Below are 72,089 nucleotides of genomic sequence, written 5' to 3'. Positions count from 1 at the left end.
TGCTAAACTGTGAAATCAAATCAGAACCAAATTATAGAAATTGGTTTAGCTTGGTTCGGTTTTATGATTTTAGAAATTTTATACAACAATAAATATGAGATATATTTTATGTTAGCAAACAAACTAACAATAATTAATTTGGCTAAGTAGGTTAGAGTTTATCAATTTCGCAGTGAAGGTTAGTCTTCAAATCTTATAAAAGACTTTTTATATTTTAATTTTTACATATAAAAGTATAAGGGTAAATTACAAACACACCCCCTAAGGTTTACTTAAATTATAAATTATCCCATGTGGTTTTAAAAATTACATTATGGCCCCTATGATTTTTAATTTCATAACAAATAAGTCATTTTCTTAATAAATCATCAAGTTAATTAACAATTTTTAATAATGTTAAAAATTTGTTTCAATTAATAATTCAGATAATTTTATTATTATATAGGTGAATAGTTAGAAATTTCACTTTTTCAATTAATTTTGTTAAATAAAAAATTCTGACAAGAATTTGTAATTTTTCAAACTACGGGGAGTAATTCATATTTTAAGTAAATCTCATAAGATATATTTGTAATTAACTCAAAATATAAAAAAATAATAAACAAATGTGTTATAGTCCAATTCGGTTCAAAATCGTAACCAAAACTTTGAAACCAGAAACTGGACCAATTTAAATAGTTGAACAATTATTAGAACCAAAATCAAAACTACAATCAATAAAAATCAAACTAAATTGACGATTTAGATTGGATTAAATTGGATCGATTTATCAGATTCACTAATTTGTTTTGTACACTCCTAACGTGGACGGGCCGGGCCGAGTGTGCCTTACTCCAGCCTAATCCAAATTCCATTGCATATTTACAAATATTTTTGGGTGATTTACGCTTTGCCCACTTTATATTTGATGATTTTCTCATGTTGACCTTTATTTTTTTTTCTCTCCTCATTTTGGCCTTTTATGACAAGTTTTTTCAATTTTATCAAAAAACTCACTTATATTCAAAATTATATAAAAAATGATATATTGATAATCACATGATATACAAATATTTTATTATATATAACTCACACTTCTTATACAAATTTAAATTTAAATTTAAATTTTAATATAATATATATTTTATGTTATGTGGCATCTAATGTGATGCTTTTTGTCTAATTTTAAATGAAAGTTAGTTTTAGGTATAAATTGCAAAAAAAAAAAAAAAAAAAAAAAAAAAAAACTTAAAATAGAAAAGGCTAAAGTGAAAAAATAAAAACTTTAAGGGTTAAAGTAAAAAAATAACTAAATATAAAGGAGGAATGTAATTTATCAAATTTTTTCACAATACACATAGCCAAAATCATGTGTTGTTTTCGGCAAGTCCAGGCCCAGCTTCTAAGGAAATGTAGGATTAGCCCAAGCCTACCCTTATGGGCCTCTTTCATAACATCAAGCCTGCTATTAGTTGGATGGAGAATTATATTCAAGCACATTTTTTATATATAATTTATAGCCAGAATGATGTGGTGGTTATATGTAATTAAATATCATTTAAATGGGTGTTTTACTCTGAAATGATAAGTGACAATGTACCAAATTCTGTATACTTAGCCTCTTTTTGGGAAGTGGGTTGGCTTTTTGGTTTTTTAACTTTTTTGGCTATTTTAGCTTGGGCTTAAAAGCTTGGTTTGGGAAGGGCTTTTTGGTTTTTTGGCTTTTTGAGTTTTTTTGTGAGAGAAGAATGTAATGATTATAGGTTGGATGTGATATTTTGTTTGTTATGGCTAAAATAGCCTATTTTGTTTTTTGTGGCTAAAATAGCTAAAAAAGCCTACAAACCCACTTGCCAAACACAGGCTTAGATAGTGTTTTTGTTGATATATCAGTTGTCTAGGATACTTGGATGGGCAATTCACTAGTTTGTTTGTTTGTTTGTTTTTTTTAATCTTTTAAAAAAAATATCAAAAACAGATTATCGTACAATTTTTTATATATTTTTTATTATTGTGTTTTCTCAAAAATAAATTATGAAAAGAAAATGATACCAAACAAGTCCTAAACTTTTTAAAAGGAGAACATAGGAATATAATTTGATAAAGAAATCTAGAGGTCATGTGAAAAGCTCATCTTGTCCTAAGTTTAGTCAAGTTTGAGATCTTCATTCTTTAGTAGCTCAGCCTTTTTGTTAAAAGTTTAATTATCTAGCTGGAATTTGACATTAGAGTTTAAACCCATCATTTATCAATGAAACAAGAGGAAAAGAAATGAAATGAAAAATTGCAAAAAGATATACAAATTAATAGTGTGTGGACTCATGATGTGAAGGTTCCAAGTTAAATAATTCTAAACCATTCACTTTGGTCCATCCTTGCAAATTCTATGGATAACCAAAAAAGTTATAATAAAACAATAATGTACTAGAACTTCAAGTGATAGTAGTTGATTAATAGTTTAATGTCATTTGTCTGTGGTCCAATCTATAAAATAAAAAAAATTAAAAAATGTCCTTGTTCGTAGGTAGTCGGCAAGTCTAAAAAAACACCTACTAATGATAGGTATTAAAAATTGAGACACATAAAAAAATGTTAAGAAAATAGTGTGTTTAGATTTATTATTGAGAAGAGAAATTCAGGCGTCGTTTGGGAACATGTTAATTTAGTAATTTTTTAATTATTTAGTTAAAATATGAACTAAACAAAATTAGTATGCTTGGAATGAATTTTTGACTTTTTACGAAAATATGTGTAAAAAGTAGAGAGAAAAGAGAATATTTGACTTTTTGGTATGATTTATTGACTTTTTGGCTAAATCGGCTGTCCCCAAACGAGGCCTCATTGAGACACATAAAAAGGCGGTGTTTGGGGAAAAAAATTTTTGTATTTTTTTTCACTAAAAGACAGTTTTTGCAAAAAAAAAAAAAAAAAAAAAAAATCCAAACAAAATATCACATCCAACCCCATAATCATTTCACTTTTTTTTTCACAAACATTACATCTAAGCACAAAAAAATCCAACTATCTTCCCAAACACAAAAGGTGTGTTTGGTTTGTGTTTGTAGAGTAGTTTTTTAGATAAAAAGTACGAAAACTTGTCTGGTTTGCCTTTTTTCAGAAATAGTTTTGAAAAATTATTTTGGGGAGAGAGTTTTTAAAAAAGTGATTGATTTGATGTGTATGAGAGAGAGAGAGAGAGAGAGAGAGAGAGAGAGAGAGAGTGTGTGTGATTTTGAAAAGTAAGTAACTAAATAAAATTTTGAGATTTTTTTTGAAAAAATTTGTTTGGTTTGATTACTCTTAAAAATTTGTTTGTAGAAAATTTTTCTCAAAAATTTTTCTGAAAAACAAACCAAACAAAGTCAATTTTTTTTTTCTTCAATAATATCGTATAACTAAAAAAACTTATATAAAAATTCACTTCCCAAACACTCATATAGTGTGCTTAGATTTATTCTTGCCAAGAGAAACTCATTTTTAAAAGGGAGACGAACCTATATAAAATTTAAGGAAGAGTGAAAAAAAAGGTGGTTTTCGAGGTGTTTTTGAAACTCTAGTACAATATAATGAAACTTGTTATAAACTTTTTCTCTCAGTTTTTACTATTTTTTAGCTCACAAATCTTATTTTTCAACAATATTGTGTAACTGTTCTAACAAATTTCTAAAATATTTTATAGCATTAGCATTTGGTAAATGCTAACAAGTATCCTTGGGCATTGTCTAACATTGTGATTTGTGTGGAAATTGTTTGGAAATGATGAAAAAGATTAAAGTTCTTTAATTTTTAAAACAAAATATTTTTCTTATGTATGAGGGTGACTTGTTAACAAGACTCTTAATATTTTAACTAATTACAAAAGCATTATATAGCTACAATTATAATTTTTCATAATATATTTTTGTTTTCCATAATATATTTAGACTATATATATATATATATATATATTTGTTTCCCTTTATTATTTTCGGCTTGTGTTTCCCATGTCGATAACTATGATATGAATATCTAGTATAGTATTTTGTGAATAACCAAGTTAGCCAATTAAAATTGGATTATCATGGAGGTACAAAATGATCTCCATTGAGGTTATATTGTCCAAGTAGTTTTTTATTGTTATTATTAGATTTGTACTTTAAAATTGGGTAAATTATAAATACATCACTTGAAATTTATTTAAAATACATAGGCCCTGTTTGGTAGAGCTGTGGGAAAGTACTTATAGCTTATGCCTAAACAGCTTATGGCTTATAACTATGATTTCTGACTTATAAATTAAGCATCTCCTACCCCACTCAAAGAATAAGCTGATTTCTGACTTCCAAAAAGCTATAAGCTATAAGCTATAAGTTAAACCAAACACATCAAAATAGCTTAAATTAAGCTGAAAGCTGAAATAAGCTGCTTTTAAGTTCTGCCAAACAGGCACATATTATCTTTTGTGATTTGTTTAAAAGTATTACTTTGACAACCTAAATTATAAAAAAATATAAATGGACTCTTTAAACTACTGAAAAGTATCACTTTGTTTCTTAAACTACAAAAGTACATAAATGGACCTCTTAAACTATTGTTATGTTTTATTTTGACCCATTATGTTAGGAATTCAATTGGTACATTTTTATAGTTTAGAGAATCTTCTTGTACGCTTTTATAATGTAGGAGATAAAGTGATACTTTTTAATAATTTAATTTGTACGTTTTTATAATTTAATGGATTAAAGTGATACTTCTTAATAATTTAAGAGATGTTCATGTAAATAACTCTATTTTAATACTAATAAATAATTAGGGATGCAACTTGGGCCGATTCGGGCGGGTTGAGAGGTTATCCAAGTCCAACCCAAGTTGTGTTGAGACTTGCCAGGCCCGAATTGTAACTCAAGATTGCCTGTCCAAGCCCGATCCAAGTTAAACTCGAATTGGCTGAATTGTAAATGAATTTCAATTTTATTTTATTTTTTTTATTTTTTTTATAACTACATTATTAAATTATTAAAATTTGACTCTATTTATATTTTTTTTAATATAGAAAATCATTAATAGCATCAAAATAAATAATTTACATACTGTAAGAGAGATCTCGCTATAGCAGTCTTTACAATTTATGAGTGAAAATAAAAAAAGTAAGATTTTATGTTATTTATATATATAATAAATATTCAATATGATTTAATAATCTAAACTACTTTAATATCATGTAATAGTTAATAATTTATATGTATATTTAATATTTTTATATATCTATATATGTATAATTCAAGTTGCTTGGGTTGTTTAACATCTTTGCCTAAGCCTGTCCAAATTTAATTCGAATTTCTAAATTTTTATTTAAGTCCGTACCAAATTTAAAAATATTTTATCTAAATCCTAAAAAAATTCAGGCTGAATTCAACTTACTTGAGTTAAACCCGCCCAAACCGCATCGGGTGATTATTCAGTACTCCCGGAGTATGGACACGTGGTGCTCCATAAGGTTTTGATTGGTGGAGAGACACAAGGGCCCACGATTTATGTTGGACATGGGGGGGACAACATGAGGCTAATTAATTACTGATTGGTTTGGAGTATGGACACGTGGTGCTCCGGGAGTATTGAATAATTTCCCCCGCATCGGGTGATTATTCAGTACTCCCGGAGTATGGACACGTGGTGCTCCATAAGGTTTTGATTGGTGGAGAGACACAAGGGCCCACGATTTATGTTGGACATGGGGGGGACAACATGAGGCTAATTAATTACTGATTGGTTTGGAGTATGGACACGTGGTGCTCCGGGAGTATTGAATAATTTCCCCCGCATCGGGTGATTATTCAGTACTCCCGGAGTATGGACACGTGGTGCTCCATAAGGTTTTGATTGGTGGAGAGACACAAGGGCCCACGATTTATGTTGGACATGGGGGGACAACATGAGGCTAATTAATTACTGATTGGTTTGGAGTATGGACACGTGATGCTCCGGGAGTATTGAATAATTTCCCAACTGCATCCCTATAAATAATTAGAAATTTTGCTGGTGCGCGTGCTTTCAAAGCGTATGAAAAAGATTTTTCTATACACCAAATGATACCAACTTATCATATTTCTTCCACTAATAAGAGTTGGATTTGCTTTTTTATTCTCACTCTGCTTAACAAAATCAACAATCTATCATTATCTACCATCCTACATTATTTATATCAACAATTTTTATTTTTATTTTTATTTTTATTTATTTTAAAACTAGGTAACAAATGTGATAAAACTGGGAATTTATTTTCATATTTTAATTATATTATGATATTTGTCTTTAATAAATAAAAACATTTTAACTTGTTATTTTTGCAAGAAAAGTTTATACTCAAGGACCTCTTACCAAAAATCCCTCCCAAAAAAAGTAATACATTCAAAATTCATAAGTCTTTAATCTTTTATTTATTTATTTTTTTTGATCTCCAAAGTGTGTGATCGGTAACACTCAACACGGCTCAAAATTAATAATGGAAGGAGGGATCTTTTTGAAATTTTACATAAAGTTTCAACAAAATTGAAAGGACCAAATATACATATGGTTTCCAAAGTATGCAATTTGTCAAATTTTGATCCCCAATCTTTTAGTTTTATTGCATTTTTTATAAGTTCTGTAAATATTCCTTCTCATGTTATTGATTTTGAACAACACTGAGAATGATGATTAAAGTGTAACATATTACATATTTTGTGACCAGAGTATAAAAATTAAAAGATTAGAAAGTAAAATATAATGAATTATATTAAATTATAAAAATTAAAAGATTAGAAACTAAAAATTTGAGGATCATTGGTGTAATTAAGCAAATAAATAAAATCATATTAAATTAAATAATTATAATCTAACAATTCAATACAACAAACAATTATGTTATGAATTCAAAAGACCAATCACACATAAAATATATATAAATAAATAAATTTTTTATAAAACTTATGAGTGAAATTCACATCTATTCCATTTTATGCTTTTTTAAGACTTAAAACAAAATCAAATAATTTTATAATCATTTCAACAATAATAACGACCACGGCTTTTTCTCTCCCTCTCTCCCATGCTCTTCTTCTAGAGACCCATATTTGAAATCCTCAAATACACTTCCAATGATGTAGAAAGAAAGTAGAGACCCACGTAATTGAGTATATGACAAATTAAAAATTGACACATATATTATTTCACATCATTGTGAGTAAAATTTATTAACGTTTTAAAAAAAAATGATATGTAAATTTACTTTTTAGATCAGGTGTCAACTAATTATTATTTTAAAACATTACTAAATCATTTGAGTCTCCAGTATTACTATTGTTACATCATCAAAGTGGGAGTACAACTAAAAAAAAGCAAAGAATAAAAAACAAACATGACACGCGTGGTCTTTGTGGGTTCTCTCTTGTCTACAAATCTTAAACCTAACCCTCTCTTATTGCTTACTTGTCATTCTCCTCCTCCACATCATCCCACTCTCTCTCTCCTCACATGGAAAGACTGGTCATGAGGATCTACTCATGTGCAAAGCAAGCAAAGAGCTATCTATAGCCAGCACAAGCCTCTTTGATGATGATCTTCATGTATAGCTAGGGTATGTGATTGTGAGCATTTTCTTTTGAATGAAAATGGCAATGATAAAGAAAAGAAAAGAAAAGAAAAGAAAAGAATAGAAAAAAAGGACATGGATATCATAAGAATCACTTTTAGAAGATCTCTATGATCCATTCTTTATATTGATGTTGTCCTAGTCATGTGATATCATTCAGGAAAAGTTCATTTGCTAGATAGGTCAGAGAGACTTGACACCATTGTCTCAATATTTTTTTTTTTGGCTGAAGAACAAATTCATTGCCTATTGAAGTAATATTCTCAAGCTATGGATGAGTCGATTTGCATGACTTCAAATCAAAAGGATCAAATGCGGCCTAATTTTATTCGCGAATAGAATTGTGATGATAATTTTTTTTAGCAATTTTATGACAAAACATGTTATCATGTAATAGGTTATTCCAGACGAAAAACACGAGAATTTTTTGTATTTGACATTTTCATAAGGTTGTAAGTCCCACAAGCTGGACAAGCTCATGGGCAGGAAAAATACGCACTTAAAAAAATTATTTTAAAAAATATTAAAAAGTAAATATACGACATGAGTAACTTTAAAATATATCTGATCCGCATTTTTTATCTTTGGAGTACTTTTTTTATTTTTCGAAGTGCATAATTGTTAGTTTTGTGTATATTTTTAATATATGTTGAGTGCATATTTTTCTTTATTTAGGTTTTTTGCTACTTATATATAATTTTTTTTCTTCAGATTTTACTTTGTTTGATGTAGATCTTGGTTTCTTTGAGAAGATCGATAATTTTTCTTCAATCGTTGGATTTTGTTTTTTTATTTTATTTTGTTGTTTGGTTTATAAGTCCCTTTGAGGTCTTGTTTCGGTATATTGTTAGTTTTTAATATAAATATTTTCCATGTTCTCAAAAAGTTCTAGTTATACGTACAAATCTTTTTGTTAGTGCTTATATGCTACATATTTATAGCCATCCAATTATGATAGTAAAATGAGTAAAACAAATCAAGTTACTTGAATTCGACTCGTATTTTGTTTGTTAAAAGATTGTCGGAGATCAATTTTTTATATAAACAAGTCAAGTTTCAATATATTTTGAAACTCATTAAATTTTTAAGTTAAATTAGAACAATTTATTACTTGACTTGATTCAAGTATCAATCACTACAATATATAAAAGTTCTAGGATGAAATTTTTTCATCCCCAAAATAAAAATTTTGTTGCAAAAACATTAGAAGACCATTTGAGCGAAGAAGAAAAAAGAAAGACCTTTAAGAACAAAATTATCATAATTAGAATTGTAAAGAATTATCATAAACATTAGTTAATTAATTAATCTGATTAACTTTTGTGTGAGAAGATACCGTAGTAGCTAGGGACAAGGCAATCCTAGTACTTTGTGAATTGCATTGGGTTGGCCTTGGCCCCTATTAAAATGGTTCACTTCCCCCCAAAAACCTATGCCATTCCATTGGCCTATATGTCTATACAAAGGTTATGTTTGTTTGATTTTCAGATTTTTTTTTTATAATTTAAAAATTAATTTAATAAAAAAGTAAAAAATAAAAATATTTATTATTTTCATATAATTTTATTTTTTGAAAGTTAGAAATAGTTTTTAAAATATTTTTTTGATATTTATTTCTGTCAAATCAATCTCTATTTTTTTTTTTTAAAATCAAAATATAATTTCTAAAAATAAAACCCAACATAGTCAAAGTGTGTGAATGAGAGAAACCAAAAACACAAATATTAGAGTTAATTATCTTTTAAACGTGTGAGGTTTGTATTATTTCGATCACATCAATCTGACTTCATTCGAATTTGTCATAAGAGTATTCTTAGTATTTTACACTGGTGACTAGTTGTTTATGTAGCTGATATGCAACTTAATGGGTGACTATTTCTATATCTTCTGTGTAATCATTATGATCATATAATGCAGTTGTAGCAATTCCAGTAGCTTTAACTTTAGAATAATCTATCTTATACTCTTGTGTGTACATATAATGATCCTTATTTATTTATTTATTTATTTATTTTTGTGTGTTTTATCAATTCTGATCAAATGAAGTGGTCCATAAAAGCCATGTGGTTCATCTTTCCGTCTCACCGACCACTCCCTGATGATTCACACACCACACGACATACTGAGGGTTTAGTGCTTTATTTTTGGCAAATTTTGTATGTCCAAAGAATACACAACAATACTGGCTAAACATAATCAAAGATTCACAATCATCTTCTATGCAATTTTATCTACATTTCTTTTACTTGTATAAAATCAAATATAATTATCTCGTGTAGATAGGTATGAGACTCAAAAAAAAAAAAAAAAAAAAAAAAAAAAAGATTTAGCTCATGTGAGAATGTTATGTCTAATTTTGTGATCGTCTCATTGATTCCATGATCGATTTATATATTCTTAGAATTTTTATTTCTTTTAGTAAATTACATTGACCTCTCTTGAAGTTTAAAAAAATACTAGTCCTATAATTTTAACATTATTACATTAAGCTCCCTTGAGATTTTAATTTATATAATACTCGACATCCTTTTCATCAATAATTTGTTAGTTATATAGATTTTAAAAAAAATATTGTCGTCTATTTTATATGACAATGTAACTTTATTTTTATTTCTATTTCAATCCATTTAAATTTACTAAAAGAGAGACTACTATAATTGTTAAAAATGTAAAACTTATTTTATTTTTTTTCTAACCTCAATTTTATTATTTTCTTTTTGATCTATGTTGGGCTGACTAAGTATATGTGTAGGGATTTATGGGAGCATATGACAAATTAACATTCCATCAATAATAGGGCGTGATCAAATAGATATGCAACAAATTATCATGGTGTGTGTCTGATCCCTATCCATTAAAAATTGAAAGGACAAAAAAAAAAAAAAAGAAAAAAGGATTTTGATTTGATGTTGCAGCAGTGTTTTTTTATTCAAACTTGCAACTACTGAGGGTTATGCCAAATTAGTTCAGGCAAATTGGTATGTAGTTTCACTAAAAATAAAAAATAAATTGGAGAAGTTAAAAAAAAAAAAAAAAAAACTCCAAAATTTGACCTTGTAATAATATAAATATTAAAATTTTAATTTTGTCAATTTAAATCATAAAATTTTGATTTATTTTTAATTTTACCCATCTGTCTATTTTTGTTAAGTAAAATTGACAAAAAAAAATTAATCATTAAACTCAACAAAAAAAAATGATATGTAGACATTTTACATTGAGTTTAGTAATTAAAGTAGTACTATTTCTACATCAATTTTAATTAACGAAAATATGCTTATGACTTTGATTAAAAACAAATCAAAAGAATTGAGTTTAAATTAACAAAATTACAGTTAAAAAAATTATCAAAATTAAAAAACTCAAGGTTTAAGTTTTTGCAAAAGAAGCATAGTATTTGGCATAGTAGTTGTGTAACATCCTTTGTGATATGAGGTTTTGGATTCAACTTCTATAGAGTGGAATTTGATACTCTTTGTAATATTTGTTTATTGGCTAGTAATCTGTTTGATCAGGAATTTGATACTCTTTGTAATATTTGTTTATTGGCTATTAATCTGTTTGATCATTGATGACGTAATATTTCTCATACATATAAAAACTCTCTTGTCAATTGACGATGACAACAACAACAATAAAAAAACAAAAAAACAAAACAAAACAAAACAAAAAACTTTACTGAATTGAAGTATACCCCCATGGGCCATTCTACATCACGAAAATAAATAAAAATAAAAAACTTTATTGAATGCTTCCTAGAATGCTATAAGAATAGTCCAAATTAATTTCACATTTTATATATTCCAATGCCACATCCAAATTAAGGGACAGAAAAAATATTGGTGAAGAATATGTTTGGCGTGTGTTTGACACAGGTCTTCAAATTCAACATATACAAGCACGCTACATGACTTTCACGAAGAGGAGCAAATATTGAATATTTTACATCGCGTTACATGTTAAATAATATCACTGATAAAATGAAAAATTATATTGCTAAATCCATATATAAAATAAAATTTTGAGTAAACTTTTCGGACAGAAAGGATCCATCGTCTCCACACCTTTGTGAAGAAAAGAGTTGAAGTTGTCGTACAAAACAGCGGCACTGTTCTAAAGTTCAATTGAGAAGCATTAATTGATCACTATCTAGGGCCAAGAAGAGCTGGTTGGTTTAATCAGTAAATCAAATATTTTTGCAGGGATAAAATAATCAACACTGGGGGTCGACCCCCAGTGATGTGGCGCAACGCCATTCGCCAGTTAGTTTTTTTTTTTTTTTTTCTTTCCTGCCAATCACCCACAGCCACGTGGGCTGGGGGTCGCCGGGGGTCGCCCCTTACTGGGGGTCGCCCACATTTTCCTAAAATAATTTTGTAATCACTGTCTAGGACATGTTTGGTTTGTATTTATGAAAGAATTTTAAAAAATAATTTTTTAAAAAGAGTTTATAAAATTTGAAAATTTATTACGTTGTATGTTTTGAAAGGGGAGGCTTCTCTCCTGTTCATTGTTTGGATTGGAGCGTACTGTTGGACTCGTAGGGTTTACTACGGGTCCCGTTTCAATGATCTGAACTATTAATGTGTAGAGCTTGTCGAGTATTTCATTCTTACAAAAAATCACTTTGATCGAATATCGGTAGCCACTTGATTAGAATACATTTTTATTAACAATTTATTTTTAAAATCATATTTACCATTGACAAAAATGTATTCGATCAAGGCACTACCGATATTTAATCAACGTGATTTTTTGGAAGCATGAAGTACTTAACAAACTCTACACATTGAATGGTTCAAATCATCAAAACGGAACCCGTAGTGAATCCCACAGGCCCAACAGTACACTCCAGTTCACACAGTGGACTGGAGAGAAGTCTCTTCCGTTTTAAAAATAGTTTTGGAGTTTGGGATAATTAATTTTTTTTTTTATAAGTTGAATAAATTGATGTGAAAGAAAAAGTGATTGATTAATATTTTAGGATATGAGAGAATGAGAAAGGAGTTAAAAAAAGTAATTTTGAATTTTTTTTCAAAATTTTTCAAACAAATTTAAATTTTTTTTTCAAAAATTATCTCTCAAAAAACAAACCAAGCAAAGCCACTATTCTTCTTCTTTTTTTTTTCTTTTTTTTTTAGTGGGTGCATACTTGAATGGATTCCTAATAATATCTAGGTCAACTTAATTCAAGCCATCAAGAAGATCTTGGTGATCAAAAGTTCACTAATAAAACCAAAAATTGCGTTGACAATCAGCTCTTAAATAAGTTTCTAATCTAACAAGGATCAAATCATTTTCATTGTCAAGGTTCTAGAAAAGTTACAAATACTCACCAATCTTTAATGCTCCTCCTAATTTATTAATAATCCACTAACCTCTTTTTTTTATTGCACAAAATAGTGATTTGTACGTTCATAGTTAGATTATAACATTGACTAACAATCTTTCATAAACTTGAATCTAAAATCTCGCTCACTTTAGTACTTAAATACTCTGCATGACTATTTGACCATAAGCCAAGTTTAATCCATTAACCCTTTCTTGTAAGAATTGTTGAAAAAATTAATCAAGGCTTGATTGCATCCTATTTACTTCAATTATTTTGAAGTAGCATAAAAAATTAATTTTAAAAAAATAATATTATACATAAATAGATTCCAAACACTAGACTAGGATGATAACGGGATGGGTTTTTTTTTTTTTTTTTTTTTTTTTTGGGTGCAGGATTCTTGTCCCCAACACCTGCCTTTGCGGGTGGGTATCCATATCTGATCAGGGTTTATTTCGAGAGCAATTATTTATTATGTAACATTAAATTAAAATATTACTCCAAACCAAATTTAACACTACAAATCATTATCAAGTATTGATAGTTAAAACAAGGTTATATAATAACTATTTAAAAAATATATATATATTTGAAAGTTTTAAATATATTTGCGTTGGGATTAGGCCACAACAATTTTGTTAAAAGACGGGTCAATGTATGTGTTGGATATTATATATTTAATAGGGGCGAATTACACCAACAGTTTTTGTAATTTATGACTTGTGTCATTTTGATTTCTGATTCTTCAATTGTGACATATTTGATCTTGAATTTTAAATCTTGTTTCAAATAAGAGCAATCAAAGATGTTTCCTTTGCAAACTGCCCGTTTCAAGGGTAAAATTGTCATATAATTTATTTTGTGTTGGTTAATGTTAGAAATTGGGCGCCCATGTGGCATGACTCTTTGAACCTTATCCATATAAGTTTGAATTTGAATTCAAAACTTATTTGGATAACCATTCAAGATATCTATATCTATCATATCAATAGATATAGATAGATTGATAGATTGATATATATATCAGATTATATGGTTAATCTATGAGATACGCATATCAGATATACGTTATGTGGTTTTTACCCATAACATTTTTTTTCCGACTCTCTCCCATAAAACGATCAAGTCATTTTGCACTGTGACTTGTGTGGGTGATACTTATTTTGTAGTATCACTCCACTGCTGGGTTCGTTTTTCAGATTTTGAAAGCACGTGATTTACCCACGAGGTTCTTCGCTACAAGGTATGATTCTGATATTTTTTCCCGCTGTAATATAATACTTTGATTTACATTGGTATCAAAGCCTAATATGAGTATTTTTATGCTTAGTTGTATGCGATAAAATATGTGTATAATTTTATACAAATATACATACACATTATTTGCATGAAAATTAGATTGAGAATGTGATACATCTCATTTTTATGTCTATTAAATGTCATTTTTGAGACTATAAATGTATTTATTGTGAAAAGTGGAATCCGACAGTACCAAAATTAGACCATAAAACACCGCGGAAGGCGGCGCGTGTGCCTCACGCGCTATATAACGCCGCCCAGCGGTTCCACACGCTTTCACGCGTTGCCACGCGTCACTACGCCTTCCACGTGCTGCCACGCGCCACCACGCGCTAGGCGCTCTTCCCACATGCTCCACGCGCGCGCTGTCCGCGCCTTTCACACGCGTGCACTAGCCGAGCCGCTTCGCGCTGCGCCACGTGCGCGCCATGCACCGCGCCGCCATTGAGCCGCCTCGCACCAAGTTGCGCTGAGTTGAGCGGCGCAAGCCAAGCCGAGCCAAGCCGTTTTTCCCAGCTGGCTTGGTTCTAAGGCTCTGTTTGTTTTTTTTTTTTTTAATTCTGAATTACGTTAAATGGTCATAAGTAATTCGTTATAGCTTTGTTTTAAGCATGGTTGATACTGTTAGATTCAGAATTACATTTTCTATCTTCTGTAAAATTTTGAAAATTTTATGAAAATAAAAAATATTTTTCCTGAAATAATAATTCAGTATTTCTGCTTTAAAATGCATCTGGTGTTGCATGATTAAGTTTCTGAGGCTGAATTTTTTATTGTAGACTATTGTTGTAGTTTACTATTTACTGGTATGGTTATTGCATTTTACCAGATTCTGAAATATTTATTTCTAATTTTATGTGTGTTTATTAGTTATTTAAAATTCCAGAAAAAATTCCAGAAAAATTTCAGAAAATTTCAGAAGTGATATAGTTTCTGTTATGGCATAATTTGAATATTAAATACAGCATATTGTTATTTTTTGCCTAGAGTTTTTAATATGTTGTAATGAGAATAGCATGATTAATTGTTATTTGTTTAAATTCCATTATTAATTGTGACATAGCATGAGTTGGTTATGAATCTACATTATGATGCTATTGTATGGAATTAGAATTTTTTATCATGCTTTTAGACATGCCATAGTAAGTGGGAGGTTATTCGGTTGAGAGAAATCTTTGTAGATTAACTCCCGAAAACCAATATTTTGCACATAAATTAAATTAAATTTTGAATAATTGTCACTTGTGGCGCAAGAGATGATTACGAGCATAGCGGATTTTCGATCTTGCGGCTTGTGTAATATTGTCACTATTTAATTTAGATTTTTGTGGCAAAATTATATTATGCTAATCAAATTAATCCTAATGCGAATTTCTCTCTAAATTGACTTAGCTTATGGAAGTTAATTGGTTGACCTAGACTTAGTAAAGATGTTCAAATGTGAACAATTTAATCCCATTCTTTAGATGAGCAAAAGTCTTGGAGACTTTAGGTCAAGCCTTAATTGAGCCAAAGTAAGAAAACATGACTCAAAATCGCCGTGGTTTTGTTGCCTTTTTTGGCATAATAAAAATTAATGTGTGCGCTATGGTTAGCGGCACGCTACGTAGTTTTGGTTGGCGAGTTTTGGAGTTATGAAATTAGTAAGCCCTCAATAGATCTGTATATTATCTTGACTATTGAGCTGCGCGGATTGACTTTGTAATTTGACTTGTAAATAATGTTACATCATTAGATGAAGTAACATTCAAGAGTCACGTCATCCAAGAAATGCGAGCTTAAATAAATTAGTCATTAAGTGTAAGACGAGTAGCCAGTATGAGCAGTGTTTTGCTCTCTACCCAATTATTGGGAATGGATGGAGCAAAATTTCATGCACTATAATAGTGTGCGTTGAAATATCATATGAAGTTAAAAGATTAGCGCTTTGAAGCTGCAAAATCTATTTACACTAAGTGAAAAGATTAGCGCTTAGAAACTGCAAAATCTATTAGCATTGCCAACTTGTCTAAGTCTGGACACTTACTGTTTCCACACTTGGGTGTGAGAGATGAGGAGGGGCTTCTTTGTATGATTCCTTAGCTAGGCTAACGTTTTTGAATAACGTTTAGCACTAAGCGCAAACGTTGCGGCATAGTGATGAAAAGGTCAAGGCCGACAAGGTTGTTATGACTCTAAGAATTTGATGTATCGCTTGTGAGAGCATTGTGTTGAATTAGACTCTTTAGCCTAATTTGCGCTTAAGTTACTTTGGAGCTGTCATAGTTGATAGCTTATTCTCTCCTTCTTGTGGATAGTAGAATTAATTGCAAGTAACTATGAAGCGAGAAATAGATATGGCAAGAGGAGTATCGTCATCTTTCAACTAGATGCAGTAAAGTGTATGGAGAATAAAATTGACTTGAAGGTGCAGGGGATTAGCACTTACTAGTTAAATTTGTGACTTAGGCGCACTTGATATCTTCATGACATCCTTTTATGATCTAGTGAATATGAATTAGTCGTGAGTCATTATCTAGTTGGGCCTAAACCTTTAAAACTTGTCTTCGAGAACTCACACATTAAGATGATTGGAATTAGTTTATGACATTGGTCATGAACTAGTGGCTTATTATACTTAATCACATTAATGAGATGATGACACGATGGTTTGAGTAGGCCTTCTCGGGCCTACTCGCTTATGACATCCTGCTCTCATGTGAATGTGTAACTTTGTTCGCAATGGGTGCGCACAAGTAAGTAGGAAAGCCGTAGAAGGTCATTTGTTTTGGCACATTTAGTTCACTATGATATTTGTGACTAGATATGTGTAAGGGTATGATAGCTAAGCCTCAATCTCGACACATTTATAGATTACGATACACATCTGAGTCAAGACTATTTGATCTCCCATAAGTCAAAGGTTTTGAGATGATTTTTGACATTGCATATATGAGGTTGAGATCAATTAGATAACAGCTTTCGTGATTTTAGTTTTGACCAAGGTGGCGAGTATCTATTTGAGTACTAGGAATAATCAATTTTCTAAGCATCCATTTTGAGTAATAGGTTAGCAGAGAGCCATCTATGGGCAATCTGTAATCGTTAAGCAGCTTATCTTTATTTTACTTCTCATAAGATTGCGAAGTTAAGACCTAGGGTTCTATAGCGCATTATTGTATGCTGTCTTGTAAACATAAAGGGTCGTGTGGCGCATTATTGTATGCGGTAATGTAAACTCTCCGGGTCATGTGCATATAGGTAAGCAGCTTTGTGGTAGTGTAACTAAGTCACATAAAGTTTTATTAGTAAAGGTGACGTGAATAGAGTTTTTGGAACTCTATAAGATAGAGAATTCTAAGCATAGCGCTCTATGTAGCCTAGTTAAGAATGGAAATAAATTTCCAATATCCTAGGGACAGTGGGAGCGATGTGCCTACTAATGGATTACTCCATTAGAGAAGAATACTCTACATTCTTAGTTGCGTGGTAATGAATGTGAAAATTTTCCACATCATCACTGGGTGATTGAGAGGGAAACATTCATGATTGCTCCACAAGATGATAAAGAGCCTAGGATAATGCCTAAGGCTCTAGTCCTCTATTTTTAGAAAGTGGATCAATGTTGCGCAGTTTAAGACAAAGTCTTTGAGAATTAACCATTTTTATAATTTGGTTGACTTTCCATTATGACGCAAAACTGTTATAAAGTTATGCGTAATTTGGATAGTCATTGTTGAGGCATAAGGCTCGCTAGATACCGAAAAGTCACACCATTGAGGAAAGTGTAGACCATGAGAAGACTTTCTCCTGGGGAGTGAGGTTATTTTGACTTAGGCTATGATTGACATAAGCTCGGAACATTGATTTGTGGACATTGTGACCCAACTTTCTCGTTACAGAATTGGATAAGTAGATCCGTAGGGATTTACCTTCTGCTTTTATGGTGAAAAGTTAGGAGCGCAAAAAGGTTGCTAGTTCCAATAAATCTTTTACAGCCTAAAACAGTTATCCAAATAGTGGTTCTTAGATTTCGTCAAGCCATGATAGGCCAACGATGATCGATGAAGACCACTGAGGCATGATCAATAGTCCAAAAGAAGTTTTTCCTTACTTAGTCATTATGAGCTAGGAATTTATAGGGTTGTCGCCACCTAGGGTGGGTAGTCATCTATTTTAGATATGATGGACATGGGTGATGTAATTTATATGCTCGGATGTACGATCTTTAGGAATTGTTTTAGGAAAATTCTCAGTTTGTCTTCGATGACTCACATAGAGAATATCCTAGAATGATTCTAGATGCAAAATTGCAAATCCATTGACTTACCTATCGGTAAAAGCTAGAGCCTTAGCTATTGAGTGAATCCTCAGATTGTCTTTGGGAGAAACAGATGACCTATATTCCTTGATCTTTTTTGTTGTGGGAGCCTGAAGTACGCTATGTGGGCATATTTGGCATGATAAGTGTTATCTTTGGTAAATGGTCAACTGAGTTATTTAGACATTGACCATGCTCATTAGATTGTTGATAAAATGCTTTACTAGTAGTATATTAATTTGCTTCTTGTAAGATTCAATGCGCTAGTTGGGCGCATCCAGAATGAACGCAAATTAGAGAGGTAATTACGCAAGAGGTAGTGATCTTGAACCACTTCATATGAGGCGCAAATGGTGGATTCTGTTGTATATTCTTATCGCAAGAGGTGCTGATAAGGGTTATGCTTGGAATCTAGAATTGCGCAAGCTATGGTCAAATTTTTCTTAATCGATCACTTATTTGTTATGAGATGATGGGATGTTGACACTATTATGGTTAGTGTCATAATGATTAATAGATGATGATGTCAACAGGCAAGATTAGCTCACTCACACGAGCAATCACCCTTGGCGCTTGGGAGCGAGCAAGGATGAGACTAGTGGTTTATTTTTATTTGGAGCCAAGAGAGGCTTAAATAATCCACTATATATGTCGCCTTGGTTACAACCAAGATGAGGTCATGTTAAGGATCAAACATGGATATTAGTACCCACTTTCCATGTTGTGCCTGTTATGATTAGCCAAATGTGAGATCTCATTTGGCGCCTAGAAGGCGAGCAAATAAAGAATTCGAGTTAGGCGCTAGAAAGCGACTAGACTTATATCTGTACGGTGTATCGAGGATGACGTCACTCTTTTGGAAGAGTTACTCCACCATAACATGTATTCATATTATATGTGCTTGGCGACTAAGTAATGAGGTGAGAGAATGGATCCCTGTTTCCTCACCGTGTGAGTCTTACGTGTCATTATTGATATGACTTTCATTTATGTACTCTTTTGTGACTTTTGACTATGTCATAAGGTAAGGGGTTGATGTTCTGCTACTTTGGTATGTTGCCTGCGGTCATGTATGATTCGGCTTTAAGGGACATCACTGGGAAAGCGGTCAATCCTAAACTAAATGGTATGAGGGCAAAGGGAAGATCATCTAGTATTACACCACTGTTGTATATTCACTGCTGGCAACTCACATCGCTCTGTATGAGAAGCGGATTGAGTGTGAATATATTACAAGAATTGAGAGGGTCAAACATGCTCTTTTTTGAGGGATTAGAGATGTTTTTTTTTGGATCGGTGTAATTTGATGGGTCTGGGGTATATGAGACACTATTTCTGTTCTTTTTGGGTTGATGTCTCTATGCTGGCTCATTTTGAGTTTCTAGTATAGAGCTCCCACATGCATGTGTTCTCAGCAGTCGCACGACGCATTGGCTAGTATGAGATTGTTCTTTTTTGGGGAGATTGAGATAAGAGATGTGGCAGTGTCATGCCAACTCATGTGCGAGTGGGGGATGTTAGAAATTGGGTGCCCATGTGGCATGACTCTTTAAACCTGAACCTTTTGAACCTTATCCATATAAGTTTGAATTTGAATTCAAAACTTATTTGGATAACCATTCAGGATATCTATATCTATCATATCAATAGATATGGATAGATGGATAGATTGATATATATGTGGTTATATATCAGATTATATGGTTAATCTATGAGAAACGTATTTTAGATATACGTTATGTGGTTTTTACCCATAACCTTTTTTTCCAAACTCTCTCTCTGACTCTCTCCCATAAAACAACGATCAAGTCATTTTGCACTGTGACTTGTGTGGGTGATACTCATTTTGTAGTATCACTCCACTGTTGGGTTCGTTGTTCAGATTTTGGAAGCACGTGATTTACCCACGAGGTTCTTCGCTACAAGGTATGATACTGATATTTTTTCCCGCTGTAATATAATACTTTGATTTACAGTTAACTTGTATGTTATTTAAAATGTAATGACATTTTTTTAATGAATAATGTTGAAACTTTCTCGGTTATACAATTCTATTGGGTTTGGCTTTTAGAAGTATTTTAAGGAAATTAAAGATTAAATTAGTGAATTTTTTTTTTTAAAATGTATCATTTTTATGTAATTTTATCTTTTGGGAAGGTGGAAATAATTTTTTTGGATATTTATTTTTCATTAAATTAGTTTCTATTTTTTCAAAAGTCAAATAGAGGGGAAATTTCAATACGGGTAATTTTGAAAAATAATTATAAATAAATGATAATTTCATAAACATTAATAATTAAAAATATTAATTTTGTTAATCAATTTGTAATAATTATTGAAATTAACACTAATGGCTAATTTTCCAAAAAAAAAAATATTATAATTTTTTTTTGTTTATATATAATATTTTTCTTTAAAAAAGATGTGCAGTAGGAATATGTGTAAATTTGGCCCGTCCTGGCCCGGACTCCGGTTGACCCATGTTGGGCCTCGTGGATTCCCACCAAAATTCGGTTCGGCCCAAGTCACAAGCTAGAAAATTGGGCCCAGGCTTAAGGGATATTCGAGCTTTAACATTTTTTTTGATTTTTTTCACCAATTTTTTTTTTTCCATAAAAAATGACACTAGGCCTCGGGTGGGTTAGACTTTGAGTCGGTCGATGGATCGGGCCAGGCCATAGGCTAGCCCAAACAGACTGAGCCGAACTTCAAAATGATGGCACAGGCCCAAAGTCTCGGCCTCTGCTCGAACCCGAGCCTAACTGGGCCAGGCTAGCTCCAAAACGCGGACATATTTCGAACTGCCCACAAGCTATGGACCAGTTTTACCTTCCTTACACATCTCCAAGAAAGGGCAATAACCATAAAAAATAAATGAAATTACAATGTATAATTACGCTGACCTCCACGTGTTACCTGGCTTCAAGATATGGTAAATTACATGACTAGAGGTGTAATTTTCGTCCGGCCCGACCCATCCGGGCTCGGGTTGGGCTGAGTCTATGTCGGGCCTTGAGGGCTCCCACAAAAAATGAGGCCGGGCCAGCCCACGGGCCAAAAAACTAGGCCTAGGCCCAAGTCCAGCCCTAGGGGTAATCGGGCTTTGGGCGGGCCAATGGGCCAAGCCTGGGCTCGGGCTTTGGGCAGGCCTAAACAATTTTTTTTATTTTTTTCACCAAAATTTTATTATTTTCTATTAAAAATAACGCTGGGCCTCGGGCGGGCTGAGCCTCAGGCCAAGCTTTTAAGTAGGCCTTGAGCGGGCTGATGGCCCAGGCTTCAAAACGATGGCCCAGGCCCAAGGCCTCAGGCTAGGTTTGGGCCCAGGCCTAAACGGGCCGGGCCCACCCCGGACCACAGCTAGGCTTCGGGCCATCCACGGGCCATGGGCCATTTTTACACCCTATACATGACCTCTCATCAGATTTATAAAGAATACAATGAGCTTGTCTATTTAAAATTTTTAAGATTTATTTTTTAGAAAATTAAAATTTTTTATTTGTTATATTTTTTAATATTTTCATTGGATTTTTTTTTTATTTTAAATATATTTTTTTAAATTTTTAAATACACCTAACATAAATAGACTTAAAAAATATAATATTTATGAAAAAAAATCTTTAAAAAATTTACTAAATACCAAAAATATATATATAAAAATATGAGAATTTAATATATTTTTCATATTATTTTGTATTTATTAATTTTATTTTATTTTATAAATATTTTGCTTTTTATATACATTAAAGTAAGGTGCATCTAAAAAGTAAAAAAAATTACTTAAAATTTTAAAAAAATTCACTAAAAATAAAAAAAATACGAAAAATAAAAAATTCAATTTCTAGAAATTGAATTCAAACACACTGAATAAGTTTCATAATTTTAGTATAACTAGTGGTTGGGCATGAATATTGTACATGACACGTGATTTTTTTATTAATTGTTAATACTGTAATTATGCATGTCTCTTAAATTAGTATGTGATATGTATATAAAATATGGAAACTTATATGTGTAAATTAATCTGTATTCAAAATACAACTAAGAAAGAAATGAATACATACGTACTTAGCTGAAGAATTTAAATGATAAATTAGAAATTTTATAAATATAAATATTAATTTACAGCTAAATTATTAAGATCACGATTTTATCTTAAACAATAAACAATAAACATGCCCTTTAAATATATAGCATTACACAAATATTTTTCTATCCACTTCCCTCTTCAATTTTTCATAATCCGTACCTATAATACAATTGAAGGTATGAAATTAATGGCATAATTACACAATTTTATTTAATGGTTCATCTCATGATACAAATTCATTGAATACACTATTACATATTATTTGTATACTATTGGTATAAAAATGCATTAATCTTAATATGTAATATATTTTTATACATCAAGGGTTGTTGAGTTTCATTTTCTGTGCCATGAATATCTTATATGATCAAAAATATAACATTAGTCATTAGAATGTTTTTATTTATGTAGAAAATGTAGAATAATTTTATGTTATTTTATTTTTTTAAAATGGAATGATATTGTAACTTAATATTTCAATCGATGCAGAAATTTCATAATTATTTTCACAATATTTATAGATCCATGCTTAAAAGTGTTTGCAGGGTCACTTTCATGAAACTGTCAAGTTGCATAATTTATTATGATATCTGTAAGTAATCAGTATATAACAAAAATTAATCGAAACTTTTTATTTGATATACTTATTTTCTGTATTGTTGAGTTGTTGTGATAATATTTGGGTGTTTGATTTTTTTTTTTCCTTATAATTTGACTAAAAGGTGTGTATGAGGTATATTATTATTATTTTTTTAAATTTCACAAAAGATAGAAAAATTTCTACTTTAATTTGTCTAACTTTGCTTGGAAAGCATGTTGCAATAGATCTTCTGTAGTTTTTATTTCACTATCTTCTTATTTTTCTTCTTGCTCATCATTATAACTCGTTGTAATAAAAATATTTTTGATGAATAAGAGTTTGATGCGATATCATATTATTATGAATTTCAAAATCTATTTTTCCTCAATAATGTAATTTTTTCTGTGAAGAGAAAAAAATACAATTATTATCATGATGGAGGTGTTTTGTAAAGTTTTGATTTGTTATTAAAAGAGTTTGTTGTGAACACTTATTTGTATGACATATATGTATATATGTATTGAACATAAGTTAATAGGAGAACAATACATAATTCCGCAATTTATTCCTAACAAATATAACTATATTATTAAAGCGATACATATTAGAAAATTAAAGCACCCGATGGTAATATAGCATTACTGATTGACAATGTATGAATACAGTAATATATATAAATTTATATTTATATTATGTATATATATATTTATATATGTAAATATTGATATATATATATAAGATATCACAAAAGTAATATGTGAAATCTTTTGTAACAGTATAATCTAAGTAACAATGAGAAGTTAGTTATTCATAATTAAATAGTTGGTCATAATGTAGATAATTAGTGTTATATTTTTATGTGTATGCACCATTTTTTAGTTAGATTATTAAATTTATATAAAAATTGAAAGGGATTTGTAAATAATTTGTGTAAAATTAGAGATTAGTGAAGAAATATTTAAAAAGAAAAGAAAAGAGAAGTTCATAGTGTTTAGTTTGGTTTGTTTTTTCAAACTTTTTCTTTGAATTTTTTGAGTTTTATGTTTTTTTGTTTTTGACACTTTTTTTTTTATTATAAAATAACCCTTATTTTCTTTTTAGATTTACTTAATATAATACTTTTTTATTTTTTAATTTTACTTTTAGATTTATATTCACTTAATCTAAATGAACTAAGTAAATAATTTGTTGTGTATTCTTTTGGATAAAAATTATTAACATTAAATAATAATAATAATAATAATAACAATAATAATAATAACAACAACAACAACAAATATATATATATATATATAATAAAAAATCAATACATATTTAAATTTATAAAAAAATTTATCAATATTTTACTTTTAATAGATATTAGATTTTCATGTAAAAGTATAATTTAAATATAAAATGTGAAGAAATTTCAGTATCTTTAATCACAAAAACTGAGAAAATAGGAAAAATTAAAAATTAAAAAACAAATTTTAAAAATAAGACCAACGAAAGTAGTTTTTGTTTAGAATTTTGACACCATATCTTAGTTATTAAAGTATCATGTAAAATATTACAGTTCATAAAATATAATTTAAACAAAAAGAAAGTGTATGAAGATAACTTGAAAAATTTTGAGATGCATTACAAATATCTGTTTTAAAAACACAAGTGATTTCCTCTGTCTAAATTCAAATGAATGTATACAACTTTAAGATTCAACCAAAATTATTAACAGTGATCTGACCCTTGATGGACAATTATAAATATTATGTATATCAGTGTAGAAACAGACATAGGAAATAAGAAAGAGTAATTATATTTTGTTCTTCAATCATCATCAATGTAAAAAATAAGGAGACAATTTTTTTATTTTTTATTTTTAAGAAGGGAGACTGTTTGTTTATATTTTATTTAGGACTCTTAGAAGCAAATATATCATTTTTTGAGTGTTCAACTCAAAAAATAAAGAGATAGCTGGTTTATATAGGAATCTTCATGACTTTTAAAAAATATAGTAGATTTGAGAGGATAAAATTAAAATTTAAAAAAAAAGTATAAAATATGACAGACTCTTCATACTTTTATAATAGTAGTAGTAGATTATACTAGTCTCCCTTTTAGTAAGTTAATGTAGATGAAATTAATACACAAGGATAAACAAAACAAAATATGTATTTTAATAACAAAGAAATAATAATATTATTTTTTCATCAATATGACCAAATTACTGATGAAAAGAGAATTAATGTTATATAAATTAAAATATTAAGATAACTCAATGAACTTATATTGTCACGACCCAAACCCGATACCTGAAGATTTGGCGTCGCAACCAGATAATAACTGAAATCATGACAAATTAATAGTGCAGTAGACTAAAATAAAAAGATACTAAAATCTTAATTTAATTATAACAAAAACATATATATTGGAGCTTCTATTCATTTACATTGTCAGAGCTGAACTAGGATTACAAAGTGCCTTCTGCCTACCCTACGAACTAGTCCTGACAAGTCACCTGAAAATAGTTAACAATTATAAGCACATGACAGAGTGATAAATATTATACTAAGAGTATAAGAGTACATAATCACCATGAATAATTATTTGGGCTAAACAGAGTTTAGTTTGATATTAAAATACAAAGTATATAATACATAAATCAGTTTGAATAACATATATATAACACAAAGATCATATAAACAAATAATCATAACCATGGTATGGAACAGAACAGATGTATGGACTTAAGAGGTAGCTCGTACGAATTCTAAAGGTGGCTTCCATAATAGTATAGCACTTAGTTCCGTACATCACTTTACTCCACACTAGAGATTAGAGAGTCAGTAGTTCTATGACAAACAAAGGGGTACTTAAAGTGACAATACAGAAGGCCAATGGTTATTTAAATTCCCTAAGGCATGGAACCTCTGTGGTGGTACTTACAAAATAATTATGCAAAACAGATTTTACATAAAATAGTTTATGGTAACTCAAAATATAATATAACTCACCTCAAAATTGATCTTTTACTCTTACTTCTGATTTCGGCTCACTTATCCTCTCATTTGTTATTTTTGTAATTTTATTACCATGTAACTCACTTATTTATAAGTGAGAAGACTCTTACTATGCTGCACTATACAACACACCACAAGGTATCACATCGCACCACGCTTCTCATGAGGTTTCTTGAAAACGATGCACAAGTTCCCTATATTCTACTATGCCCAGAAAATGTTATAATTACATTTTTTTCAAAGATTAAGTATATATATTGTGAGGTGTCACAATCTTCCATCCTTTTAAAATTTCGTCATCGAAATTAATTTATAGAATTGTCTTTTTCATTTCCACTGCGCACTCTGATAGAGTCATTTCCTACTAATCATTACACAAAATAAAATGTACACTTAATTCGCAAAAATGTCCCCTCAACTTTTCTTTGCTTTTGACAAAGTAGTGATTAAAGGAGGACAAACATATCCTTTAAGCTTTTCTTTACCTTCAACAGAGTAGTGATTGAAGAGGGACAATATGACAATTTTTACCCAAGGTGAATCCTTACAAAACATTCCCTACCCTACTTCTTAATTGTGCATGTGCCCTATGCTCTAATATATATATATATATATATTTTTAAAATAAATTATTTTAAAGAAAACCATTACTCTGATACCACTTTTTCACGACCTAAACCCAGTACCCAAATGTTTGATATCACATCAAGACAATAATTGGAGTCATAACAAATTAATAATGCAGCGAAATAAAATAAAAGGGTATCCAAATCTTAATTTAATTATAACAAAAACATATACATTGAAGCTTTTATTCATTTACATTGCCAGAGTTGAACTATGACTACAAAGTGCCTTGTGCCTACCCCATACACTGGTCCTGACATGTTACCTGAAAGTGATTGACAACAATAAGCACATAACAGAGTAAAAAATATTATACTGAGAGCATTAGGATATAAAATCATTATGGATAATTATTTGGGTTAAACAGAGCTTAGTTTGATATTAAAATACAGAGTATATAATACGAAAATCATTTTAAATAACAGACATTGTCACGACCCAAACCCGACCCTATGAGTTTAGCACCGTAACCGGCCAGTAATCCAAGATTACCGAAGGCCTGCTGAACAGTAAATCAGTAAAACAGAGTACAGGGCCTGGCGGAAGCCAATATAGTAAATGAACAATGTCCAATGAGCTGTGACAGTCTACACATACAAGTACAATCATTCAGAACAGGGATCTAATCCCTAATAAACGGTACAGTAATAGTCTATACAGTAAAGTAAACAGTTACAGGGACAGACGGGGAATATTAGAACACCCCAAAGCCGAAGCTTGAACGGCTTAGAACCTCACAGTGAGGCACAGTGGTTGGCTGACAAAACAAAAGCTTGCCTGACGCTCCTAGCAGCGGTCCAGTGCCTGAACACCTACATATATATATGAGCAGTGAGCTAAAGCCCAGTGAATAACATAATGCGTAAAGAGGTTTAGGATGAATGTCTTTTCAAAATTTAAACAGTTCATTGATTCAGTATACCGGTCAGTCAGTTTGTGGCTCATATTGGTGCCGTAACAGTCATTTAGAAATCATAGTAATCGTACGTGGCACATCCGTTCGCAGTACTAGTAGCAGTGTCAGTACAGCAGCAGTAATAGTAACAGTACAGTAGCAGTAACAGTAACAGTACAGTAGTAGTAACAGTAACAGTAACAGTACAAGCAGTACAGTAACAGTAACAGTACAGTAGCAGTACAGTAACAGTGCAGTAGCAGTACAGTAACAGTACAGTAGCAGTAACAGTAACAGTACAGTAGTAGTAACAGTAACAGTAACAGTACAAGCAGTACAGTAACAGTAACAGTAACAGTGCAGTAGCAGTACAGTAACAGTAACAGTGCAGTAGCATTTCAGAAAACAGTACAGTTCTTGTGGATTCAAGAGGTGTCTCGCACAGACTCTAGAGGTGGCTCACTCTGTAGCACTTAGTTCCGTGCAGCACTTTGCTCCAAGTTTCATAGATTATAACAGTCATATGTGGTACATCCAGTAGCTAAACAGTACAGTAGGTCTTAATAGACCGGGTCTTAATAGACCAAACAGTGAATGATGGCCATCATATCAGTAAACAGTAGTGGTTCTACGAGAGAACCGACAGAGAATTCTGTCGCAGTAACAGTAAACAGTAGGTGCTAAGGATGCCACAGTACAGTTCAGAAATAAAGGACATACATTCATTCAGTAAATAATACCAGTTCAGTAAACAGTTCAGTTCAGTATTCAAAAGATAATCAGTTGAACATATCTTTACACAATTGTTGCTCACAGAGTTCTGGGCTATAGTAAGCTAGAGCGTCTCCTCGGAAGTCAACCCTACACAGTCAACAGATCGAACACACACTAAGCTACACAGTTGAGAAAGATAATAACTTAATCCCTAATTAGCCTTGGTGTGTTCTACATCTTTATCCTCATTAAGATGCCTTAAACTAGGCCTAAGAATGCCTAGGATGGGATGAGGATGCAAAAATACACTTAGAAAACATTTCGCAAACTTTGCTGAAAATAGGGGCTTCGCTCGAGCGAGACTTTCTCCGCTCGAGCGGAAGTCCAAAATCAAAGGCTTAGCTCGAGCGAGAAATCCTTCGCTCGAGCGGTCTGCAAAACGGTAAAAATACTGGATGCTGAGATTTTACGCGCGATGGTCGCTCGATGGTCGCTCGAGCGGAGCCCTGGACAAAGGTGCTCGCTCGAGCGGGGAATCTTTCGCTTGAGCGAGGAAGCCAAATCTGGAATTTCCAGATCTGCCTCCCAAGCTCAAACCAAGCATTCTACCACTCCAAACTCGACCTCTTGGGCCCAAATTCTGGAAAACATCACTAAATTCAATGTATAACAAGTTTCAAAGCTCAATTTATGAATTCAAGCCCCAAAGGTGAGTCGATTAAAACCATATTCAAACCCATTTTCAAGAACAACATTCAAACATGTCATGTATGAGTTTTAAACCAAATTAAAGCTCCAAAGCTTGCTCAAATGAGCTCATTTCTTTTCAAAACCAGATGAAAACATGGTCTATAACAACAATATGAGCATGCATGCACTAATGTCCATGTAATGAACCTCAAAATGCAACAATACCAACATGCATGCAAGAAATGAGCTTCAATCCAACATGTATGAACCAAATCATGGCTTAGCTCTACAAATGAGGCATGAATCATGCAAGAACTAGCTCAAACACATCAATAAAGGTTGAGTTCTCTTACCTAGAGCCTCAATTACAAGTGTAGGGCCACAAAGCAACAATCAACCTTCAATTCTCCAAGTTGTTTAAGCCAAATCTCAAGAACTACACAAACTCTCACTCTCTCTTCCTCAAGGTCGGCTAGAACAAGAGATATGGCTGTTGGGAATGTTCTTCAAGTGTGTACATACAAGGCTCAAGTATGTGTATTGAGATAGTGGCCCACTCGAGGGCAAAACGGTAATTAAGTCCAACTCTTTAATTAGCTTATTTTAATCTAATTTAATCATACCTAATCAATTTTCAGGTAAATACACCATAAAATCACATTAATTATGAGGGTCACGGAACATCAATCGATTTCTAATTCGGCCGCCGATAAGGCCTTCAATTAGCAGTTTAAACATATAAACATGAACAGATAATCATACAGTCAAACAGATAGATTATGCATTTAAACAGATACAGTCAGTCAATTAATTCTAGACTCCAGTCAGTCAGTTCAGTACTTTTAATCAGCTCAATTATCAGTCATAATCAATTCAGTTTAACGGTAATCAGTGTCTATCGGTAATCAATCAGTCATTAATCGATAAGCAGTATGAGGGTTGTTACAGTCTTCCCTCCTTATAAAGAGTTTGGTCCTCCAAACTCGAATTAACATACGGCAACAGAGATAACGCCTAACATAACAGTAGCTTTCACTCTTTAACAGGAGCATAATCATATTCATAACAGTTTCATGGCCCAATCTCACTCTTAGCAGTGCACAGAAATAGAATCATAAATTGCATACAGAGATTAGGGTCCGAATTATAATGGAGTCTTAGACCTAGTCTGGTTTTAGAGTCAGGAACAGATTCGGATACAGAGCAGAAGCTGAGCCCTCGTAACGAGGCCTCCGGCACGGGTAACAGAGTGTAGACAAATACAAGCTCCATAAGGAACCTCCAATACCGGGCAGCTAACATATACCACATAATATTAAGAGTCACGAATACATATCAGAGGTTGACCCCTTAATCAGTATACAACATATAGCATTACAGAAAACAAAACTTATTTCGTGACACAGAACATGAATACTGTTGCACACAACTTTACTGTAGTGGTAATCACACTACTTATATCAAGTACTTATCGGGGTTATAGATTGCGCTAGCTTCATTTCATAAGTAATTTCCCCCGTTAAGTTACAGAGATTCGATTCATTCACTTCTGAGTCATTCATCTGGTCTTTGTTCAATTTGTCCTCAATTCGGCAATCCATCACAGTCAGTCCAGTTCATTCGGGAGTTATTGGAAACATAAGGCGAATTTGTACATTACTTCCATAGCAGTAGGCAGAGTTCTGAAGTAATCATTCACATACTATTCATCAGTTTCAGTCCTTACAGATTCGATCATATTACGTATCAATACGGAAGCAGTCATACTGACTACATATACTTCTAGATAGTGAGGGTTCATAATCAAAACCAGTCTGTTGTCAATAAATCCCATCAGTTCTGAAGCACAGTAATCACCAAAACAATCATTCCCTAGTCAAACAAGTTCATAATCATAACGGTAATACCGGGTAAGTAATCACATGTCAACACCCAGTTTCTCCATATTGTAAGTAAATCAGGTAATAGCTCTCAATAAGAGTTTTCTCAAGTCAAATCGATGAAAGTTAGACTAGGTCATTTCAGATGCCAGTTCTGCCCAATCATAATAAGTAAGAGTTCGGAGCACAAGCATCAAACAGAAGTTCTATTAGTTACACAAAGGGTTTCATCAACCCATGGTTCTATCAGATCAGATCAGATCAGGTAGCAGTTTCATACTCCAGTCATTTCAGTACATAGTCAGTAGTTTCGTAATTAGTCAGAGTCCATTTATTGTCAAACTTACATCAGAGTCTGGTATCATTATAATTCATATCGAAGCAGTACAGATCATATACAATGTGTTCCTCCCATTAAGTTTACAGGCAATATAGTTATTCACATCGAGAGGTAAACATCACAGTCAGTATAGCAACTTCCAAATAAATCTTTCACATAGGCATATGGCATACATCAATACATTACGCGAGATTCTCGAACACATAATAGGGAGTTGCCCTACGAGGGTTCCAAATCAGTCATACAGTCACTAGAGCATAGGCTCGCAGGTCTATTCCAACAGTCAAGAGTTTATTCGTCGGGGTCTTTATTCAGTCACACAATTCTGGAGTCATAGTCCCAACGGTTAAGCTATCAACAAATTATACACCAATCAATCCGAGCAAAGGTACAGTCATATATGTGCACTCTCAGAGTCCACTAATATTCCCAATACGGATGCATAAGTTCAATGTACAATACAAAATAGTTTTCCCCAGATACGATAGTTAAGGTAGCAAGTCATAAGTCTACCCAGTCTAGTGACATCCTTAAGCAAAGGTATACGAACATGTACATGAGTCCAAACAGTTTTCATAGCATAGGTGATTGTTAACATAAGGCGTTACGGTGTTGTACATAGTCCACATCAAATAGTAGATCTCGAAAGATTCATTAACCACAGTCCATACCTGACAGTCCTAATAGTATCACAAGTATGGGAACATATATATAGGTGTGAGTCTAAAATCAATTAGCATGTGAGCATTCGTTCGCAAATTCATACGCAGTAGTTCATCTTTACAAGCTAATATGGGCTCTTAATTTCAGAAGTCCCACACACAAACAGTTCACGTGTATAATTCGAGTTCAAGGGTCCGATCATTTAATGATGTCCGTCAATATATAACAGTTCAGTCCGAATCATAGCTGTACAGATTTCTCGAATTACAGTCAGTCATAAGGTGTTCCCACGTTCAACAGTTCTAGCACAGTTCAAAAGGTCATGCTTAATAGTACACATTCAGTTATTGCCATATGATACAAGGACCTAACTCAGTAAACTCTCGTTGGTCACAAGTCCTGACAATTCTCATAGTATAGGGTTCATAATTTCAGTAATTCAGTTGGTCCAGTCAGTATGTTTACAGTCTTTATCGGATTAGGGAATGTACGATTCCCACACAAATGTTCGTATAGGCAATTACACATAATTAAGGTAATACCCGCATCAGTCATTTCAGTGTTCCGAGCATTCTCTGGAACTATGGTCTAGATTTAGACTCAATGTCGTTCGGTTGAGTTCGTGGGCAAGATTTAGGCAAGTGTCCTCCCTGTCCACGTCTAAAGCGAGTTTCAGACAGGCGGTGGCAACGCCCCAATGTTATTTCCCACAATCGGTACAGATAGGTATATCATTAGTCAGGGCTATTGCCCGAGGTTTTCCATTCACAGTGGTCATTTTCACTTCCTGTTACTTCCGTTTCATTCTTTCTGATTCGGTTGACGATGTTGATTTGGGTATTTCAATGCTGCTACGTTGTCTCAGGCATTAATACTCCATCCAGGACATCTACATGCTTTGTTGGGTTTTAGCACGTCAAGTCAGTCAAACACATCTAGGTCACGCCCACCTTCAATTCTCTTCTATTCTTTGGTAGACAGTATCTAACATGTGGGGTGCCTATCGAATTAGCTGGGTAAATTTTACCTTGTATTCGACCACAGTCTTATCACCTTACTCGAGTTGTTCAACTCGGATACTTCCCTATCTTGGATGCATTGGGGGAAAGTATTTTTCGAAGAACACTTCACCTATTTTCTTAGTTACTGAACCCATGCCTCAGTTTTCAGTGGTTCGGTACTTCCCAGAAATTCCGGTGGTTTCAGTTTGTTGGGTTTCTGTATCCTCGCCCTTTCCCTTGTTTACTCACAACGGGGTGATTATCAATCCAGGAGAGGTTCTTACTGATTTCACGTTTTATTTCCTATCAGACGTGTGTATGCTTTCAATTCAACTCAGGTACGGTCACATGACCCTTTACTACCACGCGTCCATAATCACATAGATTCCATATTCGGCATTAACATTCACATTACATGTTATACCACTTAACTTCTTTAAGTGTGCATATAGGTTGCGTTCATTTCACCATAGACAGTACAGTAATCATAAGCGTAGACAGTTGCATACTTAAACACATTAACACATTTATTCAAATCATGGCCACACACACTTCTCATGTTCATGCAATGCCCTAATTACTTTTCTAGGACATCCTATAGCTCACTTGGACACGTGTGTGCAGTATAACTCGTGATTAAATATCGCTCTGATACCACTCTGTCACGACCCAAACCCGACCCTATGAGTTTAGCACCGTAACCGGCCAGTAATCCAAGATTACCGAAGGCCTGCTGAACAGTAAATCAGTAAAACAGAGTATAGGGCCTGGCGGAAGCCAATATAGTAAATGAACAATGTCCAATGAGCTGTGACAGTCTACACATACAAGTACAATCATTCAGAACAGGGATCTAATCCCTAATAAACGGTACAGTAATAGTCTATACAGTAAAGTAAACAGTTACAGGGACAGACGGGGAATATTAGAACACCCCAAAGCCGAAGCTTGAACGGCTTAGAACCTCACAGTGAGGCACAGTGGTTGGCTGACAAAACAAAAGCTTGCCTGACGCTCCTAGCAGCGGTCCAGTGCCTGAACACCTACATATATATATGAGCAGTGAGCTAAAGCCCAGTGAATAACATAATGCGTAAAGAGGTTTAGGATGAATGTCTTTTCAAAATTTAAACAGTTCATTGATTCAGTATACCGGTCAGTCAGTTTGTGGCTCATATTGGTGCCGTAACAGTCATTTAGAAATCATAGTAATCGTACGTGGCACATCCGTTCGCAGTACTAGTAGCAGTGTCAGTACAGCAGCAGTAATAGTAACAGTACAGTAGCAGTAACAGTAACAGTACAGTAGTAGTAACAGTAACAGTAACAGTACAAGCAGTACAGTAACAGTACAGTAGCAGTACAGTAACAGTGCAGTAGCAGTACAGTAACAGTACAGTAGCAGTAACAGTAACAGTACAGTAGTAGTAACAGTAACAGTAACAGTACAAGCAGTACAGTAACAGTAACAGTAACAGTGCAGTAGCAGTACAGTAACAGTAACAGTGCAGTAGCATTTCAGAAAACAGTACAGTTCTTGTGGATTCAAGAGGTGTCTCGCACAGACTCTAGAGGTGGCTCACTCTGTAGCACTTAGTTCCGTGCAGCACTTTGCTCCAAGTTTCATAGATTATAACAGTCATATGTGGTACATCCAGTAGCTAAACAGTACAGTAGGTCTTAATAGACCGGGTCTTAATAGACCAAACAGTGAATGATGGCCATCATATCAGTAAACAGTAGTGGTTCTACGAGAGAACCGACAGAGAATTCTGTCGCAGTAACAGTAAACAGTAGGTGCTAAGGATGCCACAGTACAGTTCAGAAATAAAGGACATACATTCATTCAGTAAATAATACCAGTTCAGTAAACAGTTCAGTTCAGTATTCAAAAGATAATCAGTTGAACATATCTTTACACAATTGTTACTCACAGAGTTCTGGGCTATAGTAAGCTAGAGCGTCTCCTCGGAAGTCAACCCTACACAGTCAACAGATCGAACACACACTAAGCTACACAGTTGAGAAAGATAATAACTTAATCCCTAATTAGCCTTGGTGTGTTCTACATCTTTATCCTCATTAAGATGCCTTAAACTAGGCCTAAGAATGCCTAGGATGGGATGAGGATGCAAAAATACACTTAGAAAACATTTCGCAAACTTTGCTGAAAATAGGGGCTTCGCTCGAGCGAGACTTTCTCCGCTCGAGCGGAAGTCCAAAATCAAAGGCTTAGCTCGAGCGAGAAATCCTTCGCTCGAGCGGTCTGCAAAACGGTAAAAATACTGGATGCTGAGATTTTACGCGCGATGGTCGCTCGATGGTCGCTCGAGCGGAGCCCTGGACAAAGGTGCTCGCTCGAGCGGGGAATCTTTCGCTTGAGCGAGGAAGCCAAATCTGGAATTTCCAGATCTGCCTCCCAAGCTCAAACCAAGCATTCTACCACTCCAAACTCGACCTCTTGGGCCCAAATTCTGGAAAACATCACTAAATTCAATGTATAACAAGTTTCAAAGCTCAATTTATGAATTCAAGCCCCAAAGGTGAGTCGATTAAAACCATATTCAAACCCATTTTCAAGAACAACATTCAAACATGTCATGTATGAGTTTTAAACCAAATTAAAGCTCCAAAGCTTGCTCAAATGAGCTCATTTCTTTTCAAAACCAGATGAAAACATGGTCTATAACAACAATATGAGCATGCATGCACTAATGTCCATGTAATGAACCTCAAAATGCAACAATGCCAACATGCATGCAAGAAATGAGCTTCAATCCAACATGTATGAACCAAATCATGGCTTAGCTCTACAAATGAGGCATGAATCATGCAAGAACTAGCTCAAACACATCAATAAAGGTTGAGTTCTCTTACCTAGAGCCTCAATTACAAGTGTAGGGCCACAAAGCAACAATCAACCTTCAATTCTCCAAGTTGTTTAAGCCAAATCTCAAGAACTACACAAACTCTCACTCTCTCTTCCTCAAGGTCGGCTAGAACAAGAGATATGGCTGTTGGGAATGTTCTTCAAGTGTGTACATACAAGGCTCAAGTATGTGTATTGAGATAGTGGCCCACTCGAGGGCAAAACGGTAATTAAGTCCAACTCTTTAATTAGCTTATTTTAATCTAATTTAATCATACCTAATCAATTTTCAGGTAAATACACCATAAAATCACATTAATTATGAGGGTCACGGAACATCAATCGATTTCTAATTCGGCCGCCGATAAGGCCTTCAATTAGCAGTTTAAACATATAAACATGAACAGATAATCATACAGTCAAACAGATAGATTATGCATTTAAACAGATACAGTCAGTCAATTAATTCTAGACTCCAGTCAGTCAGTTCAGTACTTTTAATCAGCTCAATTATCAGTCATAATCAATTCAGTTTAACGGTAATCAGTGTCTATCGGTAATCAATCAGTCATTAATCGATAAGCAGTATGAGGGTTGTTACAGACATATAATACAGAGATCATATAAATAAAATAATTATAACCACGGTACAGAGCAGAAGAAAACAGATATATAGACTCAAGAGGTGTCTCGTACGAATTCTAGAGGTGGCTCCTACAATAATGTAATACTTTGCTCTACACCAGAAATTAGAGGGTTAATGGATCCATGATAAACAGAGAATCACTTAAAGTGATAATACAGAGGGTCAGTGATTATTTAAGTCTCCCAAAACATGAAACTTCCGTGATGGTATTTATAAGATAATTGTGCAAAACGGATTTTGCATAAAATTGTTTGTAGTAACTCAAAATATAATACAACTCACCTATTATAGGTGAGAAGACTTTTACTATACAGCACTATGTTGTACTATGCAGCACACCACGTGATATGACATGGCACCACGCTTCCCATAAGGTTTCTTGAAAACTATGCACAAGTTCTTCTATATTCTATTATGGCTCAGAAAATGTTATAATTATAATTTTTTTTCAAAGATTAAGTACATATATTTTGAAGTATCACATATGTTAAATTTGTAAAACTTATTGTACTTTCTACAAACTTCAACGGAATTCAATCAATATAATTTACCCAAAATATATATATAGAAATGTGAAGTTTTTTTTTCTTTGCTTTTATTTTTAGTGAATTTTTATTTTTAAGTTTTCAAAAATCTTTTAATTTTTATATTTATTTAGATTAAATATATTTAAAAAATAAAAAAATTAAGCAAAAGAGTGTTCAATTGCAAAAATATTATAAAAAAAATGAAACCAACAAGTAAGATGAGTGTTCAATTTTGGGGGGCTTGACAAAGAGATCCACTAGATCGCCAAAAGCATAATAAGGCAATTGGCACCACTTTTATAGACCCAAACTTAGGATTTTGACATGGGTCTCAATTATTAGTGCACATTGTTAGTGTCATATGGTATATTAATGTCATATGGTACATTAAGCAAATGATGAGTCGTTTTAGTGATAAATTATTAAAAATAATCCTAAGAGTTGTTGTTAGTATTAAAATATATGTAAGAAATGTGTTAAAAAATATATAAATATTTTGAAATTATAAATATTTTAGCATTGTATATATTTTATTGACAAACATTGATTGTTACTAGCACGACACTTATTGCACTTATTGTATAGAGCACTAATGTTTAAATAGTCTAGTTGTTCACTTGATAAACAGTAATATTAAAAATATATAAGTCAAACACAGAACGAGACATATATGCCTTACAAGAGGTGCCACCTCTTGCATATAGACTTATTGCTTCCCAAAACTCTAACTATTGTTATATTTTAATAATGACAAATTGTTATAATTTAACAATATTATTCCAATGATGTCTCTATGCTATTTTTTTGCTGTATCACAACTATTGAATTAAATTTTTTATTTTAATCACAACCACTTCTTGTCATCCCCAAATCTCTTTCTGCTATGGCAATTTAACCTATATATAGGTAAAATTATTACATATAGCATAAGGATTAGCAATGCCAAATTAACTTGTCGACTCATTAGAGAGAGAGAGATAGAGAGAGAGGAGATAATGAGAGATTGTGATTAAAGATGGAAGAAAAATTGATAAAACTGAGTTGACCGATCAAAATGGATTGAAATTTTAGTTTTTGGCCTGTTTTTCATAACATACCGTTTGTTTCGGTTTTGAAATTTTTTACATCGATACAAACCAAACCGACCAAATATTATATTTACATATTTTTATATTATAATTTCTTAAACATTATATGAGAAGCGACTAATATAATACACTTTTGTGATAAAAATTAGGAAGAAAAACATTTATAGAGCAATTTTCAATGTAAAATTCTATAATCTATTATAAAACCTTTTAAAATTTTATGTAAATTTTTCTTCTATATCAAACTAACAAACCAGTAAAATCGAATTGTAACATATCAACCGAACCGAACCAAGCCATTTACACTCCCAATTGTGATTAAAGTAGAAAACTTCAATTCAATGGTTGTGACTATAAATAAATAAATAAAAAGAAGATGTTATTGAAGCAACATTGCTAAATTATAATAGTTTATCACTATTTATTGCTAAAAGATAACAATAGTTAAAATTTTAACAAATAAACCATTGGAGACGCCCTACACACCACAGTTTATAGCTCTATATTGACATGATACTCTTCTTTCTCTCATTCACACCCCTCCCCACCCACAAAAAAAAAAAAAAAACATTCATAAATAGTCTAACGTGAGAAATTATTAAGATCTATTTGGTGTAGATACTAATGATCTTCTCATAAGTGGTTTTTTTCTTTTCTTTTTTTTAAAAGAAGAAATTTACTTTATCCCTTATAATTCTTTTTCTAACTTTTTGTCATATTGATCCTATCTTTATCTTCCTACTTACTCTTATCCATTGAAATCCTAAAAGACTATATAACATGCATATTTTTGTTTCATTCTCCAATCGTTTCACATTCAAATCCACGATTTTGAACAGGTGAGGTGGAGATCTAGAATCTGAATTGCAAACAAGTATATCCCTCAACATACTCATAGCTCATAGGCTTTGTTATAAAGAAAAAATCATGAAAGCCTAGGTCCATTACATATAACACAAGTGTGCAAGTGAAAGTCACTTTCTTTTCTTTTCTTTTTCTTTTTCTAACTTTCTTTATAAATAGCCCCTTTTGTTTTTTTATCGTTTTTGTTTTTTCTTCGTCTAGTGAGCTAGGTTGGTCATGGAAGAGCCAACACGAGTGTGTTGAGGATGAATTTTTCAGTGACTTTTTTTTAATTATTATTATTGTGTTTTTTTTTTTGTTGACATTTTTAGATTTTAACAAACGGGAAAGTTTAAAAAAAAAAATTAAAAAGAAGTCCTAGAAAGACAAAATAAAAATAAAAATAAAAATAATTGATTTTTTTGTCTTTAGTGTTTTTTTAATTTTCACATTCACCCACGCAGTTAGACCTAAAAAGTAAAAAATAATAATATAATTTTCAAAAAACATTATTAAAGACAAAAAAAATTAAAAAAAAATTGTGATTTTTTTTAGTTGTATGCCAAACTCATTCTAAATAAACAAACAGAAATGTTAGAAATCCAAAAAAATTACTAAAAAGGTGGCTCAAAGGTGCACTTTTTGTGTAAATTTTTTTATATTTTTTTTAAAGATTCCTAATATTGCTTTAAACAAATAATTAGGACAAAATGGGGAAGATGGGGAAAAAGGTGGCTTAACCATAACCCTAAAGACGGAAAATTATATTTTTACATATCAAATTATCTTCGTATATATTTTTTCTCAATCTACACATTATAATTTGATATTTACTTTTTTATTTTAATTCATACACTTCACATTCTAAATATACCTTCATCTTCGCTGTGCACATCCTCCCGTTCCATCCTTTAATGTCCCTTTGCCCTTTTCTTCTTTCACTTTTCCTTCTCTCTCCTCCTTCCCTCTTCAAAATATTTAGAGCCACTAGGTTTGCTTCAATGGCAGACCAAACCCACTTCGAATTTCAGAAAACCCAGTTACAAAATGACCCAAAAATTGCAATAAATTACCCAGTGCCATTGTCTCCGCCATTGCCAGCCGTGTCCAAGCAAATGGAGTTGAGCAGAGCCATGGAAGCTTCTTCGAAATCGAACCTTTTCTCTCTCTCTCTAGAAGTGACATGATCTTCGAGGATGAGTGGATCATTGTTATGAATAAGCCTCGTGGGTGTATTGTGAGACCGTCTTGTATTTCTTTTGTTTAACTTTTGGAAGATTAATTGTTTAAATTTTATTTTCAGACCAAAGTCGGCCGATTAAAGAAATTATACAATCTGGTGTTGTGCCTTGCTTTGTATGATTGAGGTTTGGGCATGGGAGGCGATGGTCGGTGGTGGCCGGCGGTGAAGTGACTGGTGAGACGGTGGTGGATGAAATATGTATAGAGAAATTATAAGATCTGTGTGTGAGATTGCGGTGGATGAGATGGTAATTTTGTAAAGGAAAAAATTTATGATTCTAAAAAAATTTATTAAGCGTGTAGAGTAAGAAAATTTGATGTGAGAAAATAGAATTTTTTTTCAAAAAACAAAACAGATTAAAATCAACTAAGAATTTAGTATAGTTTTTAAAAAATAATAATAAATCCGTATAATTTTTATAAATATTAATAATTAAAATTGTAATTTTTTTTAGGGCAAATTACATATACCTCTCGAGGTTTGGCTAAATTACAGATATCCCTTGAGGTTTCAGAAATTACATCCCACCCCTTGAGGTTTGTATTTTCATAACAATTTGTCCCTTGAGGTTTATATTTCATAACAAATTACCCCCTAATTTCTTATGCAAATATAGCCTTTAGAGAAAAATTCGTAATTTCTCAAACCTTAGAGGTATCTATAATTTAGCCAAATTTCAAGGAATATATGTAATTTGTCCTTTTTTTTAATGTCTATTTATTTTGTGAAATAGATCGCATGTACACCATCAGTGATTCAGTACGAAGCAAAAAACGACAACGCCCTATTTCTGCGGGCCACGTGTCCATCTCTCAACTCCTTTCATAAACCCATGTACAGCAAGCTCTCCCACCCCACCCCCACCCCAAGCGAAAAACGACAACTCCTTTTATTTTTGGTTTTAGAGGCAGTAGCAGAACAGTAATGGGAAAGTTTAAAAAAATGGGATATTTATTAATAAATCTCATCTTACAAATAAATATTTTAACTAGTTTTAAATTGTTTTTGTTTTAATTTATTAAGGTTTATTGGTAGAGAGTTTTGTTTTTTGTGATCTTATTTTTAATTTTGATAGTGTTTTAGTGGACAATTACACCATTTTATTAATGTGATAAATATGATGTGACATTTCAAAAAAATTAAAAATTCTTTAATATGTTTTTTCTAAATGTAACAATATGGTTGGTAAATGTAATACTCTTAAAAAATTAAAAGCTCTTTAGTGTACTTTTATCAAATGTAATATGTGATATTCCAACGTGACAGATATGATGTGACACTAAAAAAAAATTAAAAATTCTTTAATATACTTTTCTTAAATGTGATGATGTGACTGGCATGATGCAATAACTAAAAATTCTTTAGTGTACTTTTTCTAAATATGACGATGTGGCATGTATGCCGTGACATTTCAAAAAAACTACGTAAGTGTTTGACATGTCCTAAAAAAGTGTATTTTTTTTTTGTATACATGCGCTTATTGGGGTCACATCAATCAATATCTATCAACATCTCTTTTCTACTTTTCTACCAACTTTCTCTATTTTTCTACACATTTTTTTTTATATAAAAAGTCAAAAAGTGCACTTATTTAGAACATCCCAAACCACTTACTCCAAAAAAATAAAAACTCGTTCATGTACTTTTTTCAAATGTGACAACGTGACATATATGATATAATACTCTAAAAAAATTAAAAACTCATTAATATACTTTTTTTCAAATGTGATACTCTAATGTAACGGGTATGATGTGATACTAAAAAAATTCTTAACATACTTTTTTCACATATAACACTCCATTGTGGCGGACAAATGAGTCATTACATATCCAAAAGGACTAAATGAATCACAAAAAAAAAAAAAATATGAAACTATATAGATGACTAATTCAAAATATAAGACTTATTGCTCAATTTATGTATGAAAATGTTTCTAGTGCAATTCTAACCCACATCAAATGCATAACAAACTTGCACTCCATAAAAATGAAAAAAATAAAAATAAAAATAAAAATCACTATGCCCCTTATTTGAGATTTTTGCTTATTATTAACTCCGATTTAATTTCATATTTATTTTTACATTCTGCTAAAGACAGTGTGACGAGTTATCATTCAATTTGGAGATAATAGAAAAAAATTAGAATCTCCATTCATTTTTTTCCCCCCACATATTTTAAAATATTTTTATATAATTTCTACATTTTTTTCATATATTTTGTATATATATTGAATTATTGAGTAGTCATTAGCATTTTCATTATTTTTTGTTGTCTTGCTAAACAATTTTATTTTTGCAAATCAACAACCTTTCTATTTTATTTGTTTATTTATTTATTTTTATAAAGACAGTTTCACACAATTGTACAGGTTATCGTTAACGATTTGATAGTACTAATTTGAGCCACGAAGATAATCTTTTCATAAACAAAGATAAGATTACGTACATGTATCTTATCCTCCATGAACCTTATTTTGGTGAAAACATTATGACACAAAATTACCTTTAGTTGATTTATAATATCCTTATACATTCAAGTATCATCCTATAATTAGTTGTAATCCACTAAGCAATTATATCAAGCACTACATGTTAGTTTTATGATTATACTCAAGTCATGGAGCAAAAGTGAAAGAATGTCTTATGTAAAAATATTTAAAAACAAGAGTGCCTCTAGAGCATATATGCCTATATATAATAATGATAATAATTTTATTATTATTTATTTATTTTGGACAAAACATGCATATGTTCTAGACAACCTAATGTTATGTATTAGCTAGTCTTTCAAAGAAAAGTGTTTACTTTAAAGTCATTTAAAAGATATGTGCTAGTTTTACTTCTCTTTCTCACTTTTATATTTTCTATCTATTGTTTGTTCCATTATTGTTTATACCATCGCCTTATAGTGCCATTTTCATCTATTTTCTTGTATTTATTATATCAATACATTGAATAATTAGTTTATGTGTGATGAAAAGTGTCAAATAAAACTTAATTAGATCGTCTTTATATGTTGAAGATTCATACCAACAACCAATGTTGTTAAGGTGAAAAAAAAAATGTCAAAATAGAATTATGAGATACTTTCACACAATTTCTAACACTTTCCTCGAGCCCATTGAGACTAATGACCACCTCTTAGGCATTGACATTTCCCTTTATTAAATTACAACTTTGTCCAATACGAACTAAGTAGTGCTACTTGTCACAATTATTATTATTATTATTATTTTCAAAGCCTTCTTTCAAGTTTTATGTTCTCTTGTTCATTCGACAACTCTTAATTTATGCTTTTAAGATAACTTGGAACATTTACATGATTGAGCTTTTCCATTCTTTTGGGTTCTTAGTGCATCCAAAAGGTATTATTGTTTAGTAATTTTCAACAATAAGCATATAGGCCAGTTCAATTTTATAAATGAATGTGACTAAGAATGAACAAGTGGAAGCATTCACCAAAAAAGTTTAGGTAAGAACAAGATAAGCAAAAAAAAGAAGTCATAGATCAATGAATACATAAAGAAAGGTTTGAGTGATTGTTTAATATCCAATGAGAAAGGTGCACACAATTAAGATCACTAACAATGATAATTGGTTGAGTTAAAGGCGCCGTAAGAATAACATGCAGGAGAAAATAAATATCCATATTATAGATTTAACCAAAGCAAATTAAGTTGAATAGCAAAAGAGAACCATTTTGCCTCAAATAGGTCAGGCTTAAAGTTTATCGAGTCAAATCTAGTAATCGACATAATTAAAAAGGAACATCAAACCTATTGAACCTTATTTATGTATAATGTTTTAAGAGTCAGTTGCGGCTCAAACCTTGATGCACAAAAAAAAAAAAAAAAAAAAAACAACAACAACAATCAAGCCAATCGTTGTTTTCATTAGGAGGAAATAACAGCAATAATACTTAAAAGTTTTGCTTAAGTTCTAGTGGACTAGTTTGTAATATTCCAAGTCTCTTTGCATTCAATCGCAACATAGTTTAATTCAATGTAACCCAAGGAGAGATTAAAATAATTTTTTTAACCATGATGAAAAAATGAAGAAACTGTCAAGTTTTCAATGCCTTTCATTATGTAATTGTTGACTTTTTTGACTTTCGAAGGTTAGTTATGTAATTTAAAATGTGTCAGCAAGGATTAATAAGTCCTTATAGAATTTTAATTGCCAACAATTATCAGACGATTGTGTTAAAATTCTTTTAACCTTAATGAAGAAGACTTTTACTAGTAATTTTTTATGAGAAACTTATAAATGATCACAGATACCAAATAATTTAGAAATTAAATTTCATTAAGTAAATAAGAACTTACAATGAAATGACCCAATCTTGAAAAGGTTTACAACAACGACTACTTGAAACTACTTTTAGAAAATAAAATGCAGTACTGGAAGTAAAGAACTGGAAATGCAATGACTGGAAAGAAAAATATGAAGTAAACAATTGGCTTTTGGATTTTAGTCTGGGTTCTTCTATTGGCCTTCTCTTCTATTTATACTCTCCAATGGTAACCGTTGAAGTAGACTTCTAACTATCGAAATGCCCTTCCACGATCATTGGTTATGGCCCTGAATAATCTGCTCCCACGATGCCTTCTTTGCAGTTGGGGTTCCCTCTTGAATTTGAATTGTGAATAACCGTTGGTTCACGTCATCTCGGGCCTTCTAACTGCTTCCATCCGACGTAGACCCACCATTACCAATATGAATTGTCACGTGTTTGTCACTGACTAAAGACTTGTATTAACTCTCCAAATCATCCTTTACGTGTCATGTGTTAAGCAACGATTGACCGATACAAAATATATAGTCAACAATAATTAAGCTTATCTAGTGAAATGTGCACTAGCTTTAGACTTTCAATGATCACAAGACTTTGATTCTTAACTTTTGACCAATTTGATCACGACGCCCACAAAAAGAAAATGGTTTGATTATTGTAATACTAAAAATGTTGACTTAACGTAGACTCGGCTCTAAGATGTACGACTTGCTGATAATCTGGGTTATTGTCACGACTTTCCCTAATCTACTAGGAGAAAGTTTCGATAAAACCGAGGAAAAAGAGACCAAAAGAAACACATACACCAACTACAAATCTACAATGATTGTAGGCCAAGTTTTTCTTTTATCTTATTGATGTTACTTCCCAGTTGATATATGATATATATATATATACACACATATAAACAATGCTCAATTAGTACACATTAATGTGTGTTTGGAAACAGAAAGAATAGGTACACTTAATATTTGGCATAGTGCACCAAATAGTTGTCCCGCGATTTAAACCCATAACCTCAAGATTTTGTGATCATATATATATAATCACAAAATTGTATGTGCATTGTTTTGTTGAATACAGATCATGTTCATATCTACAAGAGCCACTTGATGAAAATCAGCAAAGTTATTGAATGAATATGGAATACATGGGTGGACAATCAAAGATTAAATATGGGGTAATATAGAATATGCCAAAGATATGAGGCTATATTTGAAAAACTCTCTGTATGAAGAAATGAGACTTTCCTTGGTATGGGATGGGCGAAATGCAAATGGAAATGGATTTTGGTTTGGCACAAAAACACCAAAATATTAGCATGCATCGGCTTAGACAACTATCACTGGTCATAGCCTTAACCTATGACAGTATGAAAGCAAGTGCAGATGCAGACATATATATATATATATATAGAGAGAGAGAGAGAGAGAGAGAGAGAGAGAGAATGAATCCAAGCAACATGGGTCTATAGATAAAAGGTCTCAAAGAAAGAACAAATATGTGAACATGTCAAAAATGAAGTTATGTAAAACTTTTTCCTATTCCAAAATATCACCAAAAAAAATATATTTTCACCATCCAAATGCTCGTCCCCACTAACTGCAAAGGGTAAAATAGGGAAAATCAATGATTAACTCATATGGTAAGTGCTGAGTTTTTAATCTCTGCACTATATGACTCTCTCTTTGCAACCAAGGGTTGTAAACATGGTAGAATCCCACACGTATAATGTGTTCACCGACCACTTATCTATATATATAGCCAATAGATTAAAAACAATATATATATATATATATATATTTAGAGAGCAAGAATCAGGAAAAGAAAAGTTAGGATAACAAGGGAGTGGACAGCAAATATAATGCGCACCTAATATTAAGAAGCCAAGAGACCCAGAAAAGTCTGGCTCCACCATGTATCAGACCCTCTATCTCAGTGCTCTGCAAAAAAAATATAATTTTATGGACAGAAATTGGAATCCAATTGATGGCTACTTCCTTTAATCATTTCTCTCTCTCTCTCTTATTCATTCTAAAATAATAACAGATAAAATAAAATAAAATAAAAGCAACAGAGAATATTAAAGTGGAAGACTTTGCTTAGCATCTAACTTCATACACCTTTTAAATGAATATTAGAAAGAAAAAAAAGAAGAAGATAATAATAGCATGCAATGATACAATGGTCATATCGGATTTAGCAAACGAGTGTTGAAAACTACAGTTAAAAAACACCAACATTCTTTAGAAGGAATATAAGTATCAGTTGGTTTTACAAGGAAAAGCACCACTGCTTTCACTTTTGTTTACTCAAATCTTTAGACTCAATTCAATTCACCCCTTAGCTTTCTTTCACAAGCCTGTGGTTTTCTCTTTCTACATGTCATTTTTCTATGACTAACTGTGAAGCATAAATTCTCCAACCGACGAAAACACAGATATTCCATGCCTTATAACTGAAAATCGACCAAGTGCACCAGTAAGTTTATCCTCTCCGTTACTTTTTTAATTAAAATGGATTCATGAATAGAAACTAAAATCCAACTCTCAAAAAGAGCTTTCTCACAAGATTCCCTTATGTGACTAACAAAGTTAATATAATGTCCTACAAAAAAGGCAGCCTAGTGCACAAGACTCAAGCTAAAACGGGGTCTATATAGAGAGACTGATTTTGCGTAATATACTAACGTCATAACAAAAACAAAAACAAAAACACGAAGAAATTGATCTGTATGCATGCCATTTTGTCAATACTTTTCATAGTGATTGATAAATAATTATTGCAGAGATATGATAAATTTCTTTTTCGATTTTCCACACAGGTTCACTTTCTTAAGGGGGTGACCTTGATTACAACAAGGGTCGTCTTCACTTCCACACCCTGATAATAAATAAATAAATATTAGAAAGGAGAACTAAGGCATTAAATAAAATCTATGGTTCTAAATTTTTGTAAAAGCACCTTAATTACCTTAATTAATAGTTTTTTTGAATGGCCCCTATCTTTGGTATTTTCATCTATGCAGTGCCATTTTTCACATTAATCTTACTCCCAATTTTCACCAACAAGAAATGAACTCCCATTTTGTTTTTTTGTTTCTAAATCAAATCATCTTCTTTAAATTTTTATTCCCCATTTGGGTTTTATTTTGCTCCAAATTCATAAATTTTCTTTGTTTAAGATAGAAATCTCCGGTAAGAAAAGCACTTTGCTTTTTGTACTTTACCTTACACTGTTTTTCATGACCTAGTTTAGTGAACATTAAAACAAAAACTGGTCATATTTAGAATAGACCTATTGCCAAAACCACACATTCAAGAGAGTTGAAATAATCCGATCCAAATCAGCGGCCTACAATACAGAAAGTTCAAATAATCAGATTTGAACCTTCGACGAAATTAATCTCACAAGGCAAGGTTTAATTGGAGCATTCAATCTACATAACAAGATTTTGAATCAAGCTCTCTGTACAATTAAAGGGGTTATGAAAAAACGCAATTAAAATAACTAAAAAAAAAAAAAAAAAGGTTTCTTTTTGGGTGGTAATTAAAAAAGAAAAATTAAGCACAATAGCAAAGAACAAGAATATACATAAATATATATAACGTGATCATGCGTTTGTTTAAAGGCCATACTAAAATCCAAATAATAAGATGATCGGAATGAGAAAGTGGGGAGCACTATTATTGACTATTATGCAGTACCAAAAATGCAATCTTTTCTAATTTCAAATGTCAAAAACGTATGTCCATGGCATATACACAGCACACATGTTCAAAATAACAATAATACCAACACAACAAAACGTGTCTGTGAGCCCAAGATTATAGGATATTACTGTATTTAGTTTTGTGGTGTTCCCACTTGCTTCATGAATCATGATCAAGGTACTAAGCATTCAAGATGGTGGTTTTCATGCACAGTAGTGATTATAGCCAACCTTTTAGAATTATATTGATCAGTGGCATTGTTCTCATTTCTCACCACTTGTTGGATTTAAGCTGCATGATGATCCATGCACCCAACCGAGTCACAGTAAGGAGATTGAAAATAAATTTATAGGGAGAACAGCATCACACAATGACAGACACACAAACACAGAGAGAGAGAGAGAGAGAGAGAGGGAGAGATGATGCCAATCTGAAAACGGAAGAGGAACTCAGAAAGATATTGGTATAAATGTTGAACTAGAGTTAGTGTTAGAATTCATTAAGGATGTGTTTGGGTTATTAAAAACAAAAACAAAAAAAATTAAAGTTGTGTTTGGATCATAGATTTGGATAGAAATTTAAAAAGAGGGAGTAGAAGATGAGGAAAATGTGAATGAAATATAAGTTAAATTTCTCTATTTCTCATACCTCCCCCTCCTTTTTTTTTTAAAAATTCCTACTCAAATCTATTCGCCAAACACAATCTAAAAAGGTGAGAACCCACCACGGAGGCTAGGCCTACATCGTAGAACCTTTAACACCCGAGATATCCTCGTTAGTGTCTGTGTGTGTTTATATATTTGTGTTGTCCATTACTCTTGGGAAGCCAACTAAAAGCAACTGCCTAACTTCTCTCTCTATCCGCCCCCCATCCAACAAATTACAAACCAACACACTACAACCAAAAACAGCAACAACATCAGTTCAACTTGACCATGCAAATCCACTGTCTAGTCCCAAAACCAGAAAATAGCAGCAGTGTCTCCATGGCAGATCTGTCTAATGTGTCAGAACCCTGTAACACATTGGAACCCAATCACACGCCTGTCCTTGCTTACCCTGTTCAGGCCAATTCACAATCCCTTGTACAACAGACCTTATACTCCATTACTTTAAAGGTCTCTCTGTCTCTCTCTCTCTCTCTCTCTCTCTCTCTCTCTCTCTCTCTCTCTCTCTCTCACACACACACACACACACACACACACACACACACACACACACACACACACACACACAACAGAGATTGAAAATATTAATCTAGTTTTACTCGTTATACTAGACTACCATAAGGAATCAAACATCTCATTTTTTGGTCGTACAATGTTTTGCAAATATAAATTGTCTTTCTCATGTACGGTGTACTAGTGCTGATTTTCTGATTTCTTTCCAGTTTCAAGAGGTGATTTACAAAGTTAGATTGGAGCAGACAGGATTATGTTGTGGTGGGATATCAAGCTCTGTGGAGAAGACGATACTAAACGGGGTGACGGGTATGGTTTTTCCAGGGGAGATACTAGCGATGCTTGGCCCCTCAGGCAGTGGAAAAACCACTCTCCTTACAGCCCTTGGAGGTCGTCTTACCGGTAAGCTATCGGGCAAGATCACATACAACGGTCAGCCTTTTTCTGGTTCCATCAAACGCAGAACAGGGTTTGTCGCACAATATGATGTCTTATACCCTCATCTCACTGTAACCGAAACTCTCCTATTCACTGCACTGCTAAGGCTACCCAGTACCTTGACCAGAGATGAAAAAGTTCAGCATGTGGAGCGAGTTATCTCCGAGTTGGGATTAACTCGGTGCCAGAACAGCATGATAGGAGGGCCATTGTTTAGAGGGATATCAGGCGGGGAGAAGAAGAGGGTGAGCATAGGCCAAGAAATGCTAATTAACCCAAGCTTACTATTGCTAGATGAACCGACCTCAGGTTTGGACTCAACCACGGCTCAGCGGATCCTGACCACAATCAAACGCCTTGCTAGTGAGGGTAGAACTGTGATCACCACAATTCACCAACCCTCAAGCCGACTATACCACATGTTTGATAAGGTAGTCTTGCTCTCCGAAGGCTACCCCATCTACTACGGCCTTGCATCAACTGCTTTGGAATACTTTTCCTCAATTGGTTTTTCCACATCCATCACAATCAATCCGGCTGATCTCTTGCTTGACCTTGCCAATGGTAATTTCAAATTTTATTTTCTAATTTCTTGCCAGAAATTTACTTCTTCTTTTTATGTTGCTTCAAGAAATTTTAAGTGGAGAGGCCATATGAGCAGATTAACTGTCCTCTATTGACCAATTATTCCATCCTTTTCTTTTGTTTCCGTTCACATGAGATACAGATATCAGAGGGCCTACTGAAAGTAGTGGTTACAGTTCTATCTTAAATTATATTAAAGCAGTATAATGAGACCCCACGCAACAAACTTTTCAATGTTCAGCTTAGTATATAAAAGCGAAGTTTAGGGTCATCTGCTACTCTCATTAAGCATAATTTGTACTAAAAACTAACATCTCACAGACCAGAAACATAAGAACATAGTTATGTACTACAAGTTGGAATATATATTGTAGTGGCTACCATATGCTAACTTATTACATCTTTTATTAAGAAACAAAATGATATCGGAAATTACATTTACATTCTCATGAATATCGTGAAAAACAAAAATTTACAGGAATTGGACCTGTTGACAAGCATACAATTGAGCAAGGAGATAGTACAGAACAAGAGCAGAAGTTAGTGAGGGATGTTCTCATCTCTGCTTATGACAAGAACATTTCCCCCAGATTGAAAGCCGAATTATGCAGTTTGGAAGTCAATAACTACAATTACACAAAAGATGCATCCCCTAGTAAGTCAAATGCTTTCATAATCCCTCAACTTTTATAGTAAGAGAAGCAGCATGTTAGTTTCAAATGTCTCCTCTGTTCTACTCATTTTCCTAATTTTTTTACTAGTCTCAAGTGTCTTTTGGTTTTGAAATGATGCAGGAAAAAATGTGAAGTCAGAGCAATGGTGTACAAGTTGGTGGCATCAATTCAAGGTGCTGATTATGAGGGGGCTGAGGGAGCGGAGATATGAAGCCTTCAACAAGCTAAGAATCTTCCAAGTCATAAGTGTTGCTATACTTGGTGGACTCCTTTGGTGGCACACGCCGACATCCCACATTGAAGATCGTGTAAGAATTTTGCATACACATACACTATTTCTATAAAAAAATATGAAAGGGTTACTTACATTAAAGCTATGTTTGGATCTTGCATATGTGGAGAAATTTGTGGAGGGAAAAGAAATTTGCACACTTTTCCCTTGTCTTTTCCTTTCCTTCCACAAATCCCTTCTCAAATCTAAGATCCAAACACAGACATAATGTGGTAGGTGAGCTAAGGGTAGCCTAGTGTGTAAGCACAGCAATGAACAGACGACCTATCTAAGGTTAGGGGGGGAGATCCTCAATAGTGGTGATCCCTTCACTCTTCTTTGGATTGATACATGTACCAAATGCTCGTATGGGAAAGTTGACTCCTGGGTTTGGAACCTGGGGTGTCACTCCGAGGAATACTTTCTTTCTCATCCACTTGAAAATTTATGACTAGTTTAGACATTTCACTTCAATATCGCACCACTTCAAAATTTTCCATGAGCAGAAAATCAATAATTCCTCCCATATCATTTCTCAAACTTAAAAACTTTGGGAAAGCTTTCAAGGAAAAGATAAAATACAGAAAAGAAAACAAAAGTAAAGGATCACTTAGAAGATCCATTGTTGTTTTAAACAGGGCAGGAACTGTCTTATGTCATTAAGTTTAGAATCTTGATTTCGTGTGGATGCTAAACAAGGGTTTTTTCCTGACTACAGATTGCCATGCTTTTCTTCTTCTCCGTGTTCTGGGGCTTCTACCCTTTATACAATGCTGTTTTCACATTTCCCCAAGAAAGATCTATGCTAATGAAGGAACGTTCATCTGGAATGTATCGCCTCTCCTCCTACTTCTTAGCCAGAACCTTTGGAGACTTGCCACTGGAGCTCGCACTTCCAACTGCATTTACCTTCATAATCTATTGGATGGGTGGGCTCAAGCCCAATCCTGTCACTTTCATCCTTTCCCTTCTTGTTGTCCTTTACAATGTCCTTGTTGCACAAAGTCTTGGTTTAGCTATTGGTGCAATACTCATGGATGTTAAACAAGCCACTACTTTAGCCTCAGTTACAACCCTTGTCTTCCTCATTGCTGGGGGGTATTATATTCAACAAATCCCTCCTTTCATAGTCTGGTTAAAGTACTTGAGCTACAGCTACTATTGTTACAAGCTCCTTCTCGGGGTTCAGTACACCGAGGATGATTATTACGAGTGCACAAAAGGAGTCTATTGCCGGGTTGCAGATTTTCCTGCTGTCAGATCAGTTGGTCTGAACAATTTGTGGATAGATGTGTTCATAATGGCCCTGATGTTGGTGGCTTATCGGCTTGTTGCTTATCTAGCCTTGCACCGTGTGCGGTGAAGTAAGATTTGCAGGGGAGAGGGGAGAGAAGATGAAGTTTCACAGCTGACAATTTCGTCAAAGAACACAGTATGAAGAGTTTTCTATTTCTTCAACTGAGGAATAATGTTAGATTTAGACGAAAATCATGTTGCCTGTTTTGATTCCCAACTAGTTATGTACCACCCTTTGGGTGATAGTCAAGATAATACTAACTGGGATATTTTACTTCCCTTCAGACTTCAGAATAATTTTATGACATTATTATTTGGTCAATATGCATTTCCCATTTTAAGAAAAAGGAAAGAGTAAAAAACAAACCTTGAAGTCACCATCCTTCTGAAGGACTAGATTCTGGATGAGTGTGGGGATTTGAAAACCAAATGGCTTCAAATAAATAGCTTCCTGCAAGTGCATTGACAACAATAAAAGATTACTCATCAGAAAACTGAATAATTTAGGGAGCACGTGATGGTGATAAATGAAAAAAAGGGGCCAAACTCAGTAAAATAAAGGTCTACAGTTATTTTTTTAAATATTTTTATAATGTGATCAGAGAGTTTAAATTTAGAGTTGGTTTGGGAAGTGGCTTTTTTAATGACTTTTTGGCTAAAATATAAGCTGAAAAAAACTAATATGTTTGGGAAGAATTTTTTGACATTTTACAAAAAATCATGCAAAAAGTCAAGTGAAAGGGAAGGAATCTTTGACTTTTTGTATGAGCTGATGGCTTCTTGACTTTTTTGGATTTTTTAGTGACTTCTTAACTTTTTGGCTAAAATAATATGTTCCCAAAGGGACCCTTAGTTGGATTTCAATCAACTGGTCAAAGAGCAAGAATCTTTCAGGGGCCAATGAGACATCCTCATCATGGTCATGTCATCCATGCCATATTCTTTGTCAAAGAATAGTGAAGAATGAATGATTAAGAAGATAACTGAAGCATAGAAAAGGCTGCAACACAACTTCATTTTTGTTGGTTCCCCAGAATATAACATACTATTATCATCAACAAGCATGGAACATAAATTGCACCACAAATTTTACTATTTTTATCAAGTATCAACAGTAACCTATATTAAAAACCATGAAGTCTAATTGACATAATTTTCAACAGAATGGAACTCTTTCTCTTTTCTGTAATGATTTAGTTTGAGGCTAAATACCATCTATAACTTCAGTGAACCAAACAACACCCACCCACCCAAAAAAAAAAAGACGAGAAAAAGTATGTGATGCTACATGCTAGACCATAAAAGATTAGACAGCAACACGATAAGCTTCACTACAATAAGTCAGATACATCTGCTTATCCGTGTCTAGACACAGAATACCCAGAATAGCACAAAACTGATGTGAGGGGTATGCCCAAATGGTGTAGACACACTTAGGAGTGGAGGCCCATGCAAACAACAAAAATGACACTCAAGATGTCCGTGTTCTACTTCGGTGCATAGTTGTCAAATCGGGATTCATATCGTGAATCGAAATGGTCTCATACTGAGTCACAAATCAAATCGAATCGTGAATTGTAAAGATTCAGTCACTTTTTCTACATTACTTAAAAACATATATCTACACATTTAGATATTAAATATATCTTATGAATATAAAATATTTAGACTCAAATCAACAAGAATGTTATTTTGAATGATAATCACGTAGTTTAATAGGTAAGAAGTTAACAAAGGTTCCTATGTAAGATCACCATTTTACCTTTTTTTCTTTTTAAGATATTTTTTATCAACCATTCTTAGTAAAGATAATAACCAAATAGACAAACTATCAATTTCTAAAGTAACAATAATTAACAACGATATTGATATCTGGACAATAAGCAAATATACTTTTCTAAGTAACAGTGAGCAAATAATAAGAAAGAATTATTTAGAATATTTTATTTTAAAGCCTAAAAGGTTTTAAAAGGTATAATTGACCTCACACATGTAATATTCAATTTAATAAAATAGCAATAGATAATTCATAATATAACTTTAATCTTAAACATCTTTAGAAGATATATTATAATTTTTTAAAGGGGAAAAAAATGAGAAGAAAGGTTAAAAATATGTTGGGATTAACTGAATCTGATTGGATCCTATTAAAAACTCCATGATCACTAAATAACAACAAATCATGTATATATGTTGGTTATTTTGGTATTAAACACTATTAGAAGTTGTATTATGTCATTTTCATTAAAAAGATGGGAAAAAAAAAAAGAGTCAAAAATATGTGAAACACAATAATTTCAAAAATTGCATGAATCGTAAAGAGTGAATCGAATTGTGAATTGATTGTGAATCGTGAGATTCACTAGAGATTCACTTCCAAAGTAGATTCACTCATAGATTCGTATCGATTTTGCAAAAATTGCGAATCGAATCGCGAATCATAAGATTTTGATAACAAATTTTCACTTTAGTGCACTATCCACGCCATACTTTTTCTTTCTGAAATAATGGAAAACGACAAGAACTCTCAACTGTGTACTATAATGTCCTTTTCATCTTTATAATGTTTTTGGTTTTCCTAGGGAATGTAAAGAGATGCAAAAGCTTCAGTAGGCAACAGCACTGAATGATAAAACCTACACAAACAAGGCACCCGAAGTTGCCAGCATGTATGAGCCCACTGATTATCCAACACAGGTCAGGCTTGATATGAACTCCAAGACGTAGTATCTCTATAAGCAAGGTTGAGCAATACTGGTCAAGCTATAACAATCTAACATGTTAAATGATGCACAGAAAAAGAAAAACATCTTAAGAAATGGTAGTTGGTAACCATAGAAACTAACCCCTTAGAAATAGTTTGTTTTAGGGCAAGAAAAGGCTGTAGGTTTTGGGTTTAATATGCTAGAAGGAATAATATGGGGTTTTGGACATGTAAAGGAATTGAATTTTGTTTCCATTTCAACAAGGTCAGATTGCTGGATTTTCAGAAACTAGCTGCTGGAAGTCTCTAAACAGCAATCTTTCTAAGGTATTTTGGTGTGGAATTAATGCCGAAGGATGAGGAAAGTTGTTAGGGCTGATTTAAGTTCAATAGGTTGTGGGGCTAAATTTGGGACTGTTCTAGGGTTGTGAACAGTAACACTGAAACAGTGATTCTGCTATTTTTGCTCAAGAGGAGTAAAAGAATAACAAATACTTAACCTTTGCAAAGGTCAAGATAAATCACACAAACACAATATCAAATTGTCATGATTGACTTATCTGTTGAATAGAACCAGTACATAGATATTTTAACCATTAAAAGTAGGGTATTCAATATTAATGTATGTGCGCTATTTGTCGATATATCAACCCTTTTACATCATTTCGAATATCCAAGATTGTTTATAGCCAATGTTAAACAACATGCTTGATATATCAACCTTTTTATAATGACCATTTATACCAATCCACAAAGAGTCTAGACTCTCAAAATGCTAATCAACTTATTTTTCATGTTGATTGCAATTGCCTCATATTGCGATTTAACTCACATAAAGACAACTGATGATAAGGTTTTCTTTTCTTTTTTTTGGTTTAGATAGGGGATTATAAAACAATACAGCAATTGAACACCTTGATCAACAAAGAACAGACAACGTAGATTTCTCATTTTAATCTCATTTGATTAATATGGGCTGACGAAAGCTGACATAGCAACTTGACCTTAAGTGCAAGGGGTTAACTATTGCAATTGAAAAATGACGGACTAAAGTGGGATTTAGGGTGAATTGTAAGGGTGCATAATGTATTTAACCCAATGATGAAAGATATCTTCAAAGTCGCATCCTTTTGGTTTAAGTAAATGTGTAGAATATTTTCTTAATAATTCAGCTTCCTAAGACTTCTTTATTTTGATTTATTCTATATAGTTCATGCAAAGAAGTTAGGATAGCTTTAGCTCGGTTGGCTATTTTCGATTAACAAAATCTTCGGGGTCTGTAATTTTTTGGGGCTTTGGGTTGGTAGGATATTCTAATTGTTTTAGTGAGATTGAGTTCACCACATGAAAGACGTTCTTCGGCAAGTGAAGCTGTCATCGGTTTCATTACTACCAGGAATATGACCCTTCTGAACCCTTGCACGTTCCCATTTTGTATCTCACTTTCATCTGAGCAATAGCCCATCTTATATATCTGATCAAGCCACATTTTCTTAAGTTTTTGTAAAGTTCTTTGGCTGTTGCTTGACAGGACTCAAGCCCTTTGGGCTTGAGCACCTAAGATCCTATGAGCAGCGCTAGACATGTGCTAGAGCGCTGTTGGTGCATTATTTTATGATCATTTTGCAATTGAAACGTTTTAAGAGATCAGATTTCATCATTTCAGGTTACAGATGCCAATTATTGAAGCCTAAGATTCATTTTCTCTCTCTAAAATTGCTTCATATCTAGTTCATCAAGACTCCATTGATGAATCTCATTTGTTCTTCAATTTAGGAATTAAAATCACTCAGATTCATTCAATTCATCTAGATTGAGTTTATACACACCAAAACCTTCACATTTTACTTTATATCCTTACAACACCATTATTGTTTGAGCAACGGAGGCATTGAAGATGGAAATTGGAGCTTGGAGCTTCATGGTGTCTATTAATCTATGGAGCTTGATGCATTAAGGTCTCTTTGGAGTGGAGATCGAGCTTTTTAAAGTTTGTGGTGGACTCGATTGTAGGTAAACTTGCGTAAGAAGTTGTATGTCCTTCAATTGTGTCTTTGTAACCGTTTGATTGAATAGTGGAATGCGTTTGGATATTGTGATCATGGTTTTCTCCCTATAGAATTGGGTTTGTATACGGTTCCCATGTTAAATCTCTTGTCTCATGGTTGATTGTTCTTATCTTGATGAAATTAATGGACTAGTTTGTCTAATTGCTAATTTGATAGATAGATAGATAGATTGATTGATTACTTAATTGCTTTTGAATTGGGCATTGAAATCTATCAATCACTTGGTAAATTTCATAGTTGACAAAACTTGAGAGAATCAGCCTATTCACCCCCTTTAGGCACAATCCCTTAGGTACTTAGGGCATGTTTGATTGGAAGGATTAAAGCATGGGATTAGGATTATTAATCCGTGGGTCCAATCATCCTATGTTTGTTTTGACATTTTGATTTAGGACTATTAATCCAATGGATAATTAATCCAACAAATTTGTAGGATTATTAGTAATGGGGTAGGGGTGGGATAGTTAATACCACACTAATTTAATAGGATTATTAATACCTCACTATTAGTATTGTGAATCAAACATGACCTTAGGCATTTCACTAAGAAGTTATTAAACTCGCTTAGTGAATTGTATTTACTTGTTATGCCATGCAAACCACAAGAAAATCAAGAAGTGAAGTTAACAAAGCTACTAAAGTATGTAATTGATGGTTTCAAGACAAATTCACTTGGAATTGATAAGACCCATGAACAATTAAATTTTTTGGCTTAGTAAAGTCTCCAAGTTTTTCCCAACTGGATGAGAATCATGCAAACCAAGATGCTAAAAAAAATAAAAAAAAAATAAAGAAACAGCTAAGTTTTAAAATTCGTTGGTTGCAAGCCAAATTTCCATTGGATCTATTGGAACCATTTATAATTAAGTTTTTACACTTAATAGAGTCTTATTTTATAATTATTTAGGCAAGGTATTAAACTGATTGTTTTTTTATACAATTTATGAAGTTTCATAGCCCAAGGGTGTTTTTGTAATTTTTAGATTGTTGAACATGGGTTGTAGGGACCTCTATCGTTGTCTGATTTTTGGTTTGTCTAATCACACTCAAAATTATGTATCCACTCATCGTATTTTTGCCCCTACTTGGTAATTCTCTTATGGGTCATCATATGATCAAGCTATGTAACTAGATTCTTATTTACTAGTCTTATTTTATCTTTGATAAGTTTTGGAAATCAAAAGTGATGATTTCTAAATTAATGGTAATTTAGAAAAGTTTTCCTTTATTGATGATAAGGGGGTAGCTTAAGTTATGAACAGATTGAACAAGTAATCAACAAAGTGAAAGAGATGGTTGTTAGAGGCTCTCTTACGATTCGCGATTTTGCAAAATCAATACAAAGCTATGGGTGAATCTATTTTGGAAGTGAATCTCTAGTGAATTGCACGATTCACAATCAATTCACGATTCGATTCACTTTTTACGATTCATGCAATTCTTGAAACTATCGTATCCGACATATTTTTAACTCTTTTTTTCTCCTTTTAGTAAAAATGACATAATGCAATTTCTAATAGCGTTTAATGCCAAAATAATCAATATATATACATGATTTGTTATTATTTTAGTGATTTTTGAGTTTTTAATATGATCCAATCAAATTCAATCAGACTCAATATGGTTTTAACCTTCCTTCTCATTTTTTCCTTTTAAAAAAATCATAATCAGTGTGTTTGGTTTTAGTTTTCTGAATTCAATTTTTTGAAAATTGAGTTTTTTGTTTTTCGTGTTTTTTTGCTTTTAGTAAATATTTTTAAAATTTTAAGCATTTTTATTTATTTTTACTTTTTTAGATGCACCTTACTTAGATGTATCTAAAAAGTAAAATATTTGTGAAAAAATATTTTTTAAAATTAATAAATATACAAAAATATGAAAAATATACTAAATTTTGTATTTTTTTTTATTTATATTTTTGATATTTAGTGAATTTTTTAAAGATTTTTTTTACAAAAATTATACTTTTTAAGTATATTTATGCTTAGTGAGTCTAAAAATTAAAAAAAAAATTGCTTAAAATATTTTTAAAAATTTAGTAAGAACAAAAGAAAATACAGAAAATAAGAAAGTAAAATTTTCTGAAAAGTGAATTCTAAAAACCGAAAACAAACAGAATGAATATATGTTCTAAAAATATTTAAGATTAAAATAACTTACACTATGAATTATCTATTGCTATTTTATTAAATTAAATATAGTTTAATATTACATGATTGAAGTCAGTTATACCTTTTAAAATGTTTTATGGTTTAAAATAAAAGATCCTAAATAATTATTTCTTATTATTTGGTCATTGTTACTTGGAAAAGTATGTATGTTTATTGTTCAAATATCAATTTCGTTGTCAAATTATTGTTACTTTAAAAATTGAGAATTTGTTATTGTTTATTATATTTTATTAAGAATGATTGATAAGAAATATCTAGAAAAGAGAAAAGGTAAGATGGTGATCTCATATAAGAACCTTTGTTAACTTATTACCTATTAAACTATGTGATCATCATTCAACATAACATTTTCATTGATCTAAGTCTAAATATTTCCTATTCATAACATATATTTAATATTCAAGTGTGTAGATATATTTTTCTAAGTAATTTAAAAAAAGTGACCGAATTTTTACGATTCACGATTCAATTCGATTCGTACAAGACCATTTCGATTCACGATTTGAATCCCAATTTGACTACTATGGTTGGAGGCAAGGAATTCGATTATGTGAGGGAGAAAATTTGTGACATTCAAATGGTTACAATGCAGAGGAAGAGGGAAGCATCCTTTAGGCAGGAAAGGGAACTCAGAAGGCTTCAATACAAGGTGAATTATGTCAAGGATAAGGATGAATTTTGATTGATGGTAGTAACTTACATAAGGAGCCTGTTAGCGCATTTTTTGTCTTTATGGATGAATTCAAGAGGCAATTCAAGGACAAGCATTCGAATATCAATTTTGTTGTAGCTATTCTATTGGTAAAGCTGGTGGTGCAAACTGGAAATCGATATCAAATACCAAGATTGCTCCTTTTGTGAAGTTGGCACAATATTGATGCACTATAGTAGTTGGGAAGGATTTAGTTTATTTATTTATTTTTGGATTTGAGAAGAGGTTTTGGTTCTATCATTAGCACAGTTCTTTTTCTTCTCCTTCTTTTTTTTTTTTTGTTCTCTTTTTCTTCTTGATTGTATATGGGTTATGTCCCCTCGGCACGTTCTCTAATACAATTTTCCTGGTTGCTGGTAAAATAAAATAAAAAGAGTCTTGGTTTCTAAATAAGAAGTCAAAATCCTATCAGATTAAAAATTCCCTAAAGTTTATGTAAAAACACGTAAATGGTCATACCCAATGCACAACAAGTCTCCCCCGTACAACATGGTCTGAGAGACGTAATAAGTAGGCAGCAATACTCCCATTTTCTGTGTGGAGAGGCTGATCCTCATGACTCAAAGTTGCAACCACAAGGCTAGGGATGGATAGTACTTGCCATCGCTCTAGATCACAACCTCTCTATATAAGATCATGTAACACTTCTAGTTCAACAGAGATTTTTAGCTTTTTGGGGATTATGTAATGAATTCCTAACCCTAGGTGTGATTTCTAAGGAATTTAGGTGTGATGCCTTTACTACTTTCTTCTTCTTTCAATTTCAGCACTTTCTAGCCTTCGAAATCCCATAACCAGATTTGAATCATCCTATCTTGAAACCCTAAATTGTTGTCTACTCAAAAAGCCCTCTCTTTCACTCCCAAAATCTTATTATTTCGTTACCCTAGACAAACTCTTAAAATATATACATATTTAACTAATCTTCAATAGACACCAAAAAAAAAAAAAAATGAGCACCAAACGACTATTTTTTCTGTTGGCATACATCCGAAGGGAAATTTTTTTCATGCAATGTTAGTAAGGGGTTGTTTGGGATGTTCTAAATAAATGCACTTTTTGACTTTTTTAGAAATATGAATTAGGTTTGAAGTGATGTGGTAGAGAGGTGATATGACTTAAATAAGATGTGACTTAAATAGGATAGTGACTTTTTGACTTTTTTAAGGGGTGACAAACAAGGCCTAAATCCTTTCTTTCATATGATGCCTTCTTGTTCCCCATCAGTCGTATATCACGCCCTAGCATTGAACTATGGTCCCTTTTGTGGTCAATGAACCATGCATACTAAACCTCAACAAACTTCAACCAACTCCAGCCTGAAAGATTATCCAGGATAGCAAGACCTTCATGAAATTAGCTGCAAGCCAAAATCACCAAGAATGCGCCATAGATTGTAAATCAACCATTTTGTTGCCTATCTTCCTCCAACTAATCTGCAACTCTAATGTTCTTATGCTTTCAAGGTTTTCAAGATAAACTATTTATTCAATCTCTTGTTAGATCAATCAGTGAACTGTCCAACAATACAAGAAGTTCTCCTTTGTCTTTGATTGTACCTTGAAATTTACAAGATTAGGAACCCAATTTACAAAATCCCATTTCCAATTTTCCATCACGTTCCCACTTAAGCCATTTCAGCCCCTCCATTGTGCTCCACACAAGTGCAGTGCATTAGCAAATCATGAATGATAGAAATTTTTAATCTTACGGAAAGAAATTTTTACAAGGTATTAGGTGGCATGCCTTCCCATTTGACCCAAAACTGATTAATGTGTTGATCAGTTTAATTATTGCTCAAAGTCAATTTACTGCTACCGGAAGAAAGGAACTGTTGTGCCTATCAGCCCACGCAAAATGGTTGATCTTGCTCTTTTTTCTCCTTTTCTTTTTTTTTTTTTCTCTTTCAGAATTTTTTCTTCGTAAAACGGACAACCGGCATAGGTGGAGCCTTTTTCTAATCAGCAGCTCACAGTTCACTGGGATCAAAGGGCTTCTAGGGGCGGGATGCTTTGCCGATCAACTTCTATGAATTTTTTTTTTCCAATTTTATTTTATATTATTTTTTGGTGTTAGGAAGTCATGAAGCATCAAACTTATAGGCATCCATTGGTAACATCACACAGAATATACATGAATATAAACATAAATAAACATGTAAACACCAGTGGATTGACAGACTAATGAATGCATATCATCACCTCTTTAAAAAAAAGAAATAGAGGTATTTTTCAAGAACATGGATTTGGGGGTGGGGGGGGGTGGGTGATGTCAACAGAATTCAGAAATATTAAACTAACAAAATTTTGGTGCTCTTGCATATTGGAATAGAACTTGCACGAACATGGACAAGAGGATAATTTCAATGGAATTTGGAAACAATAATCTAACAAAGTTTTGGTTCCTACATACCACGGTTCATAGGGCACACTTCCTCTGATTTTCATAGACACCAAACCTTATGATTTCAACCCGAGATTTATTGTTAATTGCAATCCATATCCTATAGATATCACAAACAGCTATTACATTCTTCATCCTAAAAGTAAATATACATGAATATAATTTTATATTTCCTAAATAAACAATGGCCCGAAGTGAGGGTCCGCCATTAAACAACAGGATCAACTACTCATCCAGTATCATGACAACTAAAATTTTAAAGAAAACTTAATTGAAATGCCAACTATAATACCACACACATCATAAAGCTTCAATAACTTGTGGATGATCACATCACATGTCCCTTAAGCAGAAGATGATTGAACTTAATAACACAACAGCAGGTCTACAGCCTTCCAAAAAAAAAAAAATACCCATAATTTACAATTGAAGGTCAAGATTCAATCATGGTGTGGCCCAACAATAATAAGTTTAAATATACACCTTGGATTTGACATTTTGGATAATTTCTTGGTCAATTTTTTCTGGGAGCATAGATTTTCCCATAACCCAAACATACCCACAAATAAAATAAAATTTAAAATTTTAATAAGTAGCATATGGACACATCTGCTGGGCCATTAATCAAACAGTTACAAAGCATCATAAGATGTGACCGTTTAGTGTAAAGCACTTCCAAAAAGTTTGGGCTCTTCACCTTTTTGTCATGTAATGGAGCTAAAAATTAGATTTGATGACAACATTCAAGACCCAATTCCAAACCCAAAAACAGACATTTGAATAAACACACACACATGTATGTATTCACATGATATATATATATATATATATAGTATTTTCAAGTTGAAGATAACAGAGGAGTGTGCAGGCAATGCAAAATCAGGAGTGATTTTAAAAATCACAACGAGCATACATATATATATATATATATATGTACTTACCAGAGAGCGAGCGAGAGAGAGAGAGATGGGTTAGGTTGTTAACAGTGTGAGAGCTCTGAGTCAACTCGCGGCGGGGACAGGAAGACGAACCAAACTCAGCTTACATTGGAATGTTAATTGGTAATTTTTTAGACCACAATATATATATATATATATATATTATTTATTAAAAATAATAATTATTATATTGAATTGATAAATTTAGTTATATAATTTTATTATATTTAAATTTAAAATAAATAATAAATATAGATTGAAATAAAAAAATATATTCTTTATAATAAATGTGATTAAATTATGTGATTTAGACAGGACTATTTAATCACTTTAAGGGACCAAAAATAAACTAGCTTTGCCTATAAATGTGATTAAAGTATGTGATTCGTGAGTTCATTTAGCAATAAACTATAATATAAATGTGATTAAATTATGTGTTTCAGATTGAGTTCATTTGGCAACATTATAAATGAGCCATTTATTAATTTTTAATCGCATCATGTTTCTTTTTTGTTATACGTCTTTTCGTAATAAATAAAAATATCAATTTATAAATCATATTCAAAACAATCTAAGATTAAAAACATCTAACATTTCTTTCACTATTATAAGGTAAATGTTTATCAGGATGATGTATATTAAATAATTGTTTAAATTCTTAAATAGAAATGATAACTTGATATAATGTATATTCTATATTAACATATATTTTGTGCAAAGTAGTAATAACATAAATTATTGTATAGTATTTATCAATAATTCTCTTTATTAATAACTGACTTGGTTACTAATATTAATATTGTTGAGAAATTAAATTTTTTATTCTCACTCTAAAAAAATTGGTTATTTGATGCAAATATGGCCTATTTGATAATAGTTATTTTTATGTTTTTCTATTTAAGTTTATAAAAAAAAAATGAAAACAATAAATTAAAAAAAGAAGAAGAAGATAATTTCACTCATTTATAAAATAAATTTTCATCAATCTCTTTTACCCCTTCCAATTTTTATCTATAGCTCATTATCGCCATTAGCCACCCCATCGCTACCACTTCCACTAATAATCTCATTCGACAACCACGATATCTCTTTATCAGAAAACCACCTCTAGCTGGCGACAACACTTCTAGGGTGGCCTCCAACAACTACTTCCAACCACTTTTTTCGACGATTGATGATTTCCTCAAACCATCGTCATTGGTGAGCTATACAAAAAATCACTTTTGACCACAATTTCGGTGACCAACAACCTTCTAGTAACACCTCTAGCCACCAACAATTATCTTTAGTTACCACTTCCTTCTGACAATCACCTTTGACCACCACCAACGTCAACTATCTTTGGCGGTAACTACATACTATCTTCAGCCACTGCTAACCACCTTCAATCACCCCTTATTTTCAAAACAAGATTTTAAAATAATTATACACCTTCATTAACAATATCTCTCATCACCCTATACTTAATGGTCAAAATAAGATTTTCAAACACATACCACAATTTTTTTTTTTTGGTTAACATAACACATGTTTATTTATTTATTTATTTATTTATTTTTGAGGGGTAAACAATAAAAAGTAAACGACGCCAAACTTTTTTCTGTTGCAAACAAACGGAAGTTAAGCCCTTCTTTTCTTTTCCCTCCCTAGATTTAAAGCTACAAATTTGAACTCGGCACCTATATATATTTTCCAGTTACCATCTAAAAACAACTCTCTCTCTCTCTCTCTCTCTCTCTCTCTCTCAGAACTACTGATCACCATATTCAAGAAAGCATCAAGAAAGATGTCTAAAAGTAGAGACCCCCGTAAAGCTCTCGCTGGTCAACAATGGGGAAAGTTGGAGGCTGTGTATGAGGAGGAGGAGGAGGAGGAGGAGGATGAGGAATTAACTCCTAGAGCCAGCACGTTCTTCAACGTATCACCGGACCATTTCCCTCCTCTGTCGGGTAAAATTTCCATGGAGACTGCTTCATCGTCTTCAATTCCAATGGCTGCTGAAACAGAGGAGTCCCAGAAAGTGACTGCGAAATCTTACAAAGGAAAAAATATTGATACACCCATCAAGAAACTGACTACACGCCATGATGAAATAACTATCTCTGAATCAAAATCTGGGTAAGTACTTGCTCTTCACCACGAAACTGATCAGTCTTCTTTGGGTTTTCTTTCTTGAATTTCTAGAATCTTTTATGCTTTTCTTTATACCAATGCTTCGTGTTTATATATGCACATATGAAACATGTATACTTGTGGGTTTTTTTTTTTCCTTTCCAATACCTTCCATTTTCTAGGCAACCAAACAGAGACCAGGGGTTTTCACATTTGTGATCTTTGTTTTATTATGTTTTGTAGCGATTTCAATGATAAAGAGTTACTAATTATAATACATGAACCCAACCTGAAAAACCAGTATACAGAGCAGTATCTTCATGAGTGAATCTAATAAGATAACCCAACTTTTCTTTGCTTCCCAAGAAAAAGAACAAAAAATAATTTCTCAGCAACCAAACAGAGTAACAATTAGGATGATAAAGGTCACTAGTTCTGATGAATAATATTCGAAATACAATAATTAAGTCAAATAAACCAATCACAAAACAGACATAACTTTCTCGTGTTTGATTTCTGTATTCTTGACAGAACTCATTTCCATATTATTCAATTGATTGTAACAAGATAGCATTCAATTGTGAATTTCTGTTCTAACATTTTGTTCTGCCCCATTACAGGGACTCATCTGAGAATCCCAACCAGAATCGACAAGGCAGAGCCAAATCTGCTGAAGAATTCAAGCATAAAATCTTTTTGTTTCAGCTGCAATTGAGCCCTAGAGACGTTGTCAGGGACGGTGGTGGCCTCATCATTCCCAAGGAACAAATCGACAACCACTGCCCAGCATTAAGCATTGCTATGAGAACTGATAAGCTGGTGACACTTGTCATATTCACTGATGCTCAATACGTTGATTGGATCATGAAAATCTTCTTCGATGTTGATAGTGATGCATACATGATAATAGATGGGTGGGAAGGGTTTGTCGAAGGCCACAATTTGGAAGCCATGGATGTGATCAAGTTCTACAGACCAGTCCCCCCTGCACACGAAATGCACTTCCTTGTTGAATGTGTGAAAAGAGAGAAGACTGCTGCTGGGACTAGTCAGACCGATCAATTGGGCGGTGCAAAGAAAGATGGAAATGGCGGTGATTGCGGAAATAGAGGTGGTGATGGTGGTGGTGGAGGAGGAGGAGGAGGGAGGAGTGATGGTGGTGGCAGCGGCGGAAAGTGGAAGACAATGTGTTGTTGGATTCCGAAAAACCAGCATGGGGGCAGGGAAAAAGCAGTGATGATCCTAGAAGAAGAAGAAGCCTTGCTAATGACAGACAGTACTTGGGAGGAAATGATAGCCCTCAAATGAATCAATAACTGAACTCTCGATGAACACACATTTCTTTATTGTGATTTTCATACATATATTGGTCAGTAAGCAGTGATTTTTTTACTAGGCATATATACATGTACTGTTTGGAACTTGGGAATTTGTACGGGAAAAGGAGAAGGAAAACATTTTTCCTTTCGTTGTTTTGCTTTCCCTGCCTACTACCACTACTACTTCAAATGACATTGTACTGAAACATTCTTGACAAATGATATGAAGTCATGACAATTTTGCAGAACTCTGTTAGCAACAATCCTTCAATGTCAGCAATTGGAATTCGGTTGACAATTTGATGTGTGTTTCTGTAGATCTTAGTCATAGTTCTTCATTAATCACTTCATATCTTTTATTTTCTGCTCTTGCAAAATTTTATTGATATGCATATGGGTTTTTACAAAGTGAGTTGGAATCTAATATTTGATAGGCATAGCAGGGCAGGGTACTTTCGGGTCAGGGTATATTGATCAACACAATCACAACCGTCATGGCCCATATATTTTGACAAAATTCAGGGGTTCTAAATAATTGAAACCCTTATGTTGTTAGTTTTTTATTTATTTATTTATTTTTTGGGCTGGGGACCCTTATATTGTTAGGCCCCGTTTGGAGACTTACTATTTTAGCTAATTAGTCAAAAAGTTACTAAATTAGCCAAAAAGCCAACAACTCATACCAAAAAGTCAAAATTCTCTTTTCTCTCTACTTTTTGCACATCTTTTCGTAATTAGCCAAAAAGTCATCCCAAACATACAAGTTTTTTTTACCTATCTTTTTAGCCAAATAGTCAAAAAATTACTAAATTAGCCTGTTCCCAAACGAGGCCTTAGTAGAGTACAAAATAAAGCCTATTCCAGATTATCTAAGTTCACCATTTTAAACCAAAAAAATGATTTAGATTTTTAATTTTTTTTTAGGAGATTACAAATATAAATTAATGACATCTAACTGAACAACTATAGTCCAACTACAATACAACACATGTTTTAGGGTGTGTTTGTCATTAGATTTTTTTTTAAAAATTGCTTTTATGTTCTCTAACTTTTTTTTTTTGGATTTCATTTTAATTTTAATTTTTTTTTTAAAAAAAAACTTTTTAGATTCTACAACACTAAACACAATTGAATAAATTTTTTTTGACACAAATAATAATAATAAAATACTAGGCAAGAGTTTAGAAAAAAAAAAAATTTGGTTAATCCCAAACTCACGTTTAATATCTATGGCCTAACAACCAACCCAACAAAAAAACCTCATAAACAAATAGTCTAACATGACAAAGCCCCCATAATGGAAGATAAATTATCAATATTTATCTTTTTGTAAAGATTATCCCCACTTTCTAGTTAAAAATATATAGGGGTGACCAATCAAACATGATAATTTTAGAGATATTAAATTTTTTACTAAATAAATGATCAAATGTCTTATATAGGTGTAGGGTCCGCATTTGTAAGACATTTGATTATTTATTTGATAGAAAATTTGGGACCTATAACATTTTCCAAAAAGAATTGAAGTAGTCAATTCTTAAAAGTAATAAATTGTTAATTATTTCCTAAATTAATGGAATCTTTATAAAATATTGTTTACTGCATCGATTACCATTATCTAGGGAGATTTTTTTTTGTTTTGAGTTGAAATTGATTAATTTTACAACATCACCAAGAAATATATATATTAACAAATTAATTATATTATCTACTGAAAAAGATATAGTAGATTTGCATCTAAAAATATGAGAAGAATAATATTTAGCTCATACAATTGGTTCAATTTTTATTTAATATTATAACTGTAAATTTTTTTAGTAAATATATATTTTTTTAATCTTGTAAACTTGATATTACTAAACTGTAAAATAACATAACAATATTTTTATTTCTTCATCCTTAATCTATGTAACTAAATTTTATTATAGTTTTAATTTTTATATAAGCAAGGTAAATAAATAAAAATTATAATTACTTAACAATTCTAATCACAATTTCATTATTTTATTTATTTTAAATAAAGGGTCCATTGCCAAAATTCTACTAAGTTCTAAATATTCTATATCTTTGCTTATCCATTTTTATGAAAAATGTTTAGGACCCCCCAACAAAGAAGGACCCTCACAACCCCCCATTGATATGAGCTTTTTTGAGGACCCTCACGACCCCCATTAATACATTGTCCATTGATGTGTTTGAATTTTTTTTTTTTATTTCTGATAGTGACATAAATGATCCAAGTCATTTTGGAAGTTGTGAATGTTGTGTTTTGTGAGATCTCTATCATTACTACATTTTTATTCACCAAACCAAGATGATATATACATATAATAATACTAATACATCTACACACAACTTGTGATCCTCAAGTTATATTGATAGATAATTAGAAACCATTATGATGCAGACATAAATTTTGAAAATAATATATTTATAATAGTTTGATATTAAAATTAAAATTTAATTAGAACTTTCTAGAAGTTTCTTTTTATTGTAGTTTCGTCATTTGATCTTTAAGTCAAATTCATTATTTTGGGTAACTTTTCAACTGTGGTTTGACTTGGGGCATGAATTATAGCTCGATGTGGGAGTCAGAAAAATATCCTAATTATTTGGATAAAATATTTTAAACAAATATCATTTATCCCCTATAAAAGGAGGGGACCTCATACACAAAGGATGTTATCTCTCTCTATACTCCATCCACAACACTCTTTGCTATCTATACTATTCAGTTATGGATTCTAACTTTATCATCGAAGTGTTTTCGGCCAGCAATTCCGGTTGGGTAACGCCGTTTATCCTTACAGATTACAACAGCAAAGCTCATCTCTTTGTTGGAGCTCATCAACATCCATGTGAAAGGATTTTCTGGGTCTCACACTTCATTATCCAGCAATCTTTTACTATAAAATTGAGGGGTAAGCATTTGAGGCAAATCAGTTGATTTTGGAGTAATAAAATTTTAGAGAAGTCATCCCATAGTATATATTGGTATGGGCATTTTCTTGATTCTTCTTTGAATATAATTCTCATATTCAAGAGAGAATCAAGTGCACAATCAGAATCCATCCGAACTCTATTGATGGCGGTGGTGGAGGAGGAGGAGGAGGGAGGAGTGATGGTGGTGGCAGCCGCAGAAAGTGGAAGACAATGTGTTGTTGGATTTTGAAAAGCCAGCCCGGGGGCAGGGAAAGAGCAGTGATGATCCTATAAGAAGAAAAAGAAGCCTTGCTAATGACAGACAGTACTTGGGAGGAAATAATAGCCCTCAAATGAATCAATTACTGAACTCTTGATGAACACACATTTTGATTGTGATTTTCATACATATATTGGTCAGTAAGCAGTGATTTTTTACTATATACGTATACTGTTTGGGACTTGGGAATTTGTATGGGAAAAGGAGAAGGAAAACATTTTTCCTTTCTTTGTTTTGCTTTGTCTACCTACTACTACTACAATGACATTACTGAAACATTCTTGACAAATGATATGAAGTCATGACAAGTTTGCAGAATTCTGTTAGCAATAATCCTTGTCTACAAAAAAATTCAAAGTCAGTGACTGGAATTCGTGCGACAATTTGATGTGTGTTTCTGCAGATCTTAGTCATAGTTCATAATTAATTACTTCAGATCTTTTATTTTGTTTTATTTTCCTTTCTGTTCTTGCAAAATTTTATTGATATGCATATGGGTTTTTTGTACAAAATGAGTTGGAATTTAATATTGTATAGGCATGGCAGGGCAGGGGGCTCTTCGGGTCAGTATATTGCCCAACGTAATAACAACCGTCATGACCAAAATTTAAGGGTTCTAATTTCTAAATAATTTAAGTGAAAAATGATTTATGTACACAATTTCAATTGTTAGGAGATTATAAATATAAAATAGAAAAATACTAGGGATGTCAAAATTTTTATCAAATTTTTTGAAAAATTTCTCATATGGGTGTGAATTGATACAAAAAATATGATAAAAATTTTGGAATCTCTATCATTGTTTTATAAAATAATTATATCCAATTAAACAACTATACTCTGATATAGGCCGAAAGGTACCATTTTGAGATCGCTTAAGTTACATTTATAGTCTTTGAATTTTATTTGCTTGGTAGAGATGATGTGTTTTGTGTACTTGTACAGATTTGATAGGCAATACGTAAATTCAAGCAAAAAGTCAAAAGCAGATTGTCTGTCCGAGTAGTGAAAAGTTCGAGCCTGCCAATTCATCGCACGTGCGGCCCACATTAGCACATTCAAAAAAAAAAAAAAAATGGAGAGCACGAGCAGAGGCCCAGGCTGCACGAACTGCCCCAGCCCAAATGCCTACTGCTTGAATGCCACTGGAGAGGCCCAATTCCGCCGCACAAGCGGCTCATAATTCACCACACGTACGACCTATTCCCCCCCCAAAAAAAAAAATTTTAAAATATTTTTTTGTGCAATTTTATTTATTTATTTTTATTTACTTATTTTATATATATAAAAAAATTTGTGCAATTTTTATTTGTTTATTTATTTATTAAAAAAAGAAAAGAAAAGAAAAGAAAAGAAAAATTTGTGCAATTTTTATTTGTTTATTTATTTATTTAAAATTTGTTTATTTATTTTATTTTTATTAAAAAAAAGAAAAGAAAAAGAGAAGTCCTTTTCTTATAGCCAAACCCTAGACTCACTCTTATCATTTCCCAGCATACTCACTCTACCTCTCATCATCATTATTATTATTATTATTATTTTTTTTTTTTCCCTCTCTCTCTCAATCTCACAAGCTCACAAACTCATCAAACCCCACTATCACCAACTTCTTCTTCATTCTTCCTTCAACTTTCACTCACCCTTTTTCTCACCACCACCTTCCACCGGAGCATCACATCTTTTCTGACCGGCGACCTTCCGGTGGCCATTTTTTCCGACGAATCTTACATCTTCTCTTCTTCATCATTTTTCTTCATACTTTTTCAAGGTAAACACTCTCTTTTTGTTTAGA

At 32.5% G+C, this 72,089-nt stretch overlaps 1 protein-coding gene, 1 long non-coding RNA gene and 1 other non-coding gene across 4 annotated transcripts; 1 reads left to right on the top strand and 2 right to left on the bottom strand.

The window, feature by feature from the left end:
* Window positions 1-44,492: 44,492 nt before the first annotated feature.
* Window positions 44,493-63,797, bottom strand: LOC114323830 (uncharacterized). 2 transcript variants are annotated; one of them, XR_003651391.2, is made up of 5 exons: window positions 63,668-63,797; window positions 62,736-62,826; window positions 53,035-53,118; window positions 46,382-46,452; window positions 44,493-44,957 (listed from the first exon to the last, which is right to left on the bottom strand). It is a non-coding gene; the product is annotated as an uncharacterized LOC114323830 (long non-coding RNA). The 2 variants fall into 2 exon arrangements; XR_003651392.2 differs by having other exon boundaries at window positions 44,493-44,896.
* Window positions 49,007-52,989, top strand: LOC114323829 (ABC transporter G family member 14). The gene is made up of 5 exons (XM_028271506.2): window positions 49,007-49,340; window positions 49,613-50,405; window positions 50,905-51,081; window positions 51,221-51,408; window positions 52,090-52,989. The coding sequence occupies exons 1-5, from the start codon at window positions 49,158-49,160 to the stop codon at window positions 52,732-52,734; spliced, it is 1,986 nt and encodes a 661-aa protein (XP_028127307.1). The 5' UTR covers window positions 49,007-49,157; the 3' UTR covers window positions 52,735-52,989.
* Window positions 62,457-62,529, bottom strand: LOC114323851 (small nucleolar RNA snoR14). The gene has a single exon (XR_003651397.1). It is a non-coding gene; the product is annotated as a small nucleolar RNA snoR14 (small nucleolar RNA).
* Window positions 63,798-72,089: the final 8,292 nt, after the last annotated feature.

Source organism: Camellia sinensis, chromosome 11 (genome assembly GCF_055761805.1).
Source record: "Camellia sinensis isolate YWXY chromosome 11, ASM5576180v1, whole genome shotgun sequence".
NCBI lineage: Eukaryota > Viridiplantae > Streptophyta > Magnoliopsida > Ericales > Theaceae > Camellia > Camellia sinensis.
This window is presented reverse-complemented; position numbering and strand designations above follow the sequence as displayed.

What these genes read in the sequence shown, in the direction of transcription:
- LOC114323829 (XM_028271506.2), top strand. Translation starts at nt 49,158, where the DNA reads ATGCAAATCCACTGTCTAGTCCCAAAACCAGAAAATAGCAGCAGTGTC. An exon ending in CTTGCTTGACCTTGCCAATG is followed by an intron (nt 50,406 to 50,904) that starts GTAATTTCAAAT and finishes AAAAATTTACAG; the next exon opens with GAATTGGACCTGTTGACAAG. An exon ending in CATCCCACATTGAAGATCGT is followed by an intron (nt 51,409 to 52,089) that starts GTAAGAATTTTG and finishes TCCTGACTACAG; the next exon opens with ATTGCCATGCTTTTCTTCTT.